General features: G+C 35.9%; 1 protein-coding gene and 1 long non-coding RNA gene across 2 annotated transcripts; one reads left to right on the forward strand and one right to left on the reverse strand.

Annotated features, from left to right (window-relative positions):
- Positions 1 to 8,466: 8,466 nt before the first annotated feature.
- Positions 8,467 to 9,908, reverse strand: LOC110724975. The gene is made up of 2 exons (XR_002512110.1): positions 9,530 to 9,908; positions 8,467 to 8,860 (listed from the first exon to the last, which is right to left on the reverse strand). It is a non-coding gene; the product is annotated as an uncharacterized LOC110724975 (long non-coding RNA).
- Positions 9,909 to 21,897: 11,989 nt separating this feature from the next.
- Positions 21,898 to 42,284, forward strand: LOC110724976 (protein HUA2-LIKE 2-like). The gene is made up of 12 exons (XM_021904457.1): positions 21,898 to 22,542; positions 24,169 to 24,245; positions 31,213 to 33,456; positions 33,577 to 34,066; positions 34,619 to 34,727; positions 34,861 to 34,973; positions 35,089 to 35,276; positions 39,969 to 40,476; positions 40,949 to 41,339; positions 41,463 to 41,585; positions 41,688 to 41,743; positions 41,832 to 42,284. Exons 1-11 carry the CDS (start codon positions 22,420 to 22,422, stop codon positions 41,711 to 41,713), a joined length of 4,392 nt encoding a protein of 1,463 aa, XP_021760149.1. The 5' UTR covers positions 21,898 to 22,419; the 3' UTR covers positions 41,714 to 41,743; positions 41,832 to 42,284.
- The last annotated feature ends 29,805 nt before the right edge of the window (positions 42,285 to 72,089 follow it).

The following is a 72,089-nucleotide window of genomic DNA, read 5'->3' on the forward strand; positions in this document are numbered from 1 at the left end:
TAAAATCAAAAAATTGTATATCTATCATCATTATCCTTGATTCCATGCTCTCAAAACTTAAATGCAAAATAGTAAAAAGGATACATAGGAAAATCGAAACATTACATGGTATAAGGCATAAATGCAAAATAGTTGCCACTCAAATTAGGTGTTCAATGAAGCATATGCATCATCCACAAACATAAATCTTGTGAAAGAAACAGAATAATATAATTGTTAAAACTTGAAACCCAAAAAAACATCAGTAAGTAATATTGTTAATTTCAAAGATAATAAGCATCAATTCAACAAAGCAAATAAAAACTATTATTATTGGTCGTTAAAGAGGAAAAAAAAAAGTGAAACTACTCACAAAATAGAATCTCAATTTCATGAGGTCATTTTCCGACAAATACTGGATCAACACACATACACTACAACATATATCAAAAGTATATCATAAGATAAAAAAAAAATAGAATAAAACACCATAAAATTACACAAAATTGATTCATGAATATATTGTAGGAACATAATGATCATATGTTATCTCACACCAACAGGAAACAACATCAGCCTTTAAGCAGAAACTGAAGGAAATAAAAGAAAATCCAAAAATTAAAATTATATATATATAAATAATATAACATTATAAAAAGATATATTCTGAATTATAATAAAATCTATGGATTATAATAGTTCGCAGAGTGTACCGAGGATTATACTTTGCAAAGTGAGAAGGCCTAACCTAAATAAAATATTAAATTTCAGCAACTTGACGGTTCATACTAATTCACCATATAGAAAGAGGTGTTGTGATTAATGAGGGGATTGTAAATTGTAATTGTTGAATTTAGGGGAGGTTAGGCAAGATAAGTGGGAAGATGAAGAGTGGAGGTGTGCAGTTATCAAATTTGTAAAACTAATCTGTCAGATTTTGTTTTTTTATCTATCGAGTTTTTTTTGTTTTTTTTTCTCTTTTGAAATTAAAATCTGATAACTGTTAGAGGGATTTTAGATTTTTAGGTGTACATTTTTTTTTTTAATTTTTTAAAATTTAAATTAGTTTTTTTGTTGGAGGGATTTAGATTTAGGCGGGATTGAATAAGAAAGCTGGATTGGGGATTTGTTGCAACCTCGTCGAAATGACTCTTAAATTATATGTTAGATGTGCTACAACAGTATAAGTAGAATACATTATTGCATGCTGGTGTAGGCTCGGGACTCCATCATATCTTGTAGACCACCTTTATTGTCCTTAGTGTCTTCATAATGGACATACATTTGGTTGTCTTCTTCTATACCGAGATCTATCACACATTTGGCAGCATAGGATTCATCCCATGTGACAAAGATCTCCAATAAGTGCTCTTTTCCTTCTAAGGATATATATCTCCCAGCTTCAACTTGTTCAAGATAATCATACACTGATTCACCATGTAATATTCCTTCTAAATAATTTCTTAACCATTTCGGTGCTACTATTGTGGTATTTCCCACATGTATTATGACTAGTGGTTCTTCCTTTATCGCTATGAATTGGTTAATATACTAAGCAATATAGAAAAACCCATAAGCTCTTACCTCCGTAGGGTCTTTTACTCGTCTATGCTGAATACAGATTGGATCTTTGACTTTGCTATGAACATCTTCAAACATGATCAAGAAATGCAGAGTGCTAACTTTTCCTTCAACCATTTCAATGTTTTCACTTTGCACTTGGACTTGTTCAACTCTTCCTTTGTATCTTGTTGCATCATAAAATCTTCTGAATATATACCTTTGAAATGTTGTGAGCTTCTCAATGAAAGTAGTATTATTATTAGTAAATGGTACCATGCTATGAACCATTCCATAATCCCAAGCTTTGTAGTGCTCTACCATATATGTTGCCCTCCAATCCAGAGAATGTGGATGAATTGACACACTGCCCACTCTAAAATTGGTGTTGAACATTATTCTACATCCCCATATATCATAGACATCCTACAACTTGTATAACCATGATACAATTAAATCGTACCATGATCTAATATCGTTATCTTTTATTTTATTTAGTATTATATTCTAAATATCTGGAATGAGTCGCAGAATGATGACCATTACTTCGTACATTAGGAACCTTCGAACGGCTACATAACAACTCTTAATCAAACCATCTCGATATCTCTTTTTTTATGAAACAATATGGCCTCCATCAAGGCCCAAGTGGAGCGTGAAACCCGCTCCATTGATTTATTTATTTGTTCAATAAGAGTTTTTCTCTTTGCCTCCATCTTTTCTAGTTGATGGGCAGGAGGTTTTTCTAATGTCTTGTGCTTCTTCGCCAGTGGCTAATTCTCTAGTCAAACTATCTTCCGAAGAATTCTTCGATCCCTGTATATGTTCAACAGTAAAAGAGAATTGGTTAATCCATAATTGCCAACGCAAGAGTCTCCCTTGCGCTTGCATATTAGACAAATTCTTTTTAACAAAACCAAGTATCCCTTTGCAATCTGTTCTTATTAAGAACTATTTAGGGGCTAAGAAGATTAAGAACTTCTCAATCCCTCTAATGACTGCAAGGATTTCCTTTTGCATTGTATGATAATTTAACTCAGCTTTATTAAAACTTCCAGTGCTATATCTACAAAGTCTTTCTCCTTCTTTGATTTTTAACACAACACTCCACTGCTCATTACTAGCATCTGTTTCTAGGATTAAATCATCTTCACTAGTAGGTAGTGTTAGTACAGGAAGATCTTTACACATAGCTTTTAAATCTTGAACAATTTTGAAATCACTTTCCTTACAGTTCCAAGTTATTTCTTTCTTGAGTTTTTGTTGTAATGGTTTTCTTAACAGAGCAAGATTTTCTATGAAATCAGAAGCATAAGTGATGTGTCTATTTTATATAGTATTTTACCCCCGTCCCTTGGTCGTAATTAGTAGTGTTTTTGGCTCTTTAGAGCCACTTTTATTACTAATTAGTGTTTTCGTAGATTTGGTTGACTTTTGCAGGGATTTATGCTTTTGGAGTATTTTCCCGAGATATTTTGGAACAATCACAAGCATTGGAGAGACACGACCAGGTTTTATAGCCCAGGGCCGGTTAGAGCCATCGAACCGGTGATTAAGGGCTCGGCATAGGTGATAAAGGGGCATTTGGACCGAGTATTCAAGGCCGAAAGAGGAAACCCAGATTGACCCAAAGAATTGGGGCCCAATCGTAGTCCAAATAGTGGCCCAAGAGAGCCGCCCGGCGAAAGAGGCTGGCGCCCGGAGGCGCGCCCGGCCGGGCGGGAGAAGCTAAGGTTAGCGCCCGGTGACGCGCCCGGCCGGGCGCGAGATTAGTACATCGAGCAAAAAGGTGCGCCCGATCGGGCAGTGCCTCACCCGATCGGGCGCGTGTATTTGTTAGGAGACGATTAGCGTCGTTTTAGTTTGTTTTAGTTTAGGATTTGTACGGAGTATAAATACTCCTCCGTAATACGATTTTACACTCTCTCTCTCTCTCTCCTCTTACTCTCTTACTTTTTACTCTCTTAATTGTTTTTCTTAAATTCTCTCCCTCTTAAACCTTTGTTCTTAATTCCAGATTTGTTTGGTAACTATTTCTCTTCTCTTAATCTTAGTTATTCATTCTATTCCTTTAATTATGTCTTACTTTATTGCTTTGATTAGTTTAGTTTTTACCATGTGTGAGTAGTTCTATTTCTAGGGTTTATGGGGATCCACAAATAATATGAAGGGGTAATTTATTGTTGTTAATTATCAATGCTAGATTAATTTCCTATTGATTGATTTAATGCTCTGTGACTAGATTAGGCATGATCTTTTATGCATGAGTTTGACAATATTGATTCGAGATTCGATAGATGAGAATTGATGTTTAGGTCTAGTTTCAATAGGCAGATTAATTTATAAATGGTTAAGTCGAGATTCGAGAGATGAGATTTAATACCGGTAGATTAATCCTGTGATTGTAATACATAGCGAAAGCCCTTTACGATCTGGTTAATTGACGCATTGATGATTGACTATTATTGATTTTTGATATTGCATGATAATTTCTTATTGAATTGTTTTAACGTTTTACAATTATGGCTTGTAAAAGTATAGCAATATTGAATTGATGAATCGAGCAGATGTTAATTTGATATTAAATGCTATTTTCAATAGGAACTTAGAACTAGTAAATTGCGAGAGCCTGTTAGATCTATGTTGATTAATAAATTGCGAGAGCCTGTTAATCATGTTATTTATGCAATGTCAATGATTGATTATTATGTTTTACCCTGGAATATTATTTATTGGTGAACCTATACCCTAGGCCTTTTATTCATTGTTTCTCCTCCTACTTTTATTCTTTCCCACTTTTATTCTTAGTAGTTTAGTTTCCCTTCGATAATAATAATTTGTTACTCTATAATCTAGATTATATTAATTAGTTAGGAATAAAAAGAATTGTTTCCCTGTGGAATCGACCTTACTTCCCTATCTACTTTACTTAGAGGACTTAGGTATTTACTTTTGATTAGAGGATACGACTTTACCCTGTCAAAATTTGGCGTCGTTGCCGGGGAAACGGTTTTATTTTTTGGTTCTGATTATTTTTGTAGTCTAGATTATTTTCTTTCTGTCTCAGAGAGCGTCAGTTCTCTGAGGCAAATCTCACATTTGCTTCTAGTTTTTGTTTATGCCCAGGTGTTCCAGATCGGGGTACATCCCATTCGATCCCGAGATAGAACGTTCCTTCCATAGACAGAAAAATCTCTACAAGCAAATCCTGGCGGATTCTGGTGATAATAATAATAATCACCGCGATCTTCCAACTGGTTCTAGTGATTCAGAGGCATCATCAGACGCAGAATCAGAGATGACGGTTCCAAAGAAGCTTAGTGATTACTCACAACCAAAGCTTACAGATTTTCCACATCTCACCCCTACTCCGGCTCTTGATGGGGTTTAATTCGAAATTAAACCTCAATTTATAACGATGATAGAGAGGAAGCAATTTAGTGGAGCAAAGGGTGAAGACCCAAATCTTCACATTGCCGACTATTGTCAATATTGTAACACCATCAGGCAAGCTGGGGTCACTCAAGACAAAATCAGGGAGATTCTCTTTCCCTTCTCTTTAACTGGAAAAGCTAAATTGTGGTTTAATGGCTTAAATAGAACTGCACTTGGTATAACTGACTGGGAAACTCTTGTTTTGAATTTTTATAACAAGTATTATCCTGCAGAGAGAACGGCCGTACTACGGAGTGCGATTCAAAACTTTTCCCAAGAAGCCGATGAATCTTTATATGAGGCTTGGGAGAGGTTCAAGGATTTACAACGAGACTTCCCCCACCATAATTTAGCACAATGGTAGTTAATCCAAGCCTTTTATAATGGCCTTGGAAATTCTTCTCGAATAATTTTAGATTCTGCAGCTAGTGGGAGATTTATGAATCTTGATGTTGAAGATGCAGGTCAGGTTATTGAAGACATGGCGATACACAATTCCCAATATGGGAATCCTAAAGGATTTGCTAACAAGGGGAAGCATAGTGTTGACTCTGTATACTTTTTGCAAGCTCAGCTGACCTCTATTTGCCAAAAATTAGATAATCTGAGCACTGCTAATGTAGCTAATGTTTCTGCGATTAATAATAATTCTAATGAGGCTTTCTGTGAAAATTGTGGTATTATAGGTCATTGGGAACAAGATTGCAGGAGTTCCGTGGAGCAAGTTAATTTCTTTCAAGCTTATAGGCAGAATAACCCATACTCCAACACCTACAATCCTGGGTATAGGAACCATCCGTACCTTTCCTACCGGAGTACTAATGTTCAGAATCCACCACCACAAGAACCACAGGCGCCACAACAACAGCAGCAGAAATATTATCATCCCAATGTTGGCCAGAAGAACCAACCACAACAAACCTCCTCATCTTCCGACCCTTCTCTGGTGGAAATTAGAGCAATGTTGGTTAATATGCAAAAGCACATGGAGAGTAGAGATGCGACAATTGATCAAATTCTAGCACATAATAAAATTGTAGATAATCAAATTGCGCAACTTTCCGCTACTCTACAAGCCCGCCAACAGGGAGCTCTGTCGGCACAGCCGACCATGCCTACGGATCAAGCATTTGCAATTACTCTAAGGAGTGGTTCAAACTATGAAGGGCCCTCTATGCCCAGAGTTGATGAACCTGATTTATTAAATAATGCTAATCTTGATTCCGTTAAACCAAACAATGTAGTTAATAGCCCTACAAGGCTAAAGGATAGTACTAACACATCTAATTCTACATTGCAAGGTACGACTCCAGAGAAGGTGGCTACTCCAGATAAGAGTAATAATACTCCAAAGCCAATTATCAAACTTCCATTCCCCAATCGTCAATTGAAGACAAACTTGGATAAGCAGTTTGGTAAGTTCCTGGAGATGGTAAAAGATTTGAAGGTAACAGTTCCCTTCACTGAATTAATCACACAAATCCCCTTTACGATCTGGTTAATTGATGCGTTGATGATTGACTATTATTGATTTTTGATATTGCATGATAATTTCTTATTGAATTGTTTTAACGTTTTACAATTATGGCTTGTAAAAGTATAGCAATATTGAATTGATGAATCGAGCAGATGTTAACTTGATATTAAAGGCTATTTTCAAAAGGAACTTAGATCTAGTAAATTGCGAGAGCCTGTTAGATCTATGTTGATTAATAAATTGCGAGAGCCTGTTAATCATGTTATTTATGCAATGTCAATGATTGATTATTATGTTTTACCCTGGAATATTATTTATTGGTGAACCTATACCCTAGGCCTTTTATTCATTGTTTCTCCTCCTACTTTTATTCTTTCCCACTTTTACTCTTAATAGTTTAGTTTCCCTTCGATAATAATAATTTGTTACTCTATAATCTAGATTATATTAATTAGTTAGGAATAAAAAGACTTGTTTCCCTGTGGAATCGACCCTACTTCCCTATCTACTTTACTTAGAGGACTTAGGTATTTACTTTTGATTAGGGGATACGACTTTACCCTGTCAATAAGTTAAACATCCTAGAAATCATCTAGCCGTTTTCTATCTTCAATTTTATCTGGGAATTTTTCGATCTTTTCCGGAATATGTTTTTGCAATATTATTTTTCCTGATTTAAACTCTAATCCTAGAAACTCATTTTCTTGTTTAGCATAAACACATTTATCTTTTCCAAGCATTATACCATGCTCAGCACATTTTTGGGTTACAGCTTTAAGATCATTCCTATGTTGTTCTAAATCTTTCGAGAATATTATAATATCATCTATGTAAACCAAACAACAATGATTAAGTTCTCTAAAAATATTATTCATTCTTCTCTAAAATACCCGTGGAGCATTTTTTAATCCAAAAGGCATTACTAACCATTCATAATGCCCTTGAGGGACACTAAATGCAGTTAATGGTGCTTTCTTTTTCCAATTTAATTTACCAGTAGCCATTTTTACAATCCATCTTAGAAAACCATGTGGCCCTTTGTATTCTATTAAATAACACACTTTATTAATGTAATAGCCATCAAAGACAGTATTCTCATTTGGCTGTTTATAATTAATGGCCATTCTAGCTTTACCTCTTTTTTCTTCTACATGATTTCTTACCATGAATGTTGGACTATTATGAGGACTTTTGCTCTTCCTAATCAACTTTTTATTCAGCAATTCTTTTATTTGTTCATCAAATTTCAATATATCTTGGTTAGCATATGCCTTATCCTTTTCCCAATGTTCTAATGGATTTGTTGAATATAGTTTTTCACATAATTTTTCTTGTTGCTTATTTATATGATCTATTAATGATAAATCACAGTCAGAAATTCTAAGTGCAAACTCTCGTTGTGTAGGTGTAACCCTATCACTATGCTGGCTGCGTGCAAATTCTTCTAGTACATAATTAACCATAAGTAACACCCAAAAAGTGTTATATAAAGTGGTAAAAGTGTTATTATAAACAATAGGTAACACTTTAGTGGGTGATACATCCACCCATGTTACCTAAGGTCTTATGTAACATTTTGACTAACCTATGGTAACACTTTTAAAAGTGATACAATTAGCCCTTTTACGTAACACAATTTATATTATTAGTATCATTTCTTAAGTGTTACTTTTTATCTTTTATGTAACACTTACTTATCTTTAGTAACATTTTTCAATCATATAGTAGCACTTTAATTAACTTTATATATCACTTTAGCAAACTAATGTATCACCTAGTTGATTATTAGGTAACATTTTTCAATCATCAGTAACATTGTAATCAACATTATGTATTACTTTTTGCAAAATAATGTAACACCTTATTAATCAATTATTATTATTATTATTATTATTATTATTATTATTATTATTATTATTATTTATTATTATTATTATTATTATCATCTAATATATTCAACTTTTTAATTTTTTTAAATATAAAAATAGTATTATCATGTACAACAACCACGAATGTAAAATTAAATAATAGACAATAATTTCAATTGATATAATTTCATAGTTTCTTACAAAAAACATCCATAATTACACCAATTTGTTTGTTTAATCTAATAATTAAAACAAAAGGAAAGTCAACTTTATTCTATAGATCAGACCACCAAATTCCAAAAAAAGAAAAGTCAAAATAAGTCTATGTAGTTTCCAGACAACAGCTAGCAGTAACAGCGCGCAGACAGCAGCTAGTAGTAACAGCGCGTAAATAGTTAGCAGCAAGCAATAACAGCGCAAAGATAGCAGCAGAACAACACTGCCTGGTGGTGATAGTCCATGTAGTTAGCAGACAACAATAGCAGCAGGCTGATAGGAGCAGGCGAGGCAGCAATATTAGCAGTAGGCAACAGTAACAAGCCTGTAGAAATAAAACCAGCAATCGTCAATAATCTAGCTTTATTGAAATAAAAGAAAAACATGAATGCTAATCTATCTCAAATGAAAAAAGTGGTTCATAGCACGTTATATCTCATCTAAAACAATCCAGGTCCACTACTCCTACATTATTGAAAGTTAGTTACAAAAAAAAAAAAAAAAAAAAAAAAAAAAAAAAAGCAAACATAGGAGTAATGATCCATGAATGGCACATTGTAAATTCTCTCTTTCCTTTTATTACTTCAGTTTCTTAAAGGAACGACCAAGATTTATTGTCTTACTGAGGTCTTGAAGAACTTTATATAGATAGTTGTGGATAGAATTAGCAATTCTTGGTATTAGCTGCCATCACACAAGGGGGGCTAGGTACTGCAAAGTGTATCATGTAGTTTAGTGAGAGCCTAAAATATGGTTATTTTGTGATATATTCAGCATAAATATAGTAGCTTAGGGTTCAATTGTATTCAAATGAGTGTATAAATTTCAACAAAAATGCAATAGCTTAACTTGAGAATTAAAAAAAAAAAAAAAAAGATACACTACAAAACTTCCTACTTGCAGAATGAGTGAACTTTCACACTTATAATATAAATATAAATACAAGCTATATACTACTAAGTGCTAAGTGATTATTGAGGATGTACTACATTACCACTCAGCAATGAGAAAGAGGCAAAGAGAGGATGACTAGGATGTTAAGCAACTTAAGGCAGCTTAGGGTCCAGCAATGACTTGACTTGCTGTCTTCTTGATGCTGCTATTTTTTTTTTTTTTTTGACAAATTCTTGATACTGCTAATTAATTATTGATCAGAATAAAAAATAAAAAAAAAAACACATAATTAGAATTTAGAAAGAATAAATTAAAAAAGATATAATTAAAATTCAGGCTTCAAAAATCATTTATATATCAGAAATTAAAGTCGACAACTGACAAAATTGAAGGAGTTGGAGGTGAGCAGCCATGAGCTGTTGAGGAACTCCTTGTTTGATTAAAAAGAACTGATAATGAGACTAATAAAGCAGGTTTATATCTACCTCAAATGTGGACGTCTTTGCTCCAACCATTGTTATGTACTTATGTCCGCCATTGATTAGTTTTTTTTTTTGAAAAAATGTAGAAAATTCCACTTATAAGATGTTGGTGGATTTCTACTCAAAATACGAGCATCTCTACTTCGATCACTAGGACCATTGCTATGGCCGCCACCAGCGAAACAATAAAAACTCAAAAAGTTTCGCCTTTGAGAAGAAATAAACGTATAAGAGAAACAAATTACCACAATTTGGATTTTGGAGTTAATTAACTCAAACAAATGCCTATTTACAACAAATAATTTCATAAAAATCATCATATACCCAAGAACAGAACAAAAATTCAAAAATTGTATTAAAAAGAAGAAAATTCGAAGAAAAAGGGTGAAATTCAAGTTATGCGGAAATCAGAATGAATAACAAAAATCTAATCAATAAATGTTACCCCTTGCAATGAATATGCAGCAAAAATAAACCCTAGATCGAAATTATTGACAATGCAAAATCAAAAATCAAAGAAAACTCACAACTTTCGATTGTTAAAAGTGGCGTATTTTCTGTAGTTAACGCCGCTCGTTGGTCCATCCCGTCGGTGTTCTTGACTGTGACAACGGTCCTCCGACTGCTCCATCCTCTTCCTGCATAGCTTGCTTTGCCTCACCTTAGAGGAGAGAGAAGAAGACATAAAGTAAAAATAAAAAAGGAACAAAACAAAACCAAAACAGTGAAAAAAGAAAAAAAAATGGGCGAAAATATCATTTGATATTTTGAGGAGTAAGTAACTAGGGATGATATAGAAAATTATAAATACGGCTAGTGTTAGGGGTGAGCAAGACCGGGTACCCGGTCATATTTGTAATACCCGGATCCGGAACCGGTTATAATCGGGTCCCAAGAATTGGAACTGGTCCCGGAACCGGTTAATACCGGATCCAAATTTTTTGGAACTGGTCCCGGACCCGGTAGGAACCGGTTCCAAAACCGGGTACCCGGTATTATTCAACGTAGTAAAATACTGTTTTTTTCTTTATAATTGTTATATAATATATTATTATATATAATGGAATTTTGCAGGCTAGTTATATTAACATAATAATATCCCTAAATTAGTTTTGGAGGCTAGCAAAATACAAATATTTCAAAATACAAATATTACAAACTAATAAGCCAAAAAGTACCAATTCAACAACCTAAAATATCAGTACAACAAACTTCAACAATGCTGCAAAGTCCAAACATCCAAACATAACCAAAACAACTACTTAAATAAAAGTTCAGAAAAAAAAAGGGAAGAAAAGGAAGGGCAGCAACAGGCAGCAGCTGAGCACACCATCAGCAGGCAGCAGCTGAGCACACCATCAGCCAGCAACAAGACCAGCAGCAAGTCAGCAACCATCTAAGCAACGGAGAAAGACAGCATACAGCAGACAACAAAGCAAAGAGGCAGCAGCCAACAAGGAAGCACAAATTCCCTATAAACAAAAGCCAAAATGTCCTTAGAATATTTGTCATTTGATATCTTTTCATACAATATAATTAAGAATACAATTATACAAACCTTTGTCACATCAATTATTTCCAACAAATTCATTAACTTGTGTGATGCCAGTGTCACTACCATCCAATTCTAAAAAAAACAGTAAACAATATAAGTAATAAACTTAGAGAAATAAAATAGATAAATATACAAAATAATAGAAGTATTAGTGTATTACCTTCTTCATATTTTTGAACATCCTCAAGGAAGCGCTCAATATCAATGCATACATTTGACGCCCTTAACCAATCTTGAGTACAAACTAAAGCTTCCACCATATTTGGCCCCAAACTACTACGAAATTGATCAAGTATGCGACCCGATGTACTAAATGCGGATTCACTAGAAACCGTAGAAATTGGTATAGCCAAAATGTCCTTAGCCAATGTTGACAATACTTTGTATTTGTCACTTTTTTCTTTCCACCAACCCAAAATATCAAACATTTCCCCTTCAACCCTTCTCTCCCGAGCTTCTTCAAGATAATAATCCAATTCACTTTTTTCAACAATAAAATCACTTTCTTCCTCATCAAAATCATCATAAAACTTTTTCATTTGCTCACTATTTGAAGAGCTCAAGTTTTCAGAACCATTATCCACATTGGCAACATTAATATTACGATTATTCTTGGAAGAGGAAGAAGCAATAATAGCATCATAATGGTTAAATAACTTCTGAACATTGTCATACAAATTGTCACAAATAACATCGACTTTGGCAAAGTCGTTAGGATAAAGTTTTTTAAAAGAATACTTCAAAAACCTAAGCTTATATCGAGGATCTAAAACAACCGCAACTAACATCATGATATTAGTTTTACCGAGATCCCCATAATACTTATCAAACTTTTCCCTCATTTGTCTACCCATAATACGAATATCCATATTTGTAGAGTTTTCCCATTCTATCAAACAACTTAACACCTCCAAAACCTCGTGAAAATACAAGTTTGTAGTAACATATAAACTACCCGACATTTTCTTTGTAGACTCATAAAATAATTTCAAACACAAAGACAACACTTTAGCATTTACCCAATCTTCTTGTGTAGGTACTCCATCCTTGAGTTCCCTACTAAAATCAGGATCATCTTCCGCAAACCTATTAAAAGCTTTTTCAAATTTCAATGCGGTTTCAAGCATGAGAAAGGTAGAATTCCATCTAGTTGCCACATCAAGACAAACTGAACCTTTACAAGAAACTTTAACCAACATAGAAGAGTGTGCAAACAATTTAGCTCTAGAAGGTGAACTCCTCACATATCTAACAGCAGCACGAATTCGAGCAATCGAAGACTTCACACTAGATAAACCATCTTTCACAATCAAATTTAGAACATGACAAGCACATCTCATATGAAAAAATGAACCCTCCAAAACAAGTTTATCATGAAAATGTGTTTTCAAATATCCAACCGCCACATCATTTGAACTAGCATTATCAACAGTTAAAGAAAACAATCGATCCTCAATCTCCCATTTAAGAATACATGCCTCCACAACTTTTCCAATTTCCTTACCTTTATGACTATCCATTAATTGAAAATTTAAAATTCTTTTATGCAACTTCCAATTATCATCAATAAAATGAGCAGTCAAACAAAGATAATTAAAATTTTGAATGGAGGTCCAACAATCAGTTGTTAGTGACACTCTCGATTTCAAACACCCAATTAATTTCTTTAATTTTCCACTTTCACAAACAAATATATTCTTCACATCTCTTGCAACTGTAAAACGTGAAGGTATATGAAATTGAGGTACAGCAACACTACAAAAATACCTAAAACCTTCACGCTCAACAATAGAAAATGGTTGTTCATCAACAATAACCATTCTTGCCAAACCAAGTCTACAAGCAGTTTCATCAAATTTCCAATTAGAGACTATAGTAGCATCAGATTCAGGAGACTTGTAAACAGAAATGAGTTTTTGCTTTTTGTCTACATTTGGAGGGTATTTTGAACATGCACCAAGGTGTTTCTTTAATGAAGAAGTTCCATTATTAGTATTACCTGTTAGCATTTTCTCACAATATTTGCATTTGACTTGAACAATTTTTTTGGTTACTGGATCTCTAAAATCCCAAAAATGGTTCCAGTATTCAGACTTCCTCTTGTCACCAACCTTGGTTGATTTGGTTGTTGCATTCTCGTTTCCAACCTCACTTTCATCATCCATAGGGACTGACGAATTGTCGGTATTGCTCATAGTTCTGAAATAGGAACAAATTAAACTTTAATAAGACATAAACATTACACAAAGTGAGAGTGATTATATGCATTACACAAATACATACAACAGTCAGAACTGATATTGTCTCACTCACATAAACACAAAGAAAGAAAGGAGAGACAATATGCACAGATCCTAGTACATCATCTTCATGAAGAATACAAAAAGGAATTGGAACTTAATAAAGAAAAAATGGTAATTAATCTTATGAAAAGAAGGTTCCTTTAGTTGTTGAAACACTTTCTCCTCTATAAAAACCTTTTAAACAAGCAGAATTCTACATAGAAATCCAACTGTAGTTCCTGCACATGCATCACCATCTACATCTTTCTCCACAACTACAAATTTCAGAAAAGACCAGCTCAATAAAACAAGAAATAGATCTGAAAATCTGAAAAAAACAAGGTAAACCAATATCATGATAACTAGATTAAAAAAAAAAAAAAAACACTATTGCAAAGATGCAAGGTGAATGTGATCAGAAGATGGGATTGTAGTGTAGTGTAGTATGATTTTTTTATTTAATCATTCAGTCAGGAAAAAAATTCAACAAAAAATTTTTGAACTTTGGGAAATATCTCCTCTAAAGAAATTTTTCCACTAATCCATCGCAAGTGGTAAAAGCCAAAAGATAGAACATTGAGTTATTGACTCTGTTTCTTCCAATGTTTTTAACTCTATCAGGGAGAATGCAAGCAGCAAACATAACATCATTAAAACGAAACCCCAGTGTACCCACCTCATGTACTGAGATCAACACCACAATGTTAACAGCCAAACAACAACTTCTATAAAAGCAATGACTGAACTAAACATGTACAGCAACTAAAAATGGTACCCACCAATTAATACTCAATAAGAATCTATTCAAACACCCAGAAATTGCAGAAAAAGACTATAAGTGCAGTCAATTTGTACCAATTCATTGATTTCAGCATATTAAACACTCGTAACACCCTCAGAAATTGAAGAAAATAAAAATTAAAATTAACATAAACACTCTAACTATCTCCAAAGAAAATGCAAGCAGTAATAAACAGTACCAGAGATCTACATATGCAAGATGAAACAAAAAGCAAACAAAGTGAGAAAAATACTTACGAAAGAGACAGTCGTTCGGTGGCTTGATGAGAACGAAAGAGAGGATGAGATTTTGAGTACCAAGAGAAAAATACTTACGAAAGAAGACCGAGAATCAGTGAATTGATGAGAACGAAAGAAGACAAGATGAGATTTTCAGAGGAGAACAGAGAAGATTGAGAATGAACAGAGAAGAACAAAACCCTAGCAAAAATGAATTCAATGAAATGAGGAGGCTTAGTGGCTGACAGAAACCCTAGCAGAAATGAGTTGGATGAAATGGGCCTAATGTTGTATTGGACTGTGGATTGTTGGGTTTTTTAAAAAAAAATAATTTTTTATAACTAAATCAGTACCGGTTCCGGGTACCCGGATTGTCTGGATCCGGGACCGGGTACCCGGAACTGGAATTGGTTTAAACCGGGTACCCAGTGGGTACCGGGTCCGAAATTTTAGGACCCGGTCCCGGAACCGGTTACAACCGGGTCCGACATTTTGGACCCGGTCCCGGAACCGGTGGGACCAGTTCCGGGTCCGGACCCGGCGGATCCTAACCGGTTCCGGGTCCGGTACCGGGTACCCTGGGTCTTTGCTCACCCCTAGCTAGTGTTACCATATTTTTCAAAAAAAAAAAAAAAAAAAAAAAAAAAAATAGTGTTGCCATAAAATGTTACCTATTTTAAAAGTGATACTTTATAATGTTACTTATGATAAAAGTGTTACCTTCAATGTTACCTTCTACAAAAATGTTACTAAAGTGTTACTTATCATTCTAATAATTTTGCATTTTAAAAAGTGTTACTAAAACGTGTTACATAAACTCAATTATACTAGTGTTCCATAATCTGATGAGTATAAGCCTTTGTTATTTTTTGTATAGGAACAGAATGACCATTAATAGTAAAGATTATTTGACCAATGGTTCGAGTGCATGGAGAGTATAACCTTTGAAAGTTATTTCATATTATCTTATCATGATTAGATTGATCATTAGCCCATAAAATAGGAATAATACATTGAACTCCTCCAATTTCTATTGGTAATTCTTCAATTATTTCCGTATGCATCATGACACTATTATGAGCAATTTTAACTTGCATAGGATTTAGCCTTTTTCCACAAGAATTCTGGGAATAATGATCTTTTTCCAAAACATGTAGAACAACCACTATTAATAGTCTATTAATATATGCACATAATTTATATTTATTATAATCTTTAATGCATATATCAATTGGAACATAAATGCTATTAAGATTAGTACCGGATATTTCATTACAGGCTTCCATTTGCATATTGAATTCATCTTCATATACTAGTTCACTCACAGTTTTGGTTTTATATCCAATTACCTTTCTTTTATCAATAATAGAATTATTCGGATCTTCATGCACTTCTAAATTAGAACATGAACCAATATCTATACTATGTCTTGCTGGTTGCTTTAAGGCTTTCTTAGCTTCATATTTTTCATTTAACTTTTTTATTAAAGCCAATATTTCTTCTTCATCTTCTTCGGGTTTCTCATTGACTTGTTTTTTCATCCTTATTATAGTTGAATTTTGTCTACTTAGACTTGGTGTTATAAGACTCATACTTCTCTGCATTTTAGGATTAGTAGTTACCCCAATATGAAGTAATCTTGAGTCATCAATTAACATCTTACTTGACCTATTTTTTACTGCAGGATTCATGAACAATTTTTCCCAAGTTTTTCTATTTCAATCTCATTAGGATCTACTTTTATAGGTGTGATTTTCTTCTTAGGGCCTCCTCCTTGCTCATATTTCTGAGCATCTACTATTTGTTTCTTGAACGATGAATCTATATTGTTAACTAACTTATAGACTACCTTCCATCTTAATTGTATAGGTCGAGTTCCTTTATGCATGTTTACTCCATCAGTTAATAACTTGATTGCTAGAAACTTTATAGCATATGAATCTTTTATCATAAGTAACATTATAAAGTATCACTTTTAAAATAGGTAACATTTTATGGTAACACTATTTTTTTTTTTGAAAAATATGGTACACTAACCGTATTTATAATTTTCTATATCATCCCTAGTTACTTACTCTTCAAAATATCAAATGATATTTTCGTCCTGTTTTTTTTTTCTTTTTTCACTGTTTTGGTTTTGTTTTGGATATCATTGTTTACATTAATGTTTTCATTAATAATTTCTTCTCCAACATCATTATTATCCATTACTCTTTTACCTGGTTTATTTTCAATCTTTTGCTTAACCACTTCTATAAGTAGAAAGTCTAGATCATCTAGTTTCATTAATCCCATTTGTTGATATAAATCTTCTCTAAAGTAGCATAGTTATTTTCCTCTACTACATTATCATCAACAATCCCTTTTTCAAAAATTATTTTCATGATATCATTTATCTTATCAGGGTCTTCTTCTTTATCAAACAAGATTTGCAATTCTTCAATTGGTTTCTCCCGAAGATGATGGCTCGTCTTTAGTTTCTTCGTTATTTTCTTGATTACTAGTAGGTCTTTTAGGGAGTTATACAATAAACTTCTTATTTTTATCTAGATTTTGAAAAGGATATTTATATTTATAAGGAACAATTTTTTCCTTACTAGATGATACTTCTTTATTTTATTTTTTTGAAAAGTAAGATACATTGAGGAGCTTAGGTACGTCTTCTCGCAAGACTGTGACCTAAACTATCAAGGAGTAAAAAATAAGAAAATTTACTATCTAAAAATGGATATATATCTTGATGAGTCGGAGTAGAGTAGCCGAGAGAGGCAACATAGTCTGATGCCCGATTGCCTTCCCGATATATGTGTCTTGCCTGAAAATTCGTAAAAGAATCCAAAATAGCCTTGGCATCCACCATAAGAAGCTGAAGTTTCCATGGACAGGTGAAATAACCCTGCAAAATATTAATAACAGTAAAATTATTACCTTTAATAAAAATATCAGAAATATTTAATTCCCCAGCAAGAAGGAGGCCATTTTGAAGGGCAATAGCTTCGGCAAGAACGAGAACCTAAATTATAAGTTCGACTGATAATATGATTCCCCAGGTGATCCTGAATGACCACACCTACAATAGCAAAATTCTGATAGGAAGAACCATCAAAATTAAGTTTACAAAAGCCGAAAGGAGGTGGAGACCATGAGACAATAGGTGGAGGGGACGGAGGAGGAGGCAATGGAGGTGACATAGTCAGTAAGTGAATTGTGTCAAGAAGGGAACGAGATTCCCATTCCTTAAACATAGGGAAAGCCCGAATAAAAACACTATGAATAGTAGCAGAAGAGTTCTTAAAAATAACTGCATTATGATGTTTCCAAATAATCCAAAACAAGATAGCTATCTTAGGAAGGAGTATAATGAACTCAAGAGAGCGTAATAAATCATGGGCCTGATTAATCTGAGGGATGCGACCAAGCCACTGAAGAACAGAAGAAGAAGACCAAAGACCCATAGAAAATGGAAAAGAGAGGATAAGATGATCTTGAGATTCATAATGATTTAAACACAGTACAAAATAACTAGGGACATTAATATTACGTGAAGATAAAGTATGACGAGTAGTAAGGCTGTTATGAAGGATTTGCCAAAGGAAAATTTGGATTTTAGGTGGAATATCTAATTTCCAAATCCAATGAAATTCCCATTTAGAGATAGGAAGTGAAGGAGTTATGTCTTCGTCGTGTGCAATTACTAGATACATAAATGGATCAAATTATGGAGATAATTAAGTTCGTACTTTTGGGTCGTCGTTTTTTCATAGCTAGAGGTACTAACGATCTTTGGATTAGTAAAATAGCCCAAACCCCAATTGGACGAATCCTATATGGTCACACAAAGGGGCTAGATCGAGCATTAGAGGACGAGGCCCATCATGGGCCTCATCACTTTAGGTGGCCGGCCATGTAGGGGAATTAAGAGGTTTTTGGGCTTCGTGCCCTAGTCTAATTATAATGAGATTATAAATAGACTAGGTGCCTAGGTTTGCATGTACAGAAGGAATTAACTGACCAGTGTGATCAAACCCTAATTAGCAAACACGGAACCCAACCCCTCTCAAAGTCCTCTCTCTCTCACGGCTCTCTCCTCCTCCTCACGTCGGTGGTGGTTCGTGGTGGTGGTGGTGGTTCGTGCGGTGGTCGGTTGTCCATAAAGGTGGTGATCGCGGTTTTCCTAAATCACTCGACCAATCTAGTATTGGTGGACGGCTCGTTCGAATCTCGTGGACTAAGTAAAGGAGCAACGCTTGGGGCTCTATTCTCTCCCTGATTTGCCTGTCGAATAGCTTCGTGGAATTCACGCGTCAAAGGTATGATTATGTGTCTTGTGTGTTATGCATGTGATTCTTGGGATTGGTACTTGATTGAATATGATTCATGTTTTTCCGCTGCGTAGTACCTATAAACTCCTACAGGCAGAACATGAGAATGGGCAAGCCAAGTAGCAGATTTGACAGTGAACTGACCATCTTTAGAGAGACCCCAACAAGGTTCATCTAGAACATTGTAGGAGGGAAGGGGAATTCCTCTAATAGTTTGAACTATATTATTGGGAAGAATAGTAAGCAGAAGAGGGACATCCCAAGTATTATCATCAGTGATGAACATATCAACTATCATATCAATATTCGCAATTTCATCAGGGTCCAGACCGAGAAGGGCAATAATATTGGTGTGAGCACACCAAATATCAACCAAAAATAGGATAGAAGAACCATTCCCCACCTTCCACCGAAGCCCCCTAATTAAGAGAGGGCAGATTTAGAGAATCTTTTTCCAAATCCAAGAGTCTCTAGGCTGAGTACGATAGGTAAGGAAGTGAGCTTTACGTAAATATTTAGCAGTGACAGACTGGACCCATAAGTTAGACGGGTCAAACATAATCTTCCAACCAAGTTTAGCCAAGAATGCAGAGTTAATAGCATTTGATTTACGAAGACCAAGACCCCCTTAGGATTTAGGTTGACAAATTGTATCCCAAGCAACCATAGGTAAGCTTGCCTTTGCTGGGGACCACTTCTAAAAGAAACTTCTACTTAAACTATCAAGAGACAAAGTAACTGAAACAGGTAAACGAGTAGTGGTCATAGCATACGAAGGTATAGCCTCTAGGTGGCTCTGAATAAGAGCAACCTTTCCAGATTTGGAAACTAAGTTAGAAGACCATGAGTTCATTTTTTTATCTGCTTTAGTAAGGATATGTTGAACATTATCCTTACTGAGTTCTTTAATAGATTGATGTCTTACCTCGTCTGTTAAAACAAGTTGTACTTGTTTAACTTGTTCTTTTAAATTAAAATCACTTACTTTTTTATTTATTTATTAATATCGGTTGTGGTTATTGATATTTTGTTTTCAATATTAATACAACGAGCATGTATGTTATCAACCTCTGATCTTAATTCACCAATTTGATCTACTATATAATTAAGGACTGGACCAAAATTACTAGTATTTTCAGGAATATGATAATAATGTTTAAAATCAGGTTTCTTACACTCAATAGAAGGAATAGGTATACTCTACCTTTACTTAATTATTAACAACTTAGTTTAACTTTTAATCGTATGATTCTGGTACCAATTCTTGTACCTTAACAGTTTCTAATTTATAATAACAGTATTGTCTTCTGAATAATCGATTTTACTTATGCAATAACAGTATGCAAATATAACACTTTATTTCTAATACAAACCTTTAGCCTTTTAATATATAAGTGATACTAAAAAGAGCAAAATGACACCTTGAAAACAATATTGAAGAAACACGTAACAATATTAATTTTATTATAATAAGCTCAAACTTAAAATAACAATATTAAAATAGCAAATAAAGTTTTTCTAACACTAAATGATTTTATTTATTTATTTATTTTTTTCAGCTCTATACCTGATAGTGGGATATACTTAGGCCTTGTTCTTTTGAGCTTATGGGAGATTAATTTTCAGCAGAGCAGAGCAGATTTATCAGAGCAGAGCAGAGCCGAGCCGAACCGAGCCGAGCAGAGCAGAGCAGATTTCAACATTATTATTAATACTATTATTAATGTTATTATTATTAATGTTTTTGTCGTTGTTACTACTACTACTACTACTACTACTACTACTACTACTACTACTACTACTACTACTACTACTACTACTACTACTACTACTACTACTACTACTACTACTACTACTACTACTACTACTACTACTACTACTACTACTACTACTACTACTACTACTACTACTACTACCACCACCACCACCACCACCACTATTACTATTATTTTTTTTAATGAAAATTATTATTATTATTATTACTATTATTACTATTACTATTACTATTACTATTACTATTACTATATACGATTAAGGTGAGTGAAAACATAAGTATATGTGTACCATATTTAACATATGTTAATAGTAGAAAGATAAAAGACAACATTTTACTTATATTTATTTCACAAAAATTTTAAAATAAAATGATTTAATGAGTATTAATGATTTTACTTATAAATTTGTCTTAATCATATATTTTTAACCCTAAAAATAATAATAATAATATACAGAGTACTACTTGAAAGAAACTTTTTTTTTTAATTCTTAAAATGTATGGGAAAATTTGAAAAATAATTCAACTCAATGAACTAACAATCAACTCCCACATAAAATGTTTCTACACATTGTGATTCTAATATCAAATTTTTATAAAAGAAATTGTTATTAATTGTTATAATTATTTATTTTTTTGAAAAAATTGTTATAATTATTAGAAATTACTAATTAATAATATTATTAAATATTAATTCATAATAGTTTGAATTATTAAAAATTATTATTGATAATTATTTTTAAATATTAATAATTATTCAAAATAATAAATTATTATCATCAATACAATTTTAAGTATTATTATTGTTGTTACTAATAATTATTATTTAAAAATTAAGCAGAGCAGATTTGTTTTGAGCCTTAGTGCATTTTAAATCCATTTTAAATACCCCAACACACACTATAGTAAGTCCAAACTCTAGTAACTTTACCTTCTTAACCTCCATGAGCATTTCCTTCCCCATCCCCCAAAAGGGGAAATAAAAAAAAAAAAAAATCTCAGAGCGGCGCACGTTAGCAAACCATCCCCAAAATTAACTCCCCCTCAATTTCCCTTTCTCTAATTTTTTTCGCTTTCTCTCTCTTCCCCTCTTCTCTTCTCTTCTCTTCTCTTCTGTGTTGTTGTTTAGGGTTATCTGCAACCGCAGTCACTCCCTTTTCTCTCTCCTCCCCTTTTCTTCAATTTCACTTTCAATTTTCAAATTCGAGTTTGAATTTTCCAATTCAATTTCCCCAAATTTCCTTTCCAATTTTTCTAGGGCTTTTACAACTTTCAATGCCTCGGAATTTCCCGACTTCATCGGCTTCTGGTGTTTCTAGCGACTGTGTTCCTGCTACTCGCTTCTCCGCCAAAGCAGCGAGTGGCCGCATCACTTTTCGAATTATTCTTCGATTTTTTCTTTTCTTCCCTAATTTGATTTTCAATTTGGCATGACATAGAGAGTTTTCTTGCTTCTATACCCCTTTTTTCCTTTTTCTTTTTTGTCAATTGAGAGTGGGGTTTTGAATTTTTGAAATAAATTTTGGGTTTTTGATCGGGGAGAGTTGGTTTTTCTATGGCGCCGAGTCGAAGGAAGGGCGCTAGTAAGGCTGCTGCTGCTGCCGCGGCTCGCCGGCAGTGGAATGTCGGCGATCTTGTTCTTGCTAAGGTCAAAGGTTTTCCGGCTTGGCCGGCTACGGTATGTTTTTCTGCTTTGATCTTCTATTGGGGCTTATGGGTAGTTATAAATTATGGTAATTAGTGGTTTTGTTTCGAATTTTGAATTTTGAACTTCTGGGTTTGATGTTATTTTCTGTGAAATTCAGGGATTTTAGCTTATTAGTTTAATTAGTGGATCTTGTGGGTGATTTAAGTTTATGTGGGTTGTTGTCGCTTCTTAATTTTTTGATTGTATGTTCCAGTTTAGGTGCAGAGAAGTTTGCTTTACCCTCTGATTTCTTGTGTATTATTGTGCAATGATGTTGGTTGTGGTTTAAGTGAAATCATACACTTATATGGAACTCGTAGGGTTTCGATTTCTTGTCAGATCATGATGGTTGATCAATGGAGGTTCATTTTTACTTGTAGAAGTAATCAAAAGGGGAAACTTTCTTCATTAGCTAACATATAGGATTTCAATTAATAAAAATAGTTGAAGGTGTACGAGGAAGCAAGGTTTTTATTCTTTTTTTGCTTAATTTGATGTTTCACTCTGTCTCTTTGCTGTTTTGAAATGTTTTGATGTGATCCTTTAGATTTGTAGAGAGTGTTGGTTCATGGATGTTATTGCTTATGCCTTTATCTACACAATTTCAATTGAAATTAGACTTTTGTTGAGAGAGAAGCATCCTGGTTAGTACCTGTGAATAGGCTATCCACCAATATCGTTTCATGGCTTAAGCATTTCTTGGGTATGACACTTTTTTTGGTTGGATTCAATAGTTGGTATGCAAATCTTGTATTCCAAAATTTATCTTGTTGGCTACCATCCCATAAGAGTTTAGGTTTGTAAATAATTCTTTTCACAAATATAGAAAGTTTAAAACCTGATCATTTAACATGTGTAAGATTTCCTTCATTTATTCGCTAGGTTTTAGGTGCTGCATTGTTATTTTTAAACGGAATAATTTGGGGGCGATGTGATGGATTGATTAAAGTGAAACAAAAATGTGAATTTAGTTGTTTTGTTGATCATGGCTATTGACTGTATTGATAGATGTGTATATACTACCAAATACATGTAAATATGTAATGCTGTTTCTATAGAGATGTTATGTTGGATATACTTGTCATGGATACTTGTATTTAGGTTATATATTACCACTGTTTACCACTGTTTACACGTAATATTTTTCTATAGTGATTTCATGATGGAAGCAACTATTCACAATAAATAGGATTATTTTGTTGATTTGTTATATTTGTGTGATATGTAACAATCATATTACCATAAATGAGGATGTTTTGGTGGTTGTATCAAATCTGAAGAGAAATGGCGACTTTGTTAGGGTTGTGGAGGTTATATTTTGTTCTATATGGAAAGAAAGCATAATTTATAACACGTGAGGCATTGGGAGATGTTTATTGCCCAAAGGTACATGAGGAAAGCTTGGAAGCTTAAAAAGACTTTTTCCTTTTAATGTTGAATTATGGAATTAATGCTTGCATAGTGTTAAAATTTTGAGCTTTGGCATGCTGTACTCATTTTCATAATAAATCCCCTTTTGCCTCATTTTTCTTGTTTATTTAAGCTGCCTTGGGCTGTATAATTCTGGTAGTGTGACCTATTGATCACTAACACTTGAATTTTACCTTTTGGTGCTAGGTAAGTGAGCCAGAGAAATGGGGTTATTCTCGTGATTGGAAGAAAGTACTTGTTTATTTCTTTGGAACAAAGCAAATGTGAGTATTTGTTTGATGTTTAAATGTTTGGGATGTGAATTTGAATTTGTTAGACTATAATGCTTTGGTGTATTTTATTATTGACACTTAGTATCTTGAATGTATTTTTTATGATTTTTTTTTTTGACTTTTCACTTGTCTATTGAAGAAATCTCCACCATGATTGGGGCTTGTTTGTTTGGTTGTTAGTTGATGCACAATAGGCTTTAATCATGGGTTTTTGAGTCATCAATATCATGCAATTTACACTTTAGGTTTTGTTTAGGTGTTTGTGTGAGTTATGTATTTATATTAAATGAAATAGCTTTAACCAAGTAGAAAGAGTTAAGCTCTTTTTCCCTTTTTTTTGGGTTTTTTTTTTATAGTAACCCTGTTTTGTTCACTTTTCTACGTTGTGCCCTAACATATATCACTTTCTACACTGTAATCCCAATATATTTTTTGTTTCCATACGGTAACTTTGCTGTTATCATGCCGTTAAAAAATTCCGTTAGTGGGGCCCACTCTCCATTATTAGTATTTTTTTTATCGATTTGCGCGTTGAAAAATACTCCGTCAAAGGTTTCGGGGGCTATTTTAGTCCTTAGGATTCCAAATTGAGCTTAGATTTGGCAAAAAAATAACGTAAATGCCTCGTTTTGCTTATTAAGAAATGTCTCGATTTACGCGTTCACATTTTAACACACAAAACGAGGCATTTACGTTATTTTTTTTTGCCAAATTTGGGCTCAATTTGGATCCATAAGGGACAAAATAGCCCTTAAAACCTTTGACAGAGTATTTTTCAACGAGCAAATCGATAAAAAATATTAATAATGGAGAGTGGGCCCCACTAACGGAATTTTTTAACGGCAAGGTTAACGTATAGAAATAAAAAATATATTGAGGTTACAGTGTAGAAAGTGATATATGTTGGGGCACAACGTAGAAAAGTGAAAAAAACAGGGTTATTATTTAAGCAAGGATTAGAAAGAAGAATCACAATTGCTTATAGAGAAAGCACATTTAAAGCTAGAGGCTAATAATTTGGACATCATATAAAGGTTCTTAGAAATCGAAGCAAGCCTAAAGGGAGGCATTTGTATTTTATTATTTTTGTAAAATTTTAAAAAAAGAATTCGTAATGAGGTTTTAATTTTTAGGATAATATTAAAAAATAATATAATAAATTAAAATAAACTACTAAACATAAATAGTCACTTCCTAACCATAATAATATAATAAATTAAAATAAAAAAATAATTCGTAATGAGATTTTAATTGTTAGGATTATATTAAAAAATAATATAATAAATTAAAATAAAAAACTAAACATAAATAATCACTTCCTAATTATAATAATGCATGTTAAAACTATACTTTTGTCACCATTTTCCATACTAAAATGCTGAATTTTTGTTGTTTACACACCTTTATGTGTAAATGGCCTTCTTTAACAATTCAATTCAACTTGGATAGTCTTGTTTAAGCTCTAAAATCTCATGAAAGTCTTCAAACTAAATCTTGACATATTTAACTTGCCTAATTTAAATTAGGTCAACTAAGATATCTTTTTAAGATTTTTTAATTTTTTTTTTTGTTGTATCTACTTTCAATATTTTGATTAGACACACTAATATCTTTAATTGTGTGTTAGTAAAAATTATAAATGTTTAATGTTTGGACAATATGCATTTAAAACAAACCCAACATCTTACATGGTAACATTTTCTTTCAATACTAGCAAAATAAAATTGGTCAAAATGGTGTGTGAATAATGCAAAAAATCAAAATTATTCAATCAAAGTCTTAATCCCATAAGTGGGGTTAGCTACAAGAACCAAAAGTTAGTATATTTGTAGTCATCAACAAAAATCTTTCTCCTCCATCCCTTATTTTCAAATACCTCTTCCTCATGCAAATCCAAATACTTTCTATCCTTCCTAACTCCTTCTAACCAAGTAATTTCAGGTCTCCCTCTCTCTTGTTTAACCCTTCCATAGTTCTACTCTTCGTACCGATGCACCCTCGTCTTATATGCCCAAACCAACACAGGTGATTTCCCCTTAATTTGTCAGTAATGCCTTGCCACACCCACTTTCTGGTGAATAACCTCATTCCTGATTCTATCTTTTTTTCTCTTACTGTGTTCCCGCACATCCAACTTAACACCAACTTGACATGCGCATTTCCGTAACCTTCATCTTTTTAATGTGATCCTTCTTAGAAGCCCAACATTTTGTAACATTGAGCAACACTAGGATTTCCCCTTAAACTACAAGAGAATGCTTCAGTCACATAACACACAAACACTTCTGTGGCCGTTCTCCATTTAGGCTACCTCGACTTAATCTTGTAGGTCATGTCGTGATCAATGTCACCATTTTTCCTTGTATGACTGACCTAAGATACTTAAAACCTTTCACTCATGGTCAAGTTCTTTCCATCCAAACTCACCACATCATCGCTTGTTAAGTTTGTTGTGTGTAATTTAGGATAAAGTGAGTATGTTTTACAATGCTTACGTGCCACTGTCATTAGAATTTTTACAGCCAAGCTCTTATCTTAACAAATTTTTGTAATTAAGTCCAATCTATTTGGTATAATTGCACGTGCAGAACATGTTATTCGAATTGTCGTCGTTTCATCAACATTCTTGTATGCTGATACAAAGTTAGTGGGTTACTCCTATCTTTCATGGGGTATGAAAGTTCATATGTTTTGCAAAATTTCTTAGTGACTTATGAACATCCAATCTTAGTTCTAAAAAGGCGCATGGCGCAGGAGATCTAACCAATTCAGATGCAAGCACCTATAGAAGGCGTGCACCTCATCCAAGGCGCATAACTGAACGCCTTAGTCGCTTTATGTTAAATAGCGCGAAAAATTGATATTTGGATCTAAAAATCTTATAAAGACCATTTTTTTAGTTTTTAAATTAAATCTTATCCAGTGTTAAAAGTATAATTCAAGCAATAGCCCCATGTTAATTTAATGAAAATACTTCAATTTAAACCCCAATTAAAAAATCCTAAATATTAGAAAACCCTAATTTACGGGATGCTGAACAATTGGAGAAATAAATGGGTGTTGCTGAGAGGATAGAACAATCCTCAGCACTAAATTAAAGAGGTTTTGTTAATGTTTTTTTTTTCCTTTACGGATGAAGGCCAACTTCCCCATTTGATTTTAGTAATCGCGCGACTACCACCCCTCTTTTCTTAGCACCTCAAATATGAACTGGGACTCCTTTATAAGTTGCTTTTGTTTTGATGCCAAGGATGCTCCAAAGTAGTGGCGTATCCAGGATTCTTATACACGGTATGCACTATAAGTCAATAACACACAATAAAAATTGATATATACGCATCAGTTGATGAGCCATATTTTCTTTCTCAATTATTTATTATTTTTTTTTTGAAAAATAATTATTTATCAATTAATTTACGACTAAGATTTAAGATTGTTTTGTATGAAGTATATATTTTTGACATGATCTTGCAAAAAAAGATTTAAGATTAAATCACTATAATTACATTATTTTTTTACTTGATTGATATAAAAAAATAAAAAAATTCAATCTTAATAAAGGTTTTAAGAATTTACAAGTACTAGTATATCTAAAAAAACATATAAAGAAAACAACAATGAGTACTATTATGATTTATAATCCATTAATAATTTAATATGAGATGCTCCAATAGCCCATTAGGTGCTAAGTGCCACAATGATACAAAATTGATAATGTTAGTAAATATAGCAATTGCGCAAGTTAAACATGGCACTTTGCTTAATCTAAATTGTGAATTAACTGCCTTGTTGAATTAATGAACTCTGCGATTTAAATTAATTCTCTATCTAGGCTATGCACATGCATACCCTCAATGCATTTTGTGTATCCGCCCATGCTTCAAAGTGATTAAAGCAATTCTTGCATATATGAAAAATTTATTTTAACTTGAGTAAGTTTCATAATATTATACTACCTCCGTTGTTTTTTAATTATTAGTTGACACGTTTTGACTTTAGCATTATTCACATACTTTACATGTTTTGTGATTTATGTGTGAAGAAAAATGTTGTCTAGTGGGATCTTGTTAGATTCGTCACAATGTATATTTTCAAAATATCAACTTTTTATAATTTTTATTTATCGATAATTAAAGATATTTACGATTGAATATGTGCATTGGCAAATGTGACTAAAGAAACGTGAACTAAGAAGAAATAGAGGAAGTATATACTGTTTTACCTTTATTTTTCCAAAAAGAATATTTGTTAGCCTTGTTTGATAAGGTATTTTTGGCATGTTAGGACTTGTTCTCTTTAGCTTATTTTCAGTCAACTCAACTCCAATAAGTTCAGTACAATTCTTAATTTCCTTCTCTCATAAAGTATTCAATTCAGTTTAGCTCAGCTCCAATAAGTTTTCATCTCAGTTCATCAGTAATCAGAACAAGCCCTTAGGATGTGTTTTAATTACTTGATTTTACATATTAGAACTAATTTGTGCTTACCTAAACTTATTAGAACTTATTTAATTGTAAATTGAACTTGGTAGCCCTTAGACACCCTTAGTAAAACTTGTTTTCCCTGAATTTGAACTTATTAACTCCTATTAGAGCCTATTCTAATTTAAGCTATTGTAAATTATCAACCCTTATTTGAACATCTATTTACGATGAGTTAAATAAGTGTATCACACCATGTACTAATTCTCCATCACTCATGCTAGACATGTATGTTTCTATTCACGTAGAGGAGCTTCTAGAATTGTGCCAGAATAAATATAAAACTTGCTCACAGGATGTAACCTCTTTACGGAGAGGCTTTAAACAGGCTACCCCCTTGTATCATATTATCAAATTATGATTAAAGTAATACAGTTTCCCATATATGGTCCAAACAAAACTTATTAGCTTTGTTGTCTAAATGAAATCTGTAATATTGTCTTCCTAACAGTATCCAATGTACACCTTTGTACCTTTGATCATATATATATCTGCATATATGCATTGGTTTAAACAATTAAATGTTGTTCGTTTGAATATACTGATTAGATAAACCTAACAAGATCCACTATTATTGTTTTAATCATATCCAAAATCTATGTAGTTTGACAACCACAAAACCATATTTTTAGCTAAGAAGTAAATTCATGTGATGCATATTCTTATGTGTATACTTTTTTCATCCTCTTGTAGGTGCCCTTTTTCCCTCTCCTTATTAGGCATCTTGAACTTCTTCCTTTTTAAGTTGTCTCTTTACCATATTTTATAATATCTTGTTCCTGACATCCTCCCTTTATAGCCTTCTATTTAGAGATGATATATGAGTTACGTGATTGCTGCGGAGATGGAAAATTGTCTTTATGTTAGCACCTATGATGATTTGTAATCTGCAATCTTCTTTCTACTTGTGATGATAATCCAATTTGCGTGTTTGAAAAATTGCAAATTAAATGTTGACGTAATAGTTTTCTGGCCTTCAATTGAAATTGCTCCTTTGTTTTAGAAGATTAGTAAAAGTGAGATTAATGAAAGGATACTAAGCTGGTATATCTGATGCTCGAAGGAAAGGCTGACATTATTAATAATGCCATGATGACATACAATTAAGAGTGATAGTGACAACAGAAATCTTTTATTCAAGCTAATTGATCTTGCATGATTTTTTCCAGAGATTTAAGGTAGTCAGGTAGGAATATAGATGCTCAAAGCAAGGAGCTTAATTTAAGCATGTATGTGGCTGGAGAGGTGGGCGTTGATAATTTAGGGTTCGTTTGGCATTTTGTGGTTTTCTGTTTTTTGGTTTTTTGTTCTCTAAAAGTATATGATATGAGTCCCATAATGAATCAAAAATTATATAAACTTATTAAAATTATGATAATTATGAAAACTGACAACAGAAAAGTGGAAACTCCTTTTTCTTGTTTCCTGTTGTTGGTTTTTGGTTTTAAAAAAAAACAGGAAACTGAAAACTAAAACGGATGCCAAACACGCCCTTAGTTATTTATCATTTTTTTTTTTTTCCAGTTTTGATTTTATTCAGAACAAAGATGGTTTTTATTTTAAATATTGAAGCTTTGTTTTTTCTTAAAATCTTTTCACAAGAGTATCAAGGATGTTGATCAAATGATCTCATTATTAAAATTGTTGGAAATGCACTAAAATCCTTTTTGAAATATTTTGTACAATTATAGCATTATTTGGTGATTACAAGCTACTCTTGAGAGCCTTCTTTACTCTCTTTTGTCTATTTCTTTGTTTAATTTACAATAGGCGGTATACATCCTCCAAGCTAGTTATTCCTTTTTGGAATATCCCAAAATCTGACATACTATATCTAAATTTATCTTTCATATATTTATATTCTATATACTCTATAGTTTTGAGTATTACGATGTTACATGTTGAGCTGTGGGAAAAATTGTTGATGTGAGCGGATAACTAATTCTTTTTTCTGAACCTTTCTACTCTAAGGCTAATAATAAATTAATTTGATTTGGGTATTTTTTTGTAAGCGTCAAAACTATGCATACATTTTGGGAATGCTGGATAGCTTTAGTTTAAAAAAGAAAGAATACCAAACACAAACGAGAGTATGGAAGCTTGTAGAAGTGATAAATTTTTTGGGAAACAAATATGTGTGTTTTTGTAAGTGTTGTTTCCAGCCTTTTGTATATTATGACAAGTTTTGGTCCACTTTAAAACAGAACGGGTATGCAGAGCGCAATTTACTGCCTAATTATGTTACATTAGTCTGTTTTACCATACCAGTACACGTGTTCTCACTATGCAGTTCATGGGGAGGGAAGGGGGACACTTGTTAGGTAACACTGGTCTTGACATGAGGGCAAGTTGTATGCTCTTTGTATTGACCTTGTTTTGGTGAGTTCATATTTGAACAGCTGCGTTTAATTTAGTTTGATTGTGTATAGAATGCATTTTAGAATTGTAATTGTGGTGATCTTCTTCCTTAAATGCAGAGCCTTCTGCAACCCTGCTGATGTGGAAGAATTCACAGAAGAGAAGAAAGAATTTCTTCTGGGAAAGCGCCAAGGAAGAGGTGCTGATTTTGTTCGAGCTGTGCAGGAGATTGTTGATTGTTATGAGAAGTTAAAGGAAAATAATCAGAATGATCGGCTGAGCTCTGGCGGTGCTTCTGCTGAAAATGCTGTAACTGATGATCTTAATGCATCTAATGCAAGAGTTCCTGATGCAACACATAATTCCACTGTGAAATCACCTAATTCTTGTAGACCAAAAGATGAACCAGGTACTGCTTTGGAAGATGTTGGAGCGCTTACAGAAGTAGAATCAACACAGCAAACTGTGGCATCAGAAGAACAGGATAATAATGCTGCTGGACCCAGCTTTTCCATGCCTAATACTTATACTTTGAGAAAAAAGTCTAGAAGCAGTCAGCCTCAACGGTCTGCTAACAAAAAGAAAGTGTCTGTTCAAAGGTCCAGAAGTTCCCTGAGATTTCATTCGCGTGGTCTACAGAATGGTGATTTGAAATGTTGTGATAGTAATCTTTTGGATGATATTGGTTTAAATGGATTTTTAGATGGTCCATTGAGAAGAGCCAAGAGGAGTAAAAGATCACCTGATCTGAATGTTCCCAGTGTTGAGGATTCACCCATCTGTAATTCCAATGGAACCGTTGAAGATAATGGATCTGAAATTGCTATGGCTGACTCTGAGAACCTTAGTAATAATGATGGTAGTGCCATTGAATCTGACCATAAACGTGACCAATTAGATTTTTTCAGTGAAGGTTTTGTAAGAGGTCTTGAATTGAGCAGAAGGCTTGATTTTCATGCAAAGACCGTTGTTGTGAGAAAAAAAAGGAACTCAGGAAGAAAACGAATTCAAAATGATGTTCTAGAATCTACTTCAAGATCTGATCATGAAGTTAGTAATGAGTTACGGGTCCTAAAAGATAATATGGCGTTGCCATCCTTGTGTGGAAAATTGATTGAAAATCATCACAAGGATGAAAGTGATGAACACTTACCCCTAGTAAAGCGCGCTAGAGTTCGAATGGGAAAAATGCTAGCTGAAGAGCATCAGCAGCTTGATTTTCTTGTGAAGGCTGAAGAAAAATCCTTAGGGTCTGTTCCAGTTAGTGCTTGTAAGGTAGCAAGCACTTCCTTGAGCTGTGATGATAGCCATCCGCCTACAAGTACTTCCTTGAACTGTGATGATATCCATCTGCCTAAAAGTACTTCCATGGATTATGATGATATCAGTCTACCTAAGGATTTGTTAACTGTGAATGAACTAATTGTGTCGTCGCCTGTGGATAATGTTCTAAAGGTTGCAGAGGATAAGTCACAGACTCAAAAGGAAATTGACTCCTGTGTTGTAAATGAGCCGGTAGCATTTTCACCGGTGAATAATTGTATCCACATTCCTGAAGATAAGCCTCAGCTTTTGAAGACTAAGACAAATCTCCCGTTTGGCTGTGTCTTTGATGGTGAAGCTGCCTTACCTCCATCTAAGCGCCTTCATCGAGCCTTAGAAGCCATGTCAGCTAATGCTGCTGAAGAGAGTCAAACACCAGTTGAAACCGAAGTGTCTCATTTCCCTCTTGCTGAGATTAACTCTGATATGCATGAGAGTGACGAAGCAGGCAATGACCTGGAATCACATCACGATTCCTTGAACTGTAATAATACTTTCCATGATGATTGTGCTGGACCTTCTAACATTTCTGATCCAACCAGTTATGAAGTAATAACCACGTCATTTCAAGACGTGTCTATGTTGGATTCACCTCACAGGATTTCGGACACTGAAAAGACTGAATCCAAAGATAATTCTAAGGAAGTGACTGTTTGTTTAGAAAATAAAGATCCCAGTGGGACAGAGATCACTATTGTGTCTGACGAAATCCTCCCAGAGGCTTCACAAGCCTTTTTAAGTAGTGTTCCTGAGTCAGGGCTGTCAGAATCACTGTCTACTGTACTAACTCAGCCTCACTTGGAGGTCTTAAGTAAGGTAGGGGAAGAAGAAATGGATGAATGTGGGACAGAATGTAACAAGCCTGAGAATAAGCTGCAATCTGGAAAGGAAGTAAACTCTGAATTAGGGGAAGATAAAGATACAAATGTTGGATGCAGTAATGGTACTACTGTAGGTCTCTGTAATGGAAAGGCTGAAAATTTTGCAACAAATGAAAATTTGAAGGTTGTAATGACCAAAATGACTGAAGCTGTTAGTTTGTAAGTAATTTTGCTGATCACTTTTTCCTCATTTGTTGCTCATTTTATTTTCTTTAAGTTTTGCGTCTCTGGGGCTGGTTTATCTCATTAATTGTATGCTACTTTGGCTTGTAATCTCAGATGTGAAACTCTGAACGAAGTTGAAAGTACAACAGATGTAAGAATGGATGCCTCTTCATCACCGCCATTGAATGCTTCACAACAAATATGTCATGATGCAGTATCTGGTGGCCGGTCAAATGATTTAAATGATGATAGTAAAACTACAATTACCCTTCCCGCTGAAGTAGAAAAGCAGAAGCATGTTTCTCATTTAAACAACCTTATAGCTGCCTCAGATAACAGTTATCATTCTCTGCGTAGGGAGGGTGAAGCCATTGATTCCAAGTTACCTCTTGCCAGGCTAGCTGCAGATGCTTCTGAAAGTAAAGTTTTAGATGCTGATATGTGTCTTCAGGTTAAGTCAGGGGAAAGAACTAATCTAGCAGAAGTAAAAGCTACTCTTGCTTCGCTTGAATTTTCACTTGGGATTTTGACTAGAACTAAAGAGAGCATAGGCAAGGCAACTCGAATCGCAGTTGATTGTGTAAAATTTGGCAGTGCTGTTGAGGTATGATCAACTCTCAAATATTTTATTTTAATGATCTTTGTGAACTTGTTAGCTGCATATGGTTGAAGTTTTCTTGCTATTTCTTTCCTTATTTATTTCTGTATGGGGGTTTACATGTATATAGTTGCTAGAAAATATTTTTTAATTTTCAAACCGGAAGTCCAAGCTCAGAGGCACAGGTGTATGATAGAAGGTTGCTTTCGTTTAAAATAATGTATAATATACTCAGTATTCAGTACATTTACATTCTGCTTTTGTTGAAATCTGGTCCCACATTTAGCTCAATAGCCGAACATCATAAATGTTGGTTCTGCTGTAACAATGTCATGATGGGTTAAGTGATAGCCATATTGTCTCAAAGGTTCAGTCAGTTAATTTATACATGTATGAAGAGTTGGATTTTTTTTAATAGTTATAAACTAATGGCACTGTTTTTGAGGACAATAAATTGTGAATTTTAGATTATCACTTTTTGATGGATGGAGTTTTATAAATTTTATCTATATTTGTAGTTTTTAGAGGTATTACAGTGTTGACTAAGAGTTTGAGTAGGTGGTAGATCTTCTTGCTCTCTATTTGGAGAAAGAGTCAAGCATGCGCCGGCGAGTAGATCTATTCTTCCTTGTGGATTCTATTGCTCAATGCTCTCGAGCTTTGAAAGGTATGTTTTTATCACTATTACTGTCATGCAAGTACTTTTGCTTGTTTGCATAATTAAATGTAGCATGATTGCTTGCAATGCCTTGTTGTGGGTTTTTTTTTTTGGCTTTGTGAATTAAAATTTCTGTATCCAGGTGAAGTTGGTGGTACATATATATCTGCTGTCAAAGAAAACCTTGCACGCATGTTGTCAGCTGCTGCTCCACCTGGTCAAGCTGGGAGAGAAAATCGTAGGCAATGCTTGAAGGCAAGTTTAACAACAATAATTTTTTACCCAGCTGATGTTGAGTTCAGTTCTGGTTATCTGCAATTGTAATACTATCATAAGCATGGTCAATTTTGAAATCTATCTTCTGTTTCAGGTCTTACGGCTTTGGCTAGAAAGAAGGATCCTCCCAGAATCCATTATCTGTCAACATATACGGGAGCTTGACTCACTTAATTGTTCCTCTTCTACTGGTGGCTATTCTCGTCGCATGTCAAGGACAGAGAGATCATTTGATGATCCTTTACGAGACATGGAAGGCATGCTGGTAGATGAGTATGGGAGGTAACATTCTACTCTCTGTCCACATCTGTACATGTGATTAATTTTCTTAGTTGAATAAGTTCTCCATTTTTTCTTTTCATAGTCAATTTTTCTCTAGATAAGAACGAGTTGCCAAAAACCTGTTTAAATTGTGTATGCATTGTGTAAAAAGATAGTACAACTTCCATTTACAACTTATGTATGATAAGATGATTTATATTAATATAACATATTTCCTCTGTTTCTCTATACTTGCAATATATTCTTTTAATGAATGTTTCAACAATACTTGCAAGTTGCAACATCCATAAAAACTAAAAAGACTATTTATATTGGAATGTAATAATGGTCTAAGTTATACCTAAAAGTCTTGAAGATTCCCGATATTCAGTGGGACTATAATTCTAGGTGGTCAATGGAATGCTGTTCACTGGCTAAGTTGCACATAAATGTTCCAATTGTGCATTTTACCATTCTTGAAACTCTTGGAATAGCTTAGGAAGAAAGTAATAAATTGTGGAGGCCCTAAAATTGCTTCTGAAGCTCTGAGACTGTTGAAACAGTAAGAGGGATAAAATATTCTCGTAGATAATAGCTAGAGGTGGCTTAAATGCTTTTAAAAGCATACAGACTTTTACATCCTCAAGGCCTTGTATGGACTTGGCATAGTAGCGAGTCTTCAGGGATTGCACATTTTCACATAACATTATATTTTTTTTCTTTCTTAAAAATTATAATTAGCAACAATAGCGATACTTAATTGGAATAAACAGATTTGTTCACTGGTGGCTGGTTGTCGTTGGGAAACTTGCTCTCCTAGATTAACACTTGTGGTTTTCAGCCACCTTTACATGAGAACCTCGAATTCCATCTACTCTTCCAAATTTTTAGTTTCTATTCATCAATTGCCACGAATGCACCTTTCTTTTTTTTGACAAAGGATCCAATTTTTTGGGAGTTTGTAAAAGCGTCAGATTTGAGAATGATTTCATGGTTGTCGTTTGAAAACTGTCATCCAAAATTTTTAAACATTAACGGTTAAGATTTAATGGATTTTCAATTATTTTTAAATGTTAATTTATTAATTAAAAATCAATTTAATTATTTACTATTAAAAAAATATTTTATTTTTCTGATTTTTAATTATATTTTTTAATAATTAAAACTGAATTTCATAAATTAATTTGAAATAAAAATTGCAAATTAGAATAATTTATTTTTGGTGGAATATTTCCTTTAAATTATTAGTGCCTTAGTGGTTAGTTAACTCTTAATGTTAGTGGAGTCATAATAGTAGTGGATTAATCTAGTGGGTTAATGTTAGCATGATCAATGATCATGGGATCTAGCTTAGTTATTTTGCACTATATATATGTTGTTATGTAATATGTTTTTTTAATGGATTTAATACAACTTTTATTACTCATTCTTTCCCTTCTCTCATCTCTATTTAGAATTTTATCAATTTTCAAAAATTTAATTGAATATCTAATATAAGGAAAATGAATTCTAATTAATTTAACATGTAAAACAGTTCAATAATTAAATCACAAATGTCTAATTTTAAATGTTATGGTAGTCATTTTTCAATGACTATTGTAAATTGTTCACATTATTGTTGAATGTTCACAAATTTGAAGAATCTCATACTGATATGGTAAGCTTTTGTTTATTTATGTAGTTAAAGAATTGCACCCAACCTCTTTATACTTTTTTCGTTTCAGAATACTTGCAACCAAGTTCTATTTAACACATTTTAACAAGAGATTGTAAAAGGTTAATCAATCAATCAAAAGCCTTAATCCCATAATTGCGGTCGACTACATGAACTAAAAGTTATTATTCTGTATTGTCATTCATAAAAATCTTCCTCCTCCATCCCATATGATCAAATACCTCATTCTCGCGCAAATCCATATGTTTCATATCCTTGCTAACTCCTTCCACACCAAGTCATTAGATTGGAGAAGGTTAATGGACAATTAAATTACGTTGCTTTTAACTTTTTAAATCCAATACACTCTCTTACTAGTGTTATAGTTATATAGACTAACTAATACTTCCTCTGTTCTTTTTTACTTGACGTGTTTCTTTTATCACGCTTGCTAATGCACAAGTTTAACCATCAATAATTTTAATACTCTATAAGTAAAAATTATAAAAGTTATATGTTGTGATAGTACTTATTTAGACGATTCTAACAAAATCCTACATGAATATGTTTTTCTTTACCTATAATTCACAAAAGACGGTCAAAGGTGGGTTGGTGAATAGTGTAAAAGTCAAAGCGGGTCAAGTAAAAAAGAACGTAGGAAGTATGTTTGTTTACCCTTTAAAAATCTTTTTCAAAATGCCTACTGAGATGTTTGTTTGCAAATATTAGGAAACAGAGGAAGTATATTGTAAATATTGGATGACTTGCATGCATGTTGGAGTCAAATATGGTTACATAATTCACAAGCTTATTTATTTATTTAATTTTTTGTTGTTGCTGCTGCTGGTTTTGTGTTGAAATTAAGAGCTCTGATGAAATTGTGGTTAGTTTTCTTATCTAATTGTTACATATATTAGTTTCATGCTATGAGATGTTGGCTTCATCACCTCAAGTGTGATGCGCTTGCTTTTTTTGTATTTATGTGTGTGTGTGTGTGTGTGTGTTTTTTTTTTTTTTTTTTTTTTTTTTTTAATTTCCTCAATTCCCTCTTGCTTCTCACCTCCTTTGAAACCTACTCTTCAAGAAATAGCATTTAATATTGTATTTTTGCAAAGCTTGGAGTCCAAAACATCTAGATTGGTTTTTGCTAAAAAGTTGCGTCTTAATGGTATTAGGCTCAAGGCACAACTTAGCGATGGGGTGAGTCTGGGCTTTAAGAAAATACCTCATTTTGCAAGTATACGGTAGGAGTTGTGGGACCCATTTATTGCCTCACATATTTTATTAATGCGAAATAGAGAAAATCTAATTTTGAAACTTGATGAGTTCATATTTTCTGTCAATTAAAATCTAACAAGGTTTTACTATTCAAATTATCCATAATGTTGTTTTATTAGCTTCATTGTATTATATTAAAATTTATAATGAAATTTGTGCATTGACATATGTGGAAGTCAACATGCTGCATGTATTGGGAAACATAGGAAGTTTAACTTTATTCTAGGTTTCTAACTTGCTATACTAATTTTACTAAAGTTGGGAGTCCCAACCTTTAGAATTTAGGGAAAAGAGCTTTAATGGATAGAGGGTCAAAGATAATGAATATGGTTGAAATCAAAGAAAAAAAATGAGGACTATAGGGGGGGGGGGGGAAGGGCGGGGGGATTGCTATGTTATGATATCTGATGATTTTTATTAATATAAGTCTATAACAAATATGATTTTGAATCTTAGTAGAAGTATATTTTATAGGGTCTAATGCAAACTGCCACTTTCAAAAGTATATTACACGTGTACTACTAAAATCATATAAATAGCTTTGGTCTTTATGCTGAAAGGCCCAAACCACTAAATGCCTTTGCTAAGCAGAGCTTGCATTGGATTACAAATTTACAATGTGAAAGATGCTCACAGGATGTAGTTTTGTTCAATTAATTCTTTATCTGAGTAAGGGAAGTAGTTATCTCTTAGATATATGGCTTCATCTGTATTATAGCACAAAATGAAACCAGTTGATAGAAACAATAATGGTGATTGCTAACAGTGAATAAGCTGATCCCAATATGGTTTGTTGTGCTACTTACTAAATTTTAAATGCAAGAATAAAGCAAGGAGGAGGAGTTTGATTGATTATAATTTGGAAATTACAGCCAACTAAATGATAATTCACATGTGATAGATAGATCTTCTTCCAATTTAGCTTAATTAAGCTAAATTAAAACATTCGTTCAGTATTTAAAATATTTCCATACATCTAATGTTACTCCAACTAACTTATTAACCTCGAGACACTAACTGAATTATATTGCACTACCTAATATTTTCTCCTTTCATTGAATGGTTAATTTATAGCGGTTGCCTTCAATTTGTTAAATTTGCGGCTTTGTTTTCTTGATGGAAGGAAGATAAGTGGACTAATGGCATGATTTTTAATGGAATTTTACTTAATTGGCTATTTATCTGGCCAATTATTGAACTTTAGCTGAGTTGGTCCCTTGACAATTTTGGTATATAGTCGTATTGCATTTAGTTTGGATCCTTTAGCTGCAGAGGGACAAAGCGCAGGAGAGTTATTTCCCTTCCTCTCTTTACTTCCTTTCCCTTCTATATTGCTATCCTAATGTTAGAGTGCATGGAGTCCTTTGGGTATTGTAGAGGCACCAAATGGAACCAGATTATGGTTGAAGGGTAATTTGAAGCCTTTTTTAGTGATGATTCTTAATTTTATGTGCTCACTTTTGTTCATTGATGATAGTTTCCATGTTGATCCTCATAATTTTTTTTTGAGGGGAATGAAGGGGGATGTCTTATTAATTTGTTAAATATGCGATAATATATGATGAAAGGAAGAAAAGGGGAATAAGGCATGATCTCTAACAAAATATTACACCATTGGACTCAGTAATTATCTGGACAAATTTTGAATTCTAGCAGCATTGGTCCCTTGAAAACTTTGGTTAACGTTGCTAGTGATAAATTTTTAGTGTTTAATTTATCTTTTAGCTGCAATGTGCTGAATGGTAAAGATATTAAATGGTTTTTTTCCCCATCTTTTTCAGCAATTCAAGTTTTCAGCTTCCTGGATTTTGCATGCCCCGTATGCTTAAGGAAGAAGATTATGGGAGTGATTCTGATGGAGGGAGTTTTGAGGCTGTAACTCCTGAGCATGATTCTAAATATCAAGAGCCGCAGCCGCAGGAAAAGACTCCTGCGACTTCAACCGTGAAGCACAGACATATCTTAGAGGATGTTGATGGCGAGCTTGAAATGGAGGATGTGGCGCCCTCAAGTGATATTAAAATGGATCCAACTGCTTCTGCTGCCACTGCTACTTCTACTGCTACTTCTCTTGATGCACACAATTGTAAAGAGCACTTTACCTCATTTGTTCCACCATTACCTCATGATGTTCCTCCTCGAGCACCTCCTTTACCTTCATCCCCACCCCCACTCCCACCTCTGCCACCACCGCCGCCACCCCCGCCACCACCACCGCCACCACTTGCTCCTAATGTCTCTAATGTGCCTCATATGGATGTTGATTCACAGCTTCATGTTGGTAGAAATGTAAGTTTAAAACTATATATGCAATTTAAGATGTTTTATTTTACCCCCTCCCTTTTGTGCTCCTTTTATTACCTGATGGTGGGTCGGTTGTGTACATCCCCTCATCTCTTAATTTTTTTTTTTTTTTTGAAATTTTCTTTTCTTTTCTTTATTTTTGTATTAGGTTTTTTCCCTTAAAAGTTATACTACGTATATCATGTATTGTTTATTGTGTCTTGTGTGTGTAGTTTGGGTGGGAATGGGATGATAGAGTGTATATTATGCAGACCCTTACAATACAGTCTTTTGTGATTTATAGTGTTTGGGGTTATGAGGTTCTGAGATTTAGGATCCTTTTGCACTCCAAAACCTTCTTATTGACTTACCCTTAGGAGTGATCTATTTTATTCTCTTATTTCAAGTTTCTCTATGGATGTATTATTGTCATTGGTTATTGATTTATAATTTGATGCCTGTATCTCTTTGGTTGCAGAATATGCAAGAAGCAATGTCAGCACGACCTCCGGTTTCCGGAATGCACCATCCAATGCAGATGCCTACATCAACTAGCTGCTCTTACAATTCCTATCCTGTAATGCATAATCATGTGGCACCAGGGAATAATCTTCAACCGATGGATGGGAATTTGTACGGTAAAGCTTATAATGCCAGGCCACCATATCCATCCTCATCCAATCAATTTTCTTACCTTCAGCCAGATCAACAAGTCCGGCCACAAAGGGAGATTGCACCCCCACCCTACTATGACCGGTCCCGCTTTGCTCAAAATGTAGATGGTGGCCAATTTTATGGAGACCACGATGTTAGGCAGCCGAGACATGAGTTGACAGACAGCTGGGGATATTCTAGACCTCCATACCCCAGTAAGACAGCCAAGTACCTTGAAATTTAATAATCTACGATTTATTGGTGTTTTGAAGACACTATAATATTGTTTTTGGGATTTATGCATTTCCAGATTCCTAACTTGTGTCCAACATTTTCAGGTCCATGTGAACCAATGAGACCACCTAACCATGGGTGGGGATTTCCTCCTCGTCCAATGCACCATGGAAATCACATGTCTGGTGGACCGCCTTGTGATGGTAGTATACCAGTGGCTGCAAGAGGTTTGTGCCATGTCTTCATTTTTCACTTGAGTGTTTGGTCCTGCTTTGATTTTGCTATTTCTTAGTTTCCTATGTTCGGTGATTAAAAGACTCTTGTTGCAGCTCCTGGCTATTGGCGACCAAGATGAGCATTGTAGTATAGCTAATTGGCAACGGCTGTAAGTGTTGGCATAGCTCAAATTGTTAACATGTTTTCATTTTGCTGTTGTATAATTTATAATAATAAATTTCTTCTCTATTGTTCAGTTTAGGCAGAAATTTTTGGTCCAGATAATCTGGCTTTTGTGCAATGGATTGAGGGACTCCTTGATGTGCAATATAATTCCAAGTTGCAAATACTGAGGATGGGCCCTTTGTTTCCTTGTATATAAACATGTATCTCAGTCACATTTGATTTTTACTCTTTGCACTGTATCGCCCAATGACGTATGGACTGTTATCTGATCCTGCTCAGCATGTATCATTCATAGTTCATCCTCCTCCCAAAGATGAGTTAGCATTAGTGTTAGTGCCGAAATACAAGGAAGCCCTCCTTAGGAAAGTGTTAAATTTTTTGGGCTGCTGTAATACATATCTGATTTATCTATTTGCAGTCGATATATGCACAGTTGTAAAGAAATTTTGCTCGAAGATCCCTTTATAGGAGTGGATGTGTTATCAGTTGGATTTGATCAATTACAAGGTATGTTTTCAGGGTCATATGAGGGGGTTGGGTGGAGAATTGAAGTTTAATGAGAAACACTTTGATAGATCAGCCTTCTTTTTTTTTTATTTTTTATTTTTACTGTAATATGAAAGTTTCTCACTCATAAAGTTGGAAAGATATTATCATAGGTAGAGAGAATTTTTAGCTTTGGCCTTTGGTCTTTAGAATTGGAATTAGTAATTGGAATTGACACAAGAGGGATAGGTATATTAGGAAAGTTGGTATTTTAATGATGTTATTGTAGTTATTCTTCCTAATGTTGCATTCCTCTACTAATCTTCTTGGAAATCAATGTGGAAGGCGTGATGGGCCGCTATTAGGTATGGTCCATATCAAGAGACGAAAACAGTATAAAAATCAATAATAACAGTATAAAATTAATAATTACAGTTTGATAACAAAAATATGCTCTTTCCTCTTTCCCTCTTTCTTCATCTATAATCCTGCTGTATAAAATCAACAATAACAGTATATTTATTAATAATAACAGTATAAACAAAAACAAAAAAAGTACTTGGTATGGAACAATTGCTCTTGGTTGGATTGGCATAACTATAACTTAAGTTTGAGCTATAATTGGGAAGTCATTTTTGTTAAGGCTTTGAGGCATATTTGGAAATTGAAATCATAGAAATAAGAGCATCTTTAACAATAAAATTCTTAAACCCTATCTTTTTTTAAATTAAGTACTTCCTGTAATAAAATACTACCTCCGTTACAGGTTATGTGCAACGATTAGACATTTTTCCTCTCTATTTTATGTCAAATTGTTGCACATAACCTGTAACGGAGGTAGTACATGAAATTAAAGTAAGAATAAAGAGGATGTAGAGAGTAATCTTCATTGTCATATATCTTCTCCATTAGGTCATGCCCATACACATATATATACATATACATGTGAGTAGTAAGTAGTAACCTCTCAAATAGAGTGTAAAGTCACCATTATGTGAAGGATTAAAGAAGTAAAGACAAAAGGGGGTTATAAAGGAAACTAATAAAACTAGGAAGTTACAAAGACATAATGGACATACATAACTCTATTTCATAACACTCCCTCTTGGATGTTCATTATTGAGGATTGTGCCTCATTAAAACCTTACTAGGAAAAACCCTAGTGAAGAAAAAAGAGTACATCATTTTCGTAATACGCCTTGACATGCTACCTCGTTAAAAAACCTTACCAGGAAAACCCTATGTGGGACAAAACCATGGTTAAGGGAAAAAGAGTGCAGCACGTATTTTCTCCCCCTGATGAATGATAAATTGAGAACTTCCAATGTAATGAATCCAATGTCTTAGTAAATTCACACTTGTAGCTGAATAACATTCTTTGATATTTGATCCTCCCCGATCAAACTTGAATTTTCAAATCTACTGTGATGCATCTTCATTTCTCCATATTTCTGAGAACAAACCTATGTCGTTGCGTTTACCACTATCATACTTGTATATGACTTTTTTTTTTTCAAGTTGCCTTATCATCAAAATTATGCCTGCTTCTGGAGGTCGTAAAAGTAGCTATTAACTCAAATATTGGTAATAATTTATGGCAACTCGTGATATCTTGATGTCATCATCTAATCTTATATGTATTAGTAATAATATAACATAGCAATTACTATGTACTTTACTCATGGTTCTTCTGGACCATAAGAAGATTATTCTTGCTGTAGTATATCTCATTACTACTCTTTTTTAGACATTTTGCATTGTATACGAGAGTTCTCCAATGAATACAAAATCGATTATTTCTCACATGGTTTAACTTTAGGTTGATATATCAATAACTTAGCCAACAATACTCTCAATGAGTTTGAAAACAATATCAACATTGTCATTTTTCAGAATACAAAATTGGAAGAGCTAGATATTTGAGTACGTTGTATGGTAAGTACGTTCTTCGGAAACTTTTCATGCATGATTCATAATATGCTATTGGATCGTCATCATGTAAACTTTCATCACAATTATAAGCCCATCGAATTATAAATTTCTTCTTGTAAGCCTTCATCATAATTATAAACTTGTCATACCACAAATATTCACATATAACACAATTGATGTATAGAACTAATCCATGTAATATAAAATGTAGAATTCATGATAAAATATAAAACAAAAAATATATATGTGATGAATAATGCATCATACTACATCCTACACATACAAGGATAAATTCATAAATCTAAAACTCAAACATGCAAATAAATAAAATTAAAGACTAAAAAAAATAAATTCAAACACTGTACATCGTGGATTTCATAAATCCATTTTCTAATTGGACTAATAGTCCATGATAAGCTTTTGATCATTAGCATTCATATTTCGTTGGACTTTTTGTCCATGATAAGCTTTTGGTTATTATCTTAGTTTCATGTCGACATCAAAATAGACATATATTTCTGACCCCTTATTCACAAGTCCATTCTCTCTGCATATGCATATTATTTATCGGTTCCATCATATACCGGTATCATATAATTCCTCAATATACAATTTTAATTTGCATGCTATTTTGACAATGATATCTGAATACATTTCTCATTGGTACCATTATAACTTTTCTTACATATTAGGTCATCTAGTATAATAATTCAGATATCTATACCACCTATCAAGTGTATGTCTCAGCTATTAATATACTATAATTATACTGTAAAAGTATCAACTGCACTATCTTGCCATATATTACATATTTATATTGGAACCGATCATATAATCTACACTTCAGGTGTAGTGAATTAAAGAAAACTTGGCAAGATCTATCTTAATGTATGCACATAATATCTTTATCACTATGATAAGTTGGCATGTAACTTTATAAAGTATCATTAGAGGGATCAACTGATTATAATTTTATAATTTTTCCAACTTACTTCAATTCTTCTCCCTAAGTTGGTAAAATATCTCAAATATTGGGATAATTCTTCACCAACTTAAAGTATAATTTCGTGTGCAACAAATTTCATCTCGTAGGATAATTATATAAATTCAACAAATTTCGATCTCTTCTGAAGAATAATGAATTTTTGTTCTCTTCTAGAAATCAATATTGATATATAGGGAGATTAAGAATTGTGCAGTTGTCTATTTTCTTATTGTCTTTCTTATGTGCTGACATACAATAACCCCAATCAAGAGAATTGCTATATAAACATTAAATTTCCTATAATTATTGCACTAGGTGGTGATCTTCGAGATCACTAGCTAGAAACATTGATAGTATGATACTAGTCACTTAAAAATTCCACATATAATTTATACTTGGTGAGCTTCCGGTCACGTAATATTTGTTAACATATAATTTATTCTAGTGAACTTCTAGTCACCAATTATATTATCAAATGAACTTTTCTTTTAACACAAACTACTTCCTCTGTTTTTTTTATTATTGCACCATACATGTTGGGCTCACATTTTTTGGTAGTGGGAAAAATGAGGAGAGAGAAGGGTAAAAGTACAAATAAGGGCATGTGATGTAAACATAAAGTAAAGAATCAAGTGTTAAAAGTAAGGATATATTGGATATTTACAGTGTGAACACACATATTTTGTTTCTTTAAATGGAAATGGTGCAATATTTGTGAAATTTCTTTAAAAGGCAAGTGGTGCAATAATAAAAGAACGGAGGAAGTATTAAAAATCATAATTAAAATATAGCTCAATCTCAATGTTATGTCTTGCCATTCAATTATTTCATATATTTAACATGAGAGAGCATCAACACATTATTTCTTTCATATCAAATGAAACTTCAGGTTTCCATGATGAGAATTTATTTTACCCTGAATGACCTAATTTTTTAATTATCACATCCAATCATTTTTCCTTTAGTATTTATATTCCGGTCAGTTTTATAATACTGGTGATCACCTTATTATAGATACTTTATGCATGGCAATGAGTATGATGTGATATACGTACACCAATGTGTTTCTTTCTACAATTGGCAAGACAATTAAATAATATTCATATTCCACTGGAGCATTGATTGTAATGTTGATAGCTAATCTTGTTTGACAACATTTTATTCTCTTCTAGATTACTTTATATATAATCATAATATATTTTAATATACTAGAAATAATCTCTTTATGAGATCCATCAAAATGTGTCACTTTCTCAAATTTGTCATTGTCATTGTCATTTTATTATTTTTTTTTTCTCCCAAGGATTCTTATCTTTGTAACCCTTTGAATTACCACACTTCAAGTGTGCTATTTTCAATAGCAACTAATGTTGTCCTTTTAGGATATCAACTTAATATGTACATTTATAGCTAGTATATAGGTAATAACATTTATTCATATCCATCTTCGGGATGGTATCATTCTAAATATTTGATTATCATGTGACCACCTCTATTAAATAAATTATTGATATTTATGCTAGTGTATGTATCAAACTGACCATCAACATATTTAATTATTCATGTGCAAGAATTACATAAAAATAATGGATGTCTCCCCCAATCTTTGCATATGGGGGTGTAAAAATAGTCCAATATTCTTTAAATCCCTTGCTCCTTTTAAGCCACAAATTCTTTTGCATTGCATGTATCAAACAAAACAAAGTTATTCATTTCCTTTTGCCCAATTACATGAATCTTTACATTGAAAATTCTCAAAAGTATGGGCATTAAGAATACATTATTCAACTAATTAATTAATCTTTTCACAATGTCATGATTAGATTAATTTTATTTCACATTAATATTATGTACTCATGTTTGTAATTATTATGAACTTTACATGAATGATAATCATCATGTAAATATGTACCTTTTAATCATAATAATTCTTATTCACTTCTGGGAATGAGTAAATTAATTTATTTTTCAACATTCATATATATAGATTGAGTTCAATATCTTAAATGTGCACCCAAAAGAAAATATTAGAACTAATAAAAAAGATTTTGTATATTTTTCTCTTGACATTGTGTCTATAAAATCACTAAACATTTTCAAATCACGTACAAATGACCCTTCATTAATTTAAGGAACTTCAGGTCCTTACGTGTGAACACTTTATGTTCAATTCATACATTATTCCAACTTCATGTACATACGCGTAATATATTATATATAATTGAATTTTAAAAAAATAAATTACATTCATACTAAAACCATGATAGTTGTACAAATCATATGATCATGTTGTAGACACCCATTTGCGTCTCCCTAAAACCAAACCCAGTGATGAGTACCTTTCACGTCGAATCATAATCGAATGAGGTGAAAGTGTGGAAAGTCTAGTGTGGTGGTTAGTTTTTATTTCTTTTCTTTCTCTCTGTTTTTGAAAACCTATTTATAGAAAATAGTCAATCCAGTTTGGTTTGGTCCATGGCAACGGTCCAATAATAGTGTAGTTGGGTCGAGTTCGAAAAAAGCTTTCCAACGATATATTATAAGCCCAATTCCGATGAATAATGAGGAAGTTATGGCTAAATTACTAAATTGGGCCCGGTTTGATATTTATATTCGGCCCAATGATCTAGAGGAGGGCCTAATATTGATTTATCATTCCTAATGCAATTAGAATTGATTATAGTTTTCTAGATTCTTCTAGAAGGTTCTTTTCATTCCTAATTTAATTAGCATTAATAAATTGACTTTAGTTGACTTTTTAGAGTTTTAATCAGGATAAAAGAAGTGTTTTTAAGGAACAATTTTGCCCTCTTGTACAGATAAATTTTATCAAATTAAGAAAACGCGTGGAAACTGTTTTCTAGCGTCAGACGGTAGGAGCAGCGCCTGGCGCCAGGATTGGCGTCTGGCGCTAGACCTGGCGTCTGGCGCTAGAGTCTGGCGTCTGGCGCCAAGCTGTTTTATTCTTTTCGAAACTCTGATTCGTTTTTTTATCCATCCGGTTGATTTTCTCTATAAATAGCCTCCTAAAACCTCCGTTTTTAATCATTAAAAATCATCAACTCTCATTAAGATTCTCTTGATTACTCTCTCTCTCTTTCTTTTTTCTAAAACTAGCCTTTTGCATACAAAATTCCGCATTCAAAAGATCTAGAAACACCTAGCCAAATTTGAAGTTGCCTTCTCCCTAGACGTGAAAGGTTTTAATTTCTGAGGGTTTGGTCCCAAATCTCTATTTCAATTAATTAATTAATTCTTTGATTTTATATTTTCCTTGAAGTTACTAACACGTGTATTTTGTTATTAGAAAGAGATATGAGGCATTCAAGTAAGTGCTTTAATTGATTTATTGATATTGTGATTTAGAAATCATGCTTAGATTGTTATTATGATTCCTAGTGTCATGTTAGGGCGTTTTGATCTTCCTAGTATCATGTTTAGGGTAACTATAATTTCTAATATCAAATATGACAATTGTGATTCCTGCGATGTGATATGTCCAATTTATATAGTGTTTTACCCCCGTCCCATGGTCATAATTAGTAGTGTTTTTGGCTCTTTAGAGCCACTTTTATTACTAATTTGTGTTTTCTAGTGTTTTTGTAGCTTTGCTTGAGTTTTGTAGGAAATTGCACATCAGGAGCGTTTTCCGGGTTTTTCACGAAGCAACTACGAGCATTAGGAGGACACAACCGTCTTTGAAGCCCAGGACCGGTGTGAGCCGGTGATTAAGGGCTTGGTATGTGATACCGAGGCATATAGATCGAGTATTCAAGACCCGAAGAGGAAATTCGGATTGGGCCGAAGAATCGAGCCCAATCGAAGTCCATGCCTCAAAGAGGAAGCCAGGCCCGATCGGGCGGGCGCGCACAAAGAAGCAGCAAGGAAAAGGTGCGCCCGATCGGGCGCGGCGCGCCAGGAAGGGCGAAGAAAAAAAGGCAGGCCCGATCGGGCGCGTGTTTTTTAGAGACCTGATTAGTTTTCGTTTAGAATTTGTTTTAGGGATGTTAAGTACGATTTTTGTACGTAATTTTGATTACCTTATTTTTTAGACTTTCTCTCTCTACTTAGCTTTTAGATTAGTTTCTCTCTCTAATACTTTTTTCTTGACTTTATTCTTAATTCCAGATTTCTTTAGTAACAATTTCTCTTCTCTTAATCTTAGTTATTTATTTTATTCCTTTGATCATGTCTTGTTTTATTGCTTTGATTAGTTTAGTTTTAATTATGTGTGAGTAGTTCTATTTCTAGGGTTTGTGGGGATCCATAAATAATATGAAGGGGTAATTTATTGTTGTTAATTGTCAATGCTAGATTAATTTCCTATTGATTGATTTAATGCTCTGTTACTAGATTTGCGCAGATCTTTTATGCATGAGTTTAACAATATTTATTCGAGATTCGAAATATGAGAATTAATATTTAGGTCTAGTTTCAATAGGCAGGTTAATTTATAAATGGTTAAGTCGAGATTCGAGAGATGAGATTTAATACCGATAAATTAATTGTGTGATTGTAATATGTAGCGAAAGCCCTTTATAGTCTGATTAATTTATGCATTGATGATTGATTATTATGTTTTACCTTGGAATATTATTTATTGGTGAAACCATTCTCTAGGCCTTTTATTCATTGTTTTCTCCTTATTCTTAATCTTCGTAGTTTAATTTCCTTCGACAATAATATTTTGGTTACTTTATAATCTAGATTATATTAATTAATTAGGAATAGAAAGACTCGTTTCTCTGTGGATTCGACCCTAATTCCCTATCTACATTAGTTAGAGGATTTAGGAATTACTTTTGATTAGGTGATACGACTTTAGCCTGTCACGATGCTTCCTATTCTTTTCCTAATATTCATGTTAGTATCATGTTAGGGCTAAAGCTTTGATTTTTATTGTTTAGTGACATGCTAGGCTTTGTTTTTAATCTTGTTAGTATCATGCCTAGGATCTTGCTAATATTATAGTAGACACCTAAAAATGTCTACCCAAAACCAAACCCGATGATGAACAACCTTTCACCGCCACTATTGGTCGGATTCAGTATTTAATCTCGAGAGTGCTTAAAAAATCGTATTTGATTAAATTTATATTTTTGAACAGTCCATGGATTAGTCTTGATGTTTGGTAAAAGCACAGTTTTAATTTCAGCCCAAATTTATTGTTTAATTTTAGCCCAAACATTTTTAAAAATTTATTATTTATTTTTGGCCCAAACCTTTTATTTATTTTATTTAATTATTTTCTTATTTTAGCCCAAATAATAATAAACCAGAAAGGGCCCGAAATTATCAATCGGCACTTAAAATGCTGAATTAAATTAGGGTTAAAAATTTATTTAGACGGAAAAGCGGGCAAGGAATTCCCGCGCCACGGCAGGTACCCACCGTGTCACGGGAATAATTCCCGTATGACGGTGGGATTTCCCGTGACACGGGAAATCTGCCGTGACACGGGAAATTCCGTGTCTTTTCCGCGTAAACCCTTAACGCGTTTTCTTCCCCGTTTACTGAAAATTTCCCGCGTCACACTAAAAATGCACCGTGTCACGGGAATGTTTCCTGTCTAACGGTGGGACTTCCCGTGTCACGGTACAGCTTGCCCGTGTCGCGGGATACTTTTTTAGGGTTTTTATCATTTTAGGGTTCCGTGTGCTCCCTCAGCACATTTTCTCTATAAATACCCCCTCATATCTGATGTACGGGGCAGGAATTAACTCTCTATTTTTCTCTCTTCTATGCTTTAGCCTAAACACTAGCCTACCCTTCTATTTCAAAATTCCTTCTTCAAGTACTCCAAGGAGTCCATACTTTACTCGTGGTTCTGTCCTTAAGCCAAGGCGTGAAAGGTAGAACTGTTTGAGGGTTTGGCCCCAAATCAACTCTACTTCATTTAATTTAATTTAATTGTTGTTTTATTATTTCCTTGAAGTTACTAACTCGTTTATTATTTTGTAGTTGCAAACAAACAGAATCAAAGTAAGAATTATGTTCCTCTTATTTCCATTATTTTTCTAACGATTTTATATTGTTGGAATTATTGCTAAATTGCTTCCAATATTAATGCTTGTTCTATTATTTTGATCACCATATTGCATGTTTAAAGGAAATATGTAATTGAAAATCATGCCTAATAAGATAATTTGGACAACCGGTTTAGGTTCCTTTTTAATCTTGTTAATTAATTCAAGTGATCACAAATATTTTAGAATTATATGTTGCATTAATATTCAACCAATTTAGCTTAATAATAGTTTGGAGCAAATTGAATATTTTGTTTGTATGCCTTTGAGATCGCAAGAATGTTTTTCACTATAAGAATCGAGTAGAGGCCAATACGGGCGAATGTGACTCCGTGACTCACTTCGTACCATCATCCCCGATCCTCCTTTCGTGGTTCCGAACCATATGGAGTTAGTAATCTCATGGATGATGAATGGGGTGTAACCTTCACGGGTCAATCGTTGTTGCCTTCGTTGTCCCTTTATCGTGGTTGCCTTTTATGATCCGTGAACGGTTTACAAGTTCCTTAAAAACTTGTTGGCGGCTCCTTACTTTATTTGTCTCTAATCGTATTATGTCAATTCCCACTTCCTATGAGTGCCAAGCATATTCACAACATGCTTTAACGTAGGCGCACTTCGAGCTACGCCTACAATTTGGCGACTCCACTGGGGAGGATTCTTGGTTATTTATCGATTTGAGTGATCGATATTTAATTAAGATGAGTGGATGAGACTTGAAAGATTCTTGAAAAAGTATTCCTGTGATTAATTTGGCATTTTTGTATCTGCAAGACGTTTTAACGTCGTATTCAGGTCTGTCCCGTAGGAAAAATTGAATAACTTGGTTCCGCACGAAGGAAAACAGGGCACCAGTCAGATCTTCTAACTGTCGTGCCACGGCAAAATCTGTCGTGTCACGGTACAGTGCACTGTCTGACGGTGCACAGTACCGTGGCACGGGAATTTTTGCCGTGTCACGGCAGTCCTAAAATCAGTTCGGTGGCTTATTTTCTCTTCTCACAGTCAACTTCCTTTGATTTTTCTGAAAAAACGTATGTGTTCTACATGCGTCTTAGCCCCGGGGGATTTAAGCTCTATCAACTTAAAAACGCTCATGGCAATAAGGGTTCATCCGAGTCATTAAATCCACCCAAACCATGGAGTCGAGTTCGATTTCATCACGAACTCGCGGAGCCGCCCGTTGGCATACACCCTCAAGGAAGGCTGCCTTTCTAACACGTCCAAACTCTTAACCACGGTACCCTTCTGACACCCAAAGCTTGACCAATAGTAGAACATAGATCTTGACTTTAGGTTGCGAACTTTTTTTTTTACATCTTCGTGCCTAAATGCTATGTGATTGTTTGGTGCTAACCTTCATGTGTTTACTCTTTTGTTTAACCCATGACCGAGGGTTTTTATTTTCACATAGTAATTAGTACGGACCTAAAATCGATTAAAATCTGGAAAAATCACAAAACTGACCTGGAACTGCGCACCATGTCACGGCATGTTCTGCGGCGCCACGGTGAACAGTGTCGTGACACGGGGCTTTCTACCATTTGACGGTAGACTGCACCGTGTCGACAGTGAGCACCGTGACACGGTGCCCAGGAAAAGTGTCCTGTCAGTCTTTTTTCGATTTTTGTGCGTACGTATGTGTTTGCTGTGTCCAGTTTGGTGTCATGTCTAGCTATACGGTCAATACACGCGTCCATAACCTTACTTAATTACTCACATATTGTGTTCACACGCTTTTTTCCTTAGTCGTGCACTACTTTTTGACCGTATTTTAGGATAGTCTTGTTTTTTGTGTCGTTTTTTTTGGAGTAAGTCGGATAGTATCCTCCCATATATTTTTTTTTAAAATAAACAAATAAGAATTTCAAAATTATAGTTTTTTTTTTTTTTAAAATTTCATTTTATCCGGATGGGTTAAGGTTAAGTTTGGTCATTAAAGGTGTGTTTGTTTCGGTGTCACAACACTTGGTCAAGAAGCAGGGGTAGATTGTTACGGTTCGAGTCAATACCTCAACAACCTCTTATACCAAAGAGGCGTACAAGGAAACCACCTCAATCATCTCCACAAGATCCATCTCCAGTCTACTTTCAACCAATGGCTACTAAGGAAGACATCGAGAACCTCAACAAGACAATTGAAAAGTTGTCTAACATGATGCAGACACTCACCACTAGAGTCAGCACGGTAGAGCAAGACAATCAAAACAATGTCACTACCGCTGCAATGGACAAGATTAAGGATTAGATGAGCAAAATTTCTGAATAATTCACTTATGTGGAACAGCCTGTCACCTCTTCGTCCATAAGGGACAAGCTTCCTGAGAAGTTTTCCACTGCTGATATTCTCAAATTCAAGCCTAATGATAATCCGCTTTTCCATTTGAAGGCTTTTTCTGCGACTATGGCTCTTAAGGGAGTAGATGTGACACTCTTCCCTACAGTGTTCCCTCTTTCCTTGGAGCATGTCTGTCAACAATGGTTTTACTCTTTGAAATCCAAACATGTCGCGACCTGGGAGGATGTTGCTGAAAGCTTTATGAATCGTTACAAGTGTAACATTCAGGCCAAGACTTCTGAACGTGAACTCTCCATTCTCAAACAGAAAGAGAATGAAGGCTTTACCACATACCTAAGCAGGTGGAGGGAAACAACCGCGCTCTTGGTGGATCCCCCAAAGGAAAAGGAGATGGTTCGCTTGTTCATTGACAATCTGACTCATAAGTACAAGCAACACTTGAAGTTTCTGCCTCTGAGTACCTTTGAAGCTGTATACGATATTGGGATCAATATCGAAGATGAACTGATGAAAACTGCTGGTAGCAACAATAATAATAGCACTTGGAAAAACAAGAAGAACGACACTCCTTCTTCTTCGTCTTCCAAGCCCAATAATGCTACCAACAATATCAATATCAATGATGTGCTGGCCCTTAATGCTCCTCCTCAAAAATTCCAAAGGCAAAGGAGGGTTTACACGCCTTTTGGGATGACTTATGATGCTGCTTATGACTGCTTGCATGGTCAAGGACTGATTATGCCAATTGGACCATTTCTAGAACCTCGACCAGAGAATAGGACCGCTAGATATGACCCCAATGCTTATTGCAAGTTTCATCAAGGCAAGGGTCATAATACTGAGAAGTGTTGGAGGTTGAAGGATGAAATCCAAGACCTAATTGATGCTAATCAACTTCCTGTCCCTCCAGGGGGCAAGAAGCCTAACATTCAAACATGTCCTCTTTGTGATGCTTTGGCTATCATGGGAGATGAAGTCTCCTTTGATCCGTCAATAATCATTCAACCTGTGAATGAACCTCTGCTGGAAGTTGTATTTGTCTCAAGTTCTGAAGAAGTGAATGGAATTTGGGATAGTGACGATGAAGACGTTTATCTCAAGGATATAGCCTGTTCATCTCTTGACACGAGTGAAGATGTTTGAGGAGACTTTGAGGTCAAGGTTCTCACTAGAAGTGGACGGTTGCAACAACCTAGTCCACCTCCACCTCCGCCACAATCACATTCGATAGTTGATCCCATCGACCCTGTGAACAGCGATGTGGTCAAACAATTGCAAAAGACCAAGGTGGAGATGAATGTATGGAAGCTTTTGGCCACCTCCCACGAGCATCGAAAAGCTGTGATGAATGCTCTGGTGAAAATAGGAGTTGATGATGACATGACTCCTCAGGGACTGGTCAACTTTCTCACTACTGAATTGCCAAGTACTAGCAATCTGATCTCGTTTTCTGACAAGGATCTACCCTCGGAAGGGGACCAACATAATAAGGCCTTACACCTCACTGTGGTGTGTAGGAAGATGAATGTTCCTATGAGCCTGGTTGATAATGGCTCTGCAATCAATGTGTGCCCACTTCGCACTACAAAGAAGTTGGGCATAAAGAATGAAGAACTGACTCCCTCTATTCAAGGGATTCGAGCTTATGATAATACTCGCCGTTAAGCCGTGGGTACTGTCATACTCAACATAGCTACTGGGGCCATTGAACGTCGCACCAAATTTCAGGTGGTGGACATTAAGGCCTCTTTCAATCTGTTATTAGGACGCCCTTGGCTTCACGAGCTAAAGGCGATTCCGTCATCGTTGCATCAGAAGGTGAAAGCCATAGTTGGAGGGGTTCCAATTACCATTGATGCCTCTCGTATGCGCATTCAAGTTATCGACACTCCTATCGTCCATGTTGAACATGACGAAGAAGACGAAGATCTTTGGGGGTTTTCACTCGATGATGTTCTCGTGATTGAAGAAGAGGAAAAGTGCCATCTCGACTTCGATCCCTATTCAAGCACCAATATTAATGCCATTCTAAAGAAGCAAGGGCATTTCCCTGGAATGACCCTCGGACTCAAAAAGAAAATGGCCGAACTTTGGGGTCATCCTGGTGCACTCAAGAAGGATACTTTTGGCTTGGGATTCAAGCCAACAAAAGAAGATGTGAAATAAGCTCTCTTGAAGATGAAGGCTCGCAATAACGCTCGAATCACGAAGACGGAAATGGCCATGGATCCATATCCATTCACCCTCAATGGCCAGTACATCAAAGAAGGGGAAGACTTCCCATGCTATGAATTCCCCGAGCCATTCGTCCACAATGGGAAGCGTGAACCAGGATTCGAGATGTTCCTAGATTGTGACTTTGTTGAAGAAGACGAAGAGCTCTTCACAACTGAGAAACCAGCTAGCCCGAAATCTGATTATCTAGGCATCAACCTGCTTTTTAGAATGGAGAAGAATGAGTCTAAGCCCGTCTGCAATGATAATTCCGAGCCCGTTCAAGCTGTAATAGCAAACAAGGATTTTGACCCTTCCGAGTTAATTGTCCAAGCTGATAATATTTTAAGGGGATGGCGCAAGACATTGAGGATCACTACGCCAAGTGGAGAGAAGTTGGAAATAACCGCTGGCGAAGGTCCTATGTTTGATGAGTCTGAGTCGTCTGGGTCCGAGTCCGAGTCTGAGTCTAAGTCTGTAGACGAGTCCTTAGATTCTGAGGCCAACCCTCTTTCTTCTATAGAGTTCAATCCTGAGTCTCTTGTTGAGTCATCTCTTTCTAGTCCCGGTGAGGTCGCAGCTGATCTTGCCCCTCTTGATGTATTAGCCAATGAATTCAATAAAATGAGTACCTTTGCTTACGATGCGTGTCATTCCCCTAACCCTGATCAATATTGCTTTGCTAATGATAAAAATGACAAAGAAATAATAAAAGAAATGGAAGAACACGAAAATAAAACGGCAGTTATCGAAGATACAGAAATAGTTAACATTTCCAATGATACGACTGTTAAAGAATTAAAAATTGGATTAATACTAAGTCAAGATGAACGCAAATAGCTAATTAACTTGCTTAGTGAATTTGTTGATGTATTTGCTTGGTCATACCAAGATATGTCAGGAATTGCCAGGGATATAGCTCAGCATACGATACCACTCATTCCAGGTGTGAAGCCTGTCAAACAAAAGTTGCGCCGTATGAAACCGGATGTGGCTCTCAAAATCAAAGAAGAAATCAGAAAGCAGTTGGCCGCAGGTTTCATCAGAGTATCCAAGTATCCAGAATGGATAGCAAATGTGGTTCCAGTTCCAAAGAAGGATGGAAGGGTCAGAATGTGTGTTGATTATAGGGACCTCAATAAAGCAAGCCCAAAAGATGGGTTCCCTCTACCTCACATTGACATTCTGGTCGATAACACAGCAAACCATGCACTCCTATCATTCATGGACGGTTACGCCGGATATAATCAAGTATTGATGGCTGAAGAAGATATGGAGAAAACCACATTCATCACACAATGGGGTACATATTGCTATACGGTAATGCCATTCAGGTTGAAAAACGCGGGTGCCACCTACCATAGAGCAGCTACAGCATTGTTACACGACATGATGCACAAAGAGGTGGAGGTCTATGTCGATGATATGATCGTTAAGTCCAAAGATCGCCCAGGCCATATCATTGCACTTCGCAAGTTCTTTGAAAGACTCCGCAAGTACAACATGAGATTAAATCCAGCAAAGTGTGCATTCGGGGTCACGTAAGGCAAATTACTTGGATATGTGATCAGTTATCGAGGGATTGAAATAGATCCCACAAAAGTAAAGGCGATCATGGCCATGCCACCGCCCAAGAATGAGAAGGAGATTCGAGGTTTCATTGGAAGGTTGCAATATATAAGTAGGTTCATATCAAAGCTCACAGCGATATGTGAACCTATATTCAAGAAGCTTAAGAAAAATGTCCCAGTCACATGGGATGACGATTGCCAAAAAGCTTTCGACAAAATCAAAGAGTACCTGGCAAACCCACCCGTGGTAGCGCCACCAATACCTGACTTTCCTCTTCGACTCTACCTTACGGTCACAAGAGAAACGATGGGGGCAATGCTAGCACAAGAGATTGAAAGCAAGGAGAATGCAATCTACTACTTGAGTAAGAAGCTTCAAGGATATGAGACACGATACACACCACTTGAAAAATTGTGTCTCGCACTTGTATGGGCCGCACAAAAACTAAGACATTACATGCTCACTCATACAGTGCATGTCGTGTCCAAGATGGATCCTCTCAAATACTTGTTCGAAAAAGCAACACTCAATGGTAGATTATCAAGGTGGATAGTCAATCTTGCTCAGTTTGACTTGAAATTTGTACCACAAAAAGCCATCAAAGAATCTGCGGTTTCTGACTTCTTAGAAGACTTTCCGCTAGAAGAAGTTGAGAAAGAAGAAGATGAGTACGATTTCCCTGACGAAGATTTACTCATGACCGAAGATGATAGCTGGACGCTCTATTTCGATGGAGCTTCAAACCAAAAAGGATGTAGTGTAGGAGTCTTGTTTGTATCACCCAATGAAGAGCACATCCCAATTTCCATGAAGCTCAACTTTGATGTCACCAACAATGCCGTAGAATATGAAGCATGTATTTTGGGGTTAGAAACAGCTGTCGCCTTAGGAATTAAGTAACTCAGAATCTACGGTGATTCTTCACTAATCATTAACCAAATCTCCAAGAGATGGAAAGTGAGAAGTGAAAGTCTCGCTACGTATCAAGCTCATTTAGATACTCTCACGGAGCAACTAGATGAAGTGGAATATACGTATTTGCCGAGAGAAGAAAACCAATTCGCCGACGCACTAGCTAAATTAGCATCAATGGTGCGAATTCCAACGGATACAATCAGAATGCCGTTGACCATAGAAAGAAGATATGAGCCGGCTTATGTTCACGCACTTGACGATGAACAAGAGCCACAAGAAGAAGATGAAGAGCCATGGTATACAAATATTCTTAACTATGTGACAAGAGGAGAATACCCTCCCAATACTGATAAAAGGGCACGCCGTGCTTTGAGGCTCCTGGCCTCATAGTATGTGCTCATTAGGGGAGAACTCCACAAGAGGACTGCAATGGGGAGAAATCTCTTATGCATAGCCAAGAAATAAGCACACAGAACCATGGAAAGCCTCCATGCCGGTATATGTGGAACGCACATGAATGCAAAGATGTTAGTCCAAAAGATTCAACGACAAGGTTATTATTGGACTACTATGGAGAGAGATTGTCACGAATACGTCAAGAAATGTATGAAGTGTCAAGTCTACGCAAATTTACAGCATGTTCCATCTTCGCTTCTCTACACATATACTTGTCCTTGGACTTTCTCCACTTAGGGCATCGACATCATTGGAAAAATAACACCACCAGGACAAGGGGGGCACGAATTCATCCTCGTAGCGATCGACTATTTCACCAAATGGGTCGAAGCTGCCTCACATGCTAAGCTGACGACGAAACACGTAGCTTAATTCATTGAGAAAAATATCATATGCCGCTATGGGGTACCATATGAGATGATCAGCGATAATGGAACGCATTTCCAAACCGAATGCGCAGAATTATTACAGAAATATCATATCAAGCATCAAGATCATCACCTTACAGACCACAAACAAATGGTGCGGTCGAGTCGGCCAACAAAAATGTGAAAACTATCATCGAAAAGATGACAGAAAATTACAAGGATTGGCCAAGTAAGCTACATTTCACCCTTTGGGGATATCGAACCTCTGTTCGTACATCAAAGGGGGCTACCCCTTTCTCTTTGGTCTATGGAGTTGAAGCTGTACAATCAATTGAACTCGAAATCCCTTCTCTTCGAATCGCATTGGAAAGCCAACTATATGAAGTCGACTGGATTAGAGCAAGATATGATGAACTAGTCTTACTTGATAAAAACGCTTGACAGCTTTGCATCATGTCCAAACCTACCAACAGTGGCGCGACATTTTAATAAAAAAGTCAAGACTAGGAATATCAAAGAGGGTGACCTGGTGCTTAAGGCACTTCGTAAAAATGTGTTACATCCAAGAGGAAAATTCTGACCAAATTGGTCAGGCCCGTACATTGTTAAAGCCATCTTGTCTGGCGGAGCGGCACAATTGGTAGACATGGACGGTAACGGTTTCCACAATTTAACCAACTTAGATCAACTCAAGAAATTCTATGCCTAGTCGCATGGGTTCATGACCCAATAGAGCTACATTTGGCCTGATTCCTTTTTAAAGATACGTAGGCAACCCCTCAAGGGGGCCCGACCACTTCAAAAAAATAAAATCCTCCCTCTGTCGATCAAGTATACGCATCAGTTCAGCATTGCGTCACGACTAAAAAAAAAGGGGGATCTCTGCCGCGACACGGGACGTTCCATCGTGTCACGGTACAGTCCACCGTGGCACGGTGGACCTGAAAAAAAAAATTTGCCGTGACGCGGGAATTTGCAACGTGTCACGGGATTTTTCACCTTGACACGGTGGAATTTCAGGTTTTCCGATTTTTTTTTAGTGACGCATTCTTTGCGAATTCATTATTTGTTCGAGGTTTTTATTTTCATTCTTCCATTGCGTCCGACTCCTTGACTCGGATAAATAAAAAAAAAATCATTGTAATTTTTTTATTTAAGGCTAAAATAAATATGCTATTATTATTGAAATAAATGTGACTACAATTATTGGCATCATACGCCTTATTTTAAATAAAAAATTATAAATCATAAAAGCAAAGCAATACTGATCTAATCCCTCTTCACTTTAGGAACCTCATTCTCCTTTTCAATTAGGTCGGCCTTCACCATTAATGTGTCTTTTGTATCCCGAACCGTCACACCCCTATTCGAACTTTCACCCCTTTCACCTTTCTTAAAATTCTTCGGTTGTTTCTCTCTATAGACCATCCTCTCTTTACCCTTCCCTTTCACATAATTTTTCCTTTTCGGCATTATAGGAGTCTTAAACTCAATCCCTTGTGTTCTTGGACCTAGACGATCTTTAGGAGGTGCTCTCTTATTTCCAAGACGACTCTTCACGCAGACTTGCGTGATCCGAATCGTTCCCTCCTACTTCTAGGGTTCAACCATGCCTTGTATGCACTAGATAAAGGAGGAGGAGCTTGGTCACTTGCAGAAACGGTCCACAAAGGTCTTCCAATCCAATAAGTCTTGTACTTGTGAACGTTACTTTCATGCAACGATACTTCACGAGGACTATCGTTATAGCGTGGAACTACTTGTTCAAGTCCATACCGCCGCATTAGTCGAGAAGGTCAATAAAAAGTCAGTTTTGAGATGCTAGGAACACGACAATATGGAGTATCATTTGTACCAACCATCCTAGTAAGCATCCACCAAGCCACAACCCAACGAATGGAAAATTCCCTCTTTGCAAAGAAATTTTTCCAGTCTTCATACGACATGTTCATAGAGTAATTCTTTTTCCTGCGGACTAGGTCGTTAGGGCCATATTTTTCAACATCGTCGGGGGCTTCAAATAATTCTAAACGCTCCATCAACCAAATCTGCAAAAAAAAAAAAAAATGCAGATTTCCCGTGACACGGCAGACTTCACCACCGTGACACGGCAGACTTCACCGTGTCACGACAGACAGCCACTATGACACGGTGCCTGTTTTGTGTTACGGGGGCTACTCAGAGCGTATTTTTACCTGCAGCAATACCAGAGAGCCCTTCCTGATGTCTTTCCGGTCAGCTTTTGCTTCGTCAAGGCCACGAAACGTTTCTCCAAGGCACGTAGGCATAGGGGATCTCCCAGATTCAACATGTTCAGGCACTAACGCTAGGCAAGCATGTCCTACCCTACCGTTTGCAAATAATAGCTTGCTAAGCATGCAAAAAATATATATCCTTCTACGATATACATGATAAGACTCAGAGATAGGGCGATTAAAATATAAATTTGCAAGTTTTTCTAAGTCTACCTCATTATCACACACAATTCTATTTAAATCTGGATCTGTTAGATTCAGATGGCGTTCAAAATCTTGGTAATAATATTCACGTAGGGTAGGCATATCAATAAGATTTCTAGCAGGAAATCCAAAGATTGCACCAGATTCCTCCGGCAGGGGACAGATTTCATCGTAATCAAATTTATAACAATGTGTTTCTGGACTCCAATAGTCTAATGCTGCCCTAAGAATATCATGTTCAATCGCCACATGCCTTAGGGCTAGTAAACCCCTGATATGAAACAATTCTAACTCTCTTTTGTCAGCATTGGTCAAAGAATAAGACCAGTCGCGCAATGTATTATCAAAATTCTAAGACATTATTATTGAAATATGAAATTCTAATTATTTTGTGTTTCGTAATTATGCATATCATGAATATACTGGTCCTATTTTATAGCAAAAGCGCTCGGAACTACTCAGAAATTATCTTTTCGTACGCATAAACCACACCGTTGTAGAATACGCGCACCGTGACACGGGGAACCCTACCGTGTCATGGGAATTTTCGCAGCGACACGACAGTTTTTTCCGTGACACGGTGTGCAGTGCCGTGTCGCAGCACCCCACACGTTTTCTTTTTTATCTTTTCCCGTACCTATTCGGATTTTTTTTAGTATTTTATCTGCACCGTTTATTTTTTCAGTTTTCTGAGAGTTTCATTCCTAATAAAATTCTCAACTTCTTTTTTCTTTTTATTATTATTTTATTTTTATTATTATAATTTCTTTTCATTATTTATTTTTATTTTATTTATTTCTATTTTATCTTTATCATTATATATTTACTTTTTATTTATTTTTCCTTTGGGGAAGGTCGGTACCCTCCACTTACTCCACTTACGTTTTTGTCGCGTCATTAATAAATGCACGATCACACACAATGAGTCTCAAGCACACACTAATACACACTAATAAATGCATAAACTGTGAATAATGTACAAATGAGTCATAATAAATAAACAGCGTCAAGTGTCATCACAGTATGTACAAATAAAGACCCTCGGTCAAAAGTCTGCAGAACTAGAAGAGTTAGGGTCAGTATCATCTCCAGCCTGTGAATACGGGAATGGTGAGCCAAAGAGTCCCGCCATCATCCGAGTACGGAGAGTAGTGTCCTTACTAGTCCTGTGACTCCAGCAGCAGTCAAACTCAAAGCAGGACCCGTCCAACTAGCAAACGGTGTAGACTGACTCAAAGACACGGGAATCGTCGGTGGAGGCATCGTCCCATACATTGGAACTGAGAACAAGCCCGACACCGGTGGAGGAATCCTAGAAGATGGAGCTGAAAATAAACCAGGATCCACGGGAGTCAAAACAGGTCTAAACTCAGGCTGTGAAGGCTGTGAAAACGACTGTCGTTGCCCCTGACTCTTACCCTGAAAGCGTTGGGAAGACTGAGGCTGCTGCCACTGAGCCTCCTGAAACGGCTGAGTAATCTGAGGCTCTCGCTGAGACTGAGAATGCCGATGAACCACAGGAGATCGTCTACCACGACCAAGCTCCTCCTTGTCCGAGCCTCTATGCCTCGAGCGCGAGCGGACCTCCGTTGCTCCTGAAAGATACAAAATCAAAAGGCGTCAACAAATGCAAAATAAAACAAATGGTAGAAGTGAAAAAAAATGAGCATACCTCAAGAACATCGCTATAACTGCTCCGACAACTCGCACCACGCCGAAGCTTGATGATGCAGTACTTCAGAGCGTCAACCAGCTTCATGAATCCCATCATCTCCGAGCGGTTAGGCTGAGAATAAAACGAAGAAAAATCAGTAACAATCATTGTTAAAAGGATGAATAATGCATCAAAAACTTACCGGCTTAATAACCTCGGGCAGAGACTCCTGCGCCTGTCTGTAACCCTCTGGCACGTCAGCAATGTGGTCCTCGGTAATAACAATCGGGCCTGGGTAGCGGACAGACTGAGGCGGAATCTCGATCCTCCCCACAGGGCGAACAATCGTTTGAAAATACGATTGAATAATCAAGTTATTCGACTATTTAAACAGAGACTATTAGCAAAATCCTCAAAAGAAATCATACCTCAGGAAGGCGGGGTGGAGGAGCCAGAGAGGGAAGCAAGTCCTGCACGTAATCACCCTCCATGTGCACAAGCTCCTGCCAAGGAAAATGTAGCGCTCTCCCCTGTTTATCAACTCCCTAAGCAAGCGCGAGTCCAGCATCGACTCCGGTGGAGAGGAGGGCACCACAAAGCGATCACCGCTATGCTGACGAACGACATGCTCCCCCAAATACCAGACAAAGCGTCCGGTACCAACCAAAATGGTGCGGTGCACTGAAAGATGCAAGGCCTCGAGAAGATCAGTCATCCCGGCCCAAGGACGATACTGGACATAAATGGCAACCTGAAAACCATAAAAAGTTGGCATGAAACACCAGAAATAACGTCAGAGAAAAAATAACAGGCAACAAAACTAATTGTTATGCCAACAGAAGAGGTGCCTCGGCGTAGCAACCCGCGCAGCGCAGAGACAGACTCCACCCGTGACTCTCCTCGGTCATGCCAGCTGGCCCCGACAGGGAAGTCATGAACCGCTCCACGACGCCGTCGAGGAGCCAATCCTGGGAAGTACTCGTAGAACCATAGCTGCAATGAAAAGTAATCTTTGAGCACATGAGTCGAACAAATTAAAATAAAACAAGAAGAGGAAAGGATCATCACCTCTACGACTCTCCACATACCGTAGACAGTGACGGGAGACCCGTCGTTCAGCTGCCTACACCCATGACGCAACGACAAGAGAAGGTCGGCGTATCCGAGGCTCGCCCAGCTAAAGGATCCTATCTCACTAATCCTGACTAACGAAGGGAGGTAGCAAAGGTGTGCACGTGAGCTCCTATCTGGAGAAAGAGTCATGGAGATGAGAATCAAAATGAAGATCCACACTCGCTGCTCAGCTGACGTCTCCTCCATGTCAAAACCACGGGCAAGAACCGAAGCCAGCTCCGATCGCCCGCTCCTAGGACCACCTCGAGACACTGGCCGAGTCCTGATATGCTGAACGATCAGACCTAACAAATCGGCTGCCTAAGCCGCTCCTCAAGAAAGATCAGACATCTGCGCTACAACCCGGTCAGTGAAGCGCAGACCGCTAATCATGCTAAAGTCCAGAGGGGTCACCGTCATCTCCCCCCAAGCAATCAAAGTGAAAGGTGTTGGTAGTATCCCAAAAATACTCCAACAGTGCACGAACGATGGTCGCACCGCAACCCCGGGGGCTGCAAAACCCTACGACCGCCGAATAAAAATCCACTAAACCAGCCGATTCCCATAAGGCGTTCGTAGCAGGATCCCTCGTGATAATCTGTTGAAGTCGAGGAATCAAATCTCCGGCTCCGGAACCGTGGTGGCGAAGCGTCCTGTCATTTATGCCGGCAAGTGGGCGATGAGAAACATGGTTCTCACGACAGAAAACCAACTGGTCTGGAGTCCACAGAGGTGGAACCCACCTACCCCTACCCGTAGAGGCCCGAGGCTCAAACTCTAAGACGTCATCGTCCATATCCTCGGGAATCGTGGGAGTGTCCTCCCGAAAAGCCTGACGCCGGCCATGGGTGGAAAGCTCGCGATCCCGTCGCCTAGGCATGCTATTATAAAAATAAAAATCTAAATGTTTAGCATCATTTCCTAAGACATTTAGTTTGAGTTGCATTTTAATAAAAAAATCTAAATGCTTAGCATCACTTCCTAAGTTATTTAGGTGTTTATCGCATTATACGCAAAATTTTTACCTCAAGGCTAAAAATTGGCAAAATAATGGAATTATTTATAGTATTTAGTTTCTCCATGACGGACTAATACTATGTTCTCCTAATTGCATGATACTATGTTCTTTATGACAATGTAGTACATACATAATACAAAACATGTCTCAAAGTTGCAAAAGAACAAAAGATTGACGCATCATAACATATTTTACAAGATCTACAACCAACAGGTCATCAATCCAAGTGCAAAAGAACAACATGAACCACAAGGAGCACCATTTACCACAAGTAGTGCCAAAAATGGTGATTTTGCTCAAATCCTCACCAAATCATGCAATTTTTGTCTCAAATCGCTCACAAACACGCATACATACATATACAAGTAAATTCATAGCAAGAATTTCAACATAAACCACAAAATCAAAAAATCCCCAAATTGATTTTTAAGGGTTTTTCATGAAATTACTCGTTTGAAGCAAATTCGAGGCAAAATCAAGGGAAACTTACATGGATCCTTGTAGAGAATCGAAAATGAGGAAAGTAGCAAAAAAATTAGACCAGAATTGATGAAGGTTTGAGCTCCAAAAGCTCGAAAAACCATGAAGATTAGAACAGCCGCCGCGACACGGTCAGGCGACGCCGTGACACGGTGAGCCAAAAACGTGTCACGGGGATGAACTCCCGTGTCACGGTAAGCACAGGGGACGCCGAAGCTCCGATTAACAGCAAACAGCAACGCGATAGTGAGTAGCAAGCAGTAGCGAAAAATTTAAAAAAAAAAAATTTAAGGGGAGGCAGAACCGCTGTGACACGGGAGGTGATTCCGGTTGTCGGGAGCAAACTCCGAGCGCCGGTGATAAGCCGCCGAGGCACGGGAATCTGAGCAAAAAGAAATTTTTTTGGGTGAAAACCGGACAAGAAAGAGAAATGGTGGATGAGAAAAATGGGAAAATTGGTTGATATTTAAAGCCAAAAGTAACCGTTGCATGACCCCGTTTCCCGTGCAACGGTTTCCGTTACCATGTAACGGTAATATATTGCGTGGTGCACGTGGTCTGACTGGTCAAAGATGCCTGTTGACTGATTTTCAGCCAACTAATTTTCCCGCATCACGGGAATCTGATCCGCGTGACGGGGACCCCCTGCCGCGTCACGGGAATTTGCTCCGCGTGACGGGGACCTGTGCCGGTTCACGGGAATTCATTTCGTGACACGGTGGCTTTGTGCCTGCCCTACATAGCTATTTGCGAATATTCCTGGCATTTTGACCAGAATTGCACGATTTTCCGCGCAAATTGGACAGATAATTTTTCGGTAAAATTACGCGGAAAATTCTAACTGACGGTTGGAGGGTGCCAAAATTACTATTTTGCCCCTAGAAACATTAAAGTCATGTTGTCAATATTTTAAGCACCTAATATGGTCGGATAATCGACTTGAAAGGTGTGAATCATCTGTGGCCCACGTTCAGCAATTACAGTAGTCGTCGGCTTTCCTCAGGCTTGGAAAGGGTTATCGGTGGATTTTTCTTCAAGTATAGAAAACCGCCAAGTTGGCTTTCCTCAGGCTTGGAAAGCGTTATCGGTGGATTTTTCTTCAAGTATAGAAAACCGCCAAGTCGGCTTTCCTCAAGCTTGGAAAGCGTTATCGGTGGATTTTTTTCAAGTATAGAAAACCGCCAAGTCGGCTTTCCTCAAGCATGGAAAGCATTATCGGTGGATTTCTTCAAGCATAGAATGACACCAAATTCATACGTCGACTTTCCTCAAGCATAGAAAGTATTATCCGGTAGGTTTCTTCAGGCTTAGAAAACTATCAAACTCCTCAGTCGGCTTTCCTCAAGCATGGAAAGCGTTTCAACAAATATCATCCGGTGGATTCCTTCAAGCATAGGAAGCTGCCAAACTCATTTGTCACCGATACGCTGGTACCAGATACGTATTCTATCCTTTTACTCTTTTATCTGTGGAATTAACATTTTTCTGCAGGTATCGGCGTATACAGAGTGATTTAGGATTGCAGAATGTCTTAAATCATTCTCCGTCCCTATCGACTACTTTGACTATCGTTTTCAAAACTGACGTTTCTACAAACTCAGTCAAAGTGGGGGCTTCTGTAGACACCTAAAAATGTCTCCCCAAAACCAAACCCGATGATGAACAACCTTTCACCGCCACTATTGGTCGGGTTTAGTATCTAATCCCGAGAGTGTTTAGAAAATCGTATTTGATTAAATTTATATTTTTGAACAGTCCATGGATTAGTCTTGATGTTTGGTAAAAGCACAGTTTTAATTTCAGCCCAAATTTATTGTTTAATTTTAGCCCAAACATTTTTAATAATTTATTATTTATTTTTGGCCCAAACCTTTTATTTATTTTATTTAATTATTTTCTTATTTTAGCCCAAATAATAATAAACCAGAAAGGGCCCGAAATTATCAATCGGCACTTAAAATGCTGAATTAAATTAGGGTTAAAAATGTATTTAGACGGAAAAGCGGGCTGGGAATTCCCGCGCCACGGCAGGTACCCACCGTGTCACGGGAATAATTCCCGTATGACGGTGGGATTTCCCGTGACACGGGAAATCTGCCGTGACACTAGGAAATTCCGTGTCTTTTCCGCGTAAACCCTTAACGCGTTTTCTTCCCCGTTTACTGAAAATTTCCCGCGTCACACTAAAAATGCACCGTGTCACGGGAATGTTTCCCGTCTAACGGTGGGACTTCCCGTGTCACGGTACAGCTTGCCGTGTCGCGGGATACTTTTTTAGGGTTTTTATCATTTTAGGGTTCCGTGTGCTCCCTCAGCACATTTTCTCTATAAATACCCCCTCATATCTGATGTACGGGGCAGGAATTAACTCTCTATTTTTCTCTCTTCTATGCTTTAGCCTAAACACTAGCCTACCCTTCTATTTCAAAATTCCTTCTTCAAGAACTCCAAGGAGTCCATACTTTACTCGTGGTTCTGTCCTTAAGCCAAGGCGTGAAAGGTAGAACTGTTTGAGGGTTTGGCCCCAAATCAACTCTACTTCATTTAATTTAATTTAATTGTTGTTTTATTATTTCCTTGAAGTTACTAACTCGTTTATTATTTTGTAGTTGCAAACAAACAGAATCAAAGTAAGAATTATGTTCCTCTTATTTCCATTATTTTTCTAACGATTTTATATTGTTGGAATTATTGCTAAATTGCTTCCAATATTAATGCTTGTTCTATTATTTTGATCACCATATTGCATGTTTAAAGGAAATATGTAATTGAAAATCACGCCTAATAAGATAATTTGGACAACCGGTTTAGGTTCCTTTTTAATCTTGTTAATTAATTCAAGTGATCACAAATATTTTAGAATTATATGTTGCATTAATATTCAACCAATTTAGCTTAATAATAGTTTGGAGCAAATTGAATATTTTGTTTGTATGCCTTTGAGATCGTAGGAATGTTTTTCACTATAAGAATCGAGTAGAGGCCAATACGGGCGAATGTGACTCCGTGACTCACTTCGTACCATCATCCCCGATCCTCCTTTCGTGGTTCCGAACCATATGGAGTTAGTAATCTCATTGATTATGAATGGGGTGTAACCTTCACGGGTCAATCGTTGTTTCCTTCGTTGTCCCTTTATCGTGGTTGCCTTTTATGATCCGTGAACGGTTTACAAGTTCCTTAAAAACTTGTTGGCGGCTCCCTACTTTATTTGTCCCTAATCGTATTATGTCAATTCCCACTTCCTTTGAGTGCCAAGCATATTCACAACATGCTTTAACGTGGGCGCACTTCGAGCGACGCCTACAACTATGCTTTAACATGATTATAATATTATAATTATGATTATATTTTATAATTGTTATTATGATTATGTTGCTTGATTATATTTATTGTTATTGCTTGATCACACCTTTTATGCATGTTTAAAGGGAATTGGTACTTGTAATCACGCTTAATAAGATAATTAATAATCTTATTTATGGTTAATTTGATTATAATTCAAGTGATTGCCAATAATAGTTTTTTTTGTGCATTAATATTCAACCAACATAGATAAACAGGTTTAGGGTTAAATCTATTGATTTCATGTTAGTCAAAAATCGCACATAAATACGATCAGAATAAAGTAGAGGCCTATTATTAAGACAGGTTCAATCTTTTTTAGGCTGGATTTGTACCTTCATCCCCGAACTTCCAGTCATGGTTCCAGACCTATTGGAGTTGACGATCTCCTGGATTGTTAAGGGGTGTAACCTTCACCTCGTGAACGGTTTACAAGTTCCTAAAACTTGTTGGCGACTCTTTTGCTCTATCTTCTTTCCGTTTGGATGCCACCCTGCTTGAGTGTATGATCACAGTGGGGTTCAATCTAGGGATATGGTGGAGGGATATATCGGTCGTTGGAAAATCACACTCAAGCCAAACAATATTTCTACCTAAACCAACCTAAGACAAGTCAAGGGTAAGTAAAGGATCGTATCCACAGAGAATGGGTATTACACCGAGAATATGAAACGGTTGTAATCTAGTCCGGTCACAAGTTTGGGGTTTGATTAAATAACTACTATGGAGAAAACACTAGGGGAAGGAAATAGGAATTGACACCAACCAAACCTATGAATCAAAACAATAAGCAAGCATGTACACAAATTAGGTGATAGAAAGGGCACTCAACATTGTCTTCTAACGAAGCCACCACACTAATCATTCTTATACCAAACTCAACTAGCAAGATAGGCCAACCAAGTCTTAACAATGGAAAGTAGACTACTAACTCGGGTTTGTCTTTCGATCGGTTCGAGATAGTACTAAGGCACAAATAATTGGGATTTCTCTCCTAATTACCGCAACTAATAATATACATATATATATATATCATCCAAACAAGGAACCGCAAACAAGATAGAAATTCGGTCTAATCATACAAGAGAAGGTTCACTTCTTTCAAAACCACAACACTAAGCATTCCTAAACCAAAATCAACTAGGGATAGGACAACCAAGTTTTAACAATGGGAAGTAGACTACTAACTCGGGTTTGTCTTTCGATTGGTTCGAGATAGTACTAAGGCACAAATATTTGGGATTTCTCTCCTAATTACCGCAACTAAGACTACTACATCATTCAAACAAAGGACCGTAATCAAGAGGAATTTAGCATAATCATACAAGAAAGGACTCACAACTGGACCTCATCTTTCAATGCAAGCATAAAAGTGAATACATGAGCAATAAGTGGCCATCCAATTACACATGCAATTAACCAATTCTTTAACAATCAATCATCAATCCAAAATGAACATGCAAGAACAAATATCAATCAACCCATGGCTTGGTTGGGTCTTCACCCAACCCCTAGCTAACAAACTACTCACTAAACATGGTAAAGAACATTCTAACAACAATATCTAAGTTCAAAATAAAATCTAACAAATTGAAGAGAGTAGTAAGAATAAAGTAGATTGAACATGCAACAATAATTAACCAAGATTAAGAGAGAAATATATAATTCAAAGCAATTAAAAATAAAACAGAAAATAAAGAGTAAGAGATAGAGGAAAGAGATTACTAATGAAGCTTTAAGGTTGAGAAAATGTTGAAAGTGAGAATACAAACTTCAATTAATCTACTTCAATGATATAGTTTGAGAGAAACTAAGCTAATTAATATAAGTTTAGAGAGCTAAGGGACTAAGGAGACTAAAGGGAAGAAGGTGATCTTCTCCAAGGAAGAAGATGCAGAAAACTGAAGCCAAGGGTCATATTTATACACCCCGAATTCACATCGTAAAATCCGCCCAAAAAGTCGGGTCTGCATGTAGGAGCGCCCACTCCTACATGTAGGAGGGCCCGCTCCTCAGGCTGGAGCGCCCTCTCCTGGCTCTTGCGCGCCCTCTCCTCCTACAGCAATTTGAGGCAGTTTGTGGAAGATCAGGGAGGAGCGCCCGCTCCTACAATGGTGCACGCCCTCTCCTAGCTGGGAATAAAGAGAGGCAGATTGTGGTGCTTGGGGTAGGAGCGCCCTCTCCTCAGGGGTTGCACGCCATCTCCTCTTGTGCTTTGCTTCCAATATAGTTCTTCATGTTCATGCTATATAACCAATTTCTCCTTGCATCTACAAACACGAACACACACATAAAAAGGATCGGGAAAGCCAAAAGCTGTAATCACACACAAAAAAGGAGTCGGACAGGGGTAAAGAGGGGAAAATGACAACAAAATTGTGTTAAAAATGCCATGATAAGTGGACAAATAAAACACTTATCAAATTCCCCCAAGCTAGCCAATTGCTTGTCCCTAAGAAATTCACTTGGCGCAAAAGAAACCGACAGAATAGTCTGCTCAAAGAAATGCACATGTAAAGATAAAAGAATCTTTAAGCAATAAAACTCGAGCATGAGGTATATGCCTAAGATCAACCACGGTCATGACTAGCCAAGGCCTAGCTAACCTTCCCGAATGTACTCAACGTTGGTCCATTCAACCAATCTTACCGCGTCCCCACACAAAGTTCAAATTCCCCCTAATGGTAGTGTCTCATGACTTCTCGAAGGAGCCGGAAGAAAAATAGACAAAAGAAGGTTTAGAACACTCAACATCTCAATGATAAGTACCCTCTCCATATGCTTGTAAACCAACTCCCTCCATCGATAATGGCTTCAACTACTCTACTATCATTACAAAACTCAAGGATTACGACACAATGTTAAGGCATAGAGAAAAATAGAAGCGTTTTGCAATAAAAGTCAAGCTAAGATGTATAACACTAAGAGCAAACCTAAAAGGTTTCAAACTTTGACCCAAATTACAAACTATAAATGAACTTGAAACCAAACTCAACTAGCAAGATAG

Source organism: Chenopodium quinoa, unplaced genomic scaffold, assembly GCF_001683475.1.
Source record: "Chenopodium quinoa cultivar QQ74 unplaced genomic scaffold, ASM168347v1, whole genome shotgun sequence".
Lineage (NCBI taxonomy): Eukaryota > Viridiplantae > Streptophyta > Magnoliopsida > Caryophyllales > Amaranthaceae > Chenopodium > Chenopodium quinoa.

Coding starts and splice junctions, on each gene's coding strand:
- LOC110724976 (XM_021904457.1), top strand. CDS start 22,420: ATGGCGCCGAGTCGAAGGAAGGGCGCTAGTAAGGCTGCTGCTGCTGCC. Junction 34,728..34,860: donor ATGCTCTCGAGCTTTGAAAG/GTATGTTTTTAT, acceptor TTCTGTATCCAG/GTGAAGTTGGTGGTACATAT. Junction 41,340..41,462: donor TTCTAGACCTCCATACCCCA/GTAAGACAGCCA, acceptor CAACATTTTCAG/GTCCATGTGAACCAATGAGA.